Here is a 65,888-nt window from a genome sequence, read left to right as displayed (position 1 = left end):
GAGAGGCAGCGAGTATGGAAAGCGAGGCAGCGAGGTGTCTCGCCAACTCAACGGCTTAGTACGGCGGTTAGGCAGCAAAGGGTCCTTTCTATCAGCGGGAGCGCTAAAATCCAGGATCAATCCTGGGTCGAGTCACACCTAAGACTTTAAAAGAGGGAGTTGTAACTTCCTCGCTTGGCGTTCAGCATCAAGGGGGATAGTGCAACGACTGGTTGACCTATATCAGTGTAATGGGTCGGGCGGTGGGGCTTACTTGCCTTGGCTAAGTCGTCTCAGTGAAGCACTAGATAAAAGAGCGGTGGAAATCTGTCGTGCCACAAGGAGGCACATTACATACACACCAAGGATTCCTTCGTCGTCAAATGACTGAAAACTTGTTGAGTACGACGTTAAACCCCAAGCACTCACTTTCTATCAGTTGTGTGACAACAACGTAGCATTTTTAGTCATTCTAGACCAGTAACGTCAAATAAATTGCAATTAACATCACTGCATTGTTTTTATCTAATTCTGCTTAAGGTATGGTGCTAAGGGCGTGTAAGTAGCTACCATTTATGCATTTACATGAACAGTTAGACTAAAACCCTGCCAGCTATCACACTGTCGCCGCTGCTCTGGTTTTACTCACCATGATGTACGTCTTTATATATATTCACTCAAATTCTCTCCTTACTACTGGAGATCCCTTGCAGTTGGCATGGGAATGAACCAAGACCTTGAGTGTTTTCTTTACCTAATTCTGCTTAATCCATGGTGCTAGGGGACATGTAATTTGATACTACCTAATCATTTACATGAACAGTGCTAATGCAGAAAAGCTAAGCCGCACAAAAATTAATAGAACCAGCAGACTTTATTTTATAAAGGTTTATAAAACAATACAAAGGTACTTATATCAACGTCAAATCCAGATGAACAACGAGGGTAAAATCCATAAACATAACAGGTGACAGGTAACACAAGTATGCTCAACACTCTATAATTCCCGCCATTATACTGATACGGGTCAACCAGTCGTTGCACTATCCCCTTTATGCTGAACGCCAAGCGAGGAAGCTGCAACTTCCTCTTTTAACGTCTCAGGTGTGACTCGACCCAGGATTGATCCTGGATCTACCGCTTCCGAAGCGGGCGCTCTACCAACTGTGCTAGCGGGGCTGGTAAAGGCAAATAAGAGCACACGTAAGTCCACAGCAGGACGATTATACTGATACGGGTCAACCAGTCGTTGCACTATCCCCTTTATGCTGAACGCCAAGCGAGGAAGCTGCAACTTCCTCTTTTAACGTCTCAGGTGTGACTCGACCCAGGATTGATCCTGGATCTACCGCTTCCGAAGCGGGCGCTCTACCAACTGTGCTAGCGGGGCTGGTAAAGGCAAATAAGAGCACACGTAAGTCCACAGCAGGACGAACACAATGAGAGCACGGAAAATAGTCATGTACAATATCAGTACAGTTACAAAGTGCTCAGTATAAATAACCCACACTGGGAATAATTCAAACGGGGCGAACTGCTATGCGTTACACAGTACTAAGTTAAAAAAAACTGTGATGAGAATCAGCAGTTAAAGTGCTATATCGCTAACTCTAATAGCCTAAAGAACCACTCCGTTCTATAACCACCGAGAGAGGCCTATTTATACTTCCCCGTCCTTAGCGTCTAGAAGATGACGTCATTACAAACTTCCAGATGCATCTGTCACATTTCATGAAATCACCAGCACACTCAGGATCTCTCTGGGCCAAACGCTGGGTCACGGGAACGTGTTAAACATAGGTCACAGAGATTTCGTGTCGTGGTACATGCAGAAGGGATACGTGCCTAACGCGAAGCATTTGCAGTAAGTTGGAATAAAAGCCTATAACTGAGGTAAACTGACAAGAGGCCGTATTTCACGGGTTAAGTGTAACCATTTGCCAGATATCACACTGTCATCGTTGCTCCTGTTTTACTCTCTATGCTGTATGTCTTTGATTAGCAGTTGAATGGCAAAAACCGTAACCATCCTGACATCTATTGATTTGATTGGTGTTAAAGGCTAAATAATTTTTCACTGACGGCCATTAGGTTTATAGGTGGAGGAAACCTGAGTGCTCTGAATAAACCACCGACCTTCATCACGTACCTGGTAAACCACCTGACTTGAGTGGGTGAGTGAATGCTTGGGGTTTAACGTCGTACTTAACAATTTTTCAGTCATATGACGACGAAGGAATCCTTAGAGTGCATGTGGCGTGCCTCCTTCTTGCAGGAGGGATTTCTACCGCTCTTTTATCTAGTTCTGCTTCACTGAGACGCCTTAACGAAGGCATGTAAGCCACCCAGCCCGAGCCATTATACCGATACGGGTCAACCAGTCGTTGCTCTATCCCCTTCATGCTGAACGCCAAGCGACACCTGACTTGAAGCAGCAGCCGAAAAAGCGTAAGCTGGATTCGAACACGCAACCTCATCGACCATGAAATCATTCTGATACGACCCACCCCACTGACTCGGCATGTATGTGTGTGTTTCTTAAAAAAATAATTTTTTATCTTTTTCTGCGTATTTCAGATACCAGAAACTGCCGAATCCTTTTTAAAAAATGGCACAGAGACGTCCTTCTCGAGTCCAGAAGAAGAAACTATTAACATCAGACGACATCGAGAGTTTGGTTTCCCGGGTGAGTCAACCTACGGTGTCGTTTTGTCGACGATCCGTTCTCTGGTCCAAGGAACGACGAATGTTCAATCGACATTTCCAGACAGATAACGTGGAGTTTCGGGAACGCCCGTATAATTATAAGGAATACCCTAGTTTGCAGCGCCACTACCCGGGTACGTGGAGAGTGGCGAATCAGGCGGAGATAACTGCAATTGTGAGTCGATTGACCAGACCAACGAGATCATCCTGTGCAAGGGGAACATCGTTTTTGCCGCCGACACACACTGTTCCGCTAATAGGCTGCAGAGCTTGATGTTTGGACGTCGATGTTTTGCCTGACGTTTGACATCATTTTTGTTCAGTATTTGACTTTAAATTTGGAGACGTTTAACGAACTCTACATCTAAAATAAAAGCGACTTTTGAAAAGTCTATTAGTCAAGGAGCTTATGATCATATGTAATAGCCTGATTTTTAATGCATCCTTGAGAAGGATGTCAAAATACCTTCTGTTCTTGCTGTAAGGATATTATTGTGAGATCACAGAAAACAACGCGTTTATCTGTCATACAGTGAGGGAGCGTTTTGATCAATCAAACAGTAGTATCCATGAGATTGCGGCGAATCAATCCAATAGGGCCGTTAAACAGGTAATACGAGGAGAGAATCAATTACCGGGTGGTCAGTTTGGGACTATGATGAGTGGACCGACTGGACAGTTAAACTGGGACCATTGATGAGTGGACCGAGTGGACAGTTTAATTGGCACTATTGATGAGTGGACCGAGTGGACAGTTAAACTGGGAGTATTGATGAGTGGACCGACCGGACTGGTAAACTTGAACTATTGATGAGTGAACCAACCGGACAGTTAAACTGGGACTATTGATGAGTGAACCAACCGGACAGTTAAACTGGGACTATTGATGAGTGAACCAACCGGACTGGTAAACTGGGACTATTGATGAGTGAACCAACCGGACTGGTAAACTGGGACTGTTGATGAGTGAACCAACCGGACTGGTAAACTGGGATTATTAATGATTGAACCAAGCGCACTGGTAAACTGGGAATATTGATGAGTGAACCAACCGGACTGGTAAACTAGGACTATTGATGAGTGAACCAACCGGACTGGTAAACTGGGACTATTGATGAGTGAACCAACCGGACTGGTAAACTGGGACTATTGATGGGCGAACCAACCGGACTGGTAAACTGGGACTGTTGATGAGTGAACCAACCGGACTGGTAAACTGGGACTGTTGATGAGTGAACCAACCGGACAGTTAAACTGGGACTATTGATGAGTGAACCAGCCGGACTGGTAAACTAGGAATATTGATCAGTGAACCAACCGGACTGGTAAACTGGGATTATTAATGATTGAACCAAGCGCACTGGTAAACTGGGATTATTGATGAGTGAACCACCCGGACTGGTAAACTGGGACTATTGATGAGTGAACCAACCGGACTGGTAAACTGGGATTATTGATGAGTGAACCAACCGGACTGGTAAACTGGGACTGTTGATGAGTGAACCAACCGGACAGTTAAACTGGGACTATTGATGAGTGAACCAACCGGACAGTTAAACCGGGACTATTGATGAGTGAACCAACCGGACTGGTAAACTGGGACTATTGATGAGTGAACCAAGCGGACTGGTAAACTGGTAAACTGAGACTATTGATGAGTGAACCAACCGGACTGGTAAACTGGGACTATTGATGAGTGAACCAACCGGACTGGTAAACTGGGACTATTGATGAGTGAACCAACCGGACTGGTAAACTGGGACTATTGATGAGTGAACCAAGCAGGCATTCAGACTGGGACTTTGGCGAGTAAATCAAACAATAAGTGAAGCTGGAACTAGGGTGATTCAACAAATCGGGCAGTCAGGCCAACCAATCAGGCGTTCGAACTGTGTGGGACTATGGTGTACCTGCCAATTAGGCAGTCAAACTGGGCCTATATAGCTAGTCAGCCCATTCAGCAATCAAACAGGGACTATTTTGAGGAAATCAGTGAGGCTGTCAAAATGCATGGGACTATGGCGAGCCAGCCAATCGGGGAGTAAAGCTGTGAGTTTTGATAAACCAACCCCTAGGGCAGTATAACTGAATAATCATTGTCAAACGAACTCAACCAGTCGGATGGTCACGCGGAAACTTTAACTAACCAAACGGGGTCAGTCAGTCAGCCAGTCAAACTATGTTTCATTAGCCAGCAACTAGATGACATACCTCCAGTCAGATATAGACTATAACTAATCAACCTATCACTCAGACGATTCCACAACCAGTCAGCCAGAGTTTATAGCCAATGGGCTAGTCGACCAGCAGGTCTGCTGTACACTATATATATATGAAATGTACTCTCTGTCAGGAAAGGCCTGTGGGGCATATATGGTAGATAAGATTTCTAGTTATGACGCACATTGACAAGCCGATACAATGGAAATCACCGAAGCTGAAAATCTGACACGCCTGTCCAGAGGTTTTACCACTGTAAACATTGCTTTCATTCATGACCTTGTTTTATATTAGAAATGGAGGCCATTTAAGATAGTGTTAAGCATTATGCTCAGCGAACACATGAGCGCCTATCCTATATATAATTGCACGATTTATTCTATCATGCGTTTCATCCCATCATGCAATTTTTCTCATCATGAGATCCATGTCACAATGCCATTTACCTGATCGGGCGAACTATCGAATTGACCATTGAATGAATGAATCATTATGGCTTAACGCCACATCGGCAAATTTGAGTTTACTACTGAAGTTGTCTCATCTGTATAATGTACATGTATGTCACAATATGTCATTTGTTTTATCGCCATGTGATTTATCGTATTTGTCACGCGTCGTTAATTTCGAAATAGCTATACATGTAACACAATTGGGAGGTTTCGTATATATTTTGTAACATTAATACCAAGAATATATATATATCTGAATTTATGTTACAAGCAAAATCTTAACACACGGTTAACCAGTATGGTCAGCTGTCACAAAGACAACATCCCAACGGATAATCGAAATGGGTACTTACTCTACACTGAACACCAAGGTGGACAGGCAATCGGGCGGAATGCCTTGGATGGTATCTGTCACTGAAGCTGAGAGTTCAAACCAGGTCTCAGAAATTTTCGTAACGCCCTTGTCAATGAGATTTCACGATATGCAGCAAGATTTATCACCGTAATAACCTATACTGAGTAGACGATGTTTGTTCATGTGTTATTCCTCTACTCAAAAGAACCATTTCGACAAAGTATGTTTCGACCAACAAAACATGTTTTTTTTTTTGCTAAGCTGAATCGATCATGAGAAGGTTCCGTGGACAAAGAACCCGATTCTTTCAACATAAAATGGCTTTGTAGGTTTTTTATTTCGTTAAACTTTAGAAAGTTAAGATTCCAGTTTTGAAGGGTTTCTTGGCTTCGGTCTTACCGGTGTATCAATTAGACACTTCTGAGTTTCTAATTCATACCTCTTTTATTATTTTGCAATTTCGTAAGATTCCTTTTCGTTTTTCGTTTTTGGCTGGCGTGTCATGGGCATGCAGTTGCTCTTCTATAGATTTGGGAGTTTGGTATATTGTTTATACGTAGAGTGTATTTCGAACTTACAGTCTTGTTTCGATGTATTTTTCCACAAAGAAATTTTTATATACAGGGATTACATACATAATATATATATATATATATATATATATATATATATATATATATATATATATATATATATATATATATATATATATATATATATATATATATGTTACAATGCATATTAATCATCATCTACGCATCTACGCCAGGAGACACATGCATTAACGCTTATGACCGAACAGGGGCCACTTTCGAAAAATTTCGTAAGTCATATTTCTCTACGTAATTCTTTTCGTAAAAGACGTTGTCTGGATTATAGCGCCATAAGGGGACGTCATTTCAGAGAAAAAGTTACCAAAAACTAATTCACAAACCTTTGTGAAAGTGGACCCAATATGAATATGTGTCCGTAATGATGTTATTTTTTAACACATTATTCATGATAATTCTGTGATACAAATAAGGTTATGTACAAATATATAAATGTATAGGAAACATCACCATATATATTGGGCTACGTATAAAAGTTGTTATGAACAAAAGCCTGTGTGCAAATATTATTGTTGAAGCAGAGGGATAATTAACACTCTCTGGAATTGCTTTCAGTATTAACTGATCAAGCTCATAACTCCTATATGTGTACCCTAATTGTGTATAATAGAGTGGTGTTTTGCATGTCTCTAATGTTACTCACCTTAAACAGTATTATACATAGCTAGATATTTCCTTGTTACCTGTTGTCCCTCTTTATTTAGGTACATAATGCAATTCTGTGCATGAATACTTTGTTCACTACTGCATAATGTATTTTGATTTTTCACAACAAATATATGTCTCTTTAAGGTAACCAAGTTGTGCTCGTTTATTTATTTCATTAATGCAGGGAAGAAGTTTTCGCTTATGTATGACGGCACTCAGCTTTATTCAGAAAAAAAAAACATGCACGGCTTTTGCCCAAAATCTGACAAGCCTTTTGCCTAAAAAGCCACAACCGACCCAGCGAGAACTGGATTCGAACCTGTGACCTCATTGGCTGAGACCACTTTAGTCACGTGGGTAAACCATATCCAAGCCATGGTTACATCAACATCGATATCTATATATGTACCGAAAAACGAACACTGAACGGCAAACGGTAATAAAATATATATGTGTGCTGTACCTACATGTATGTGCCGAGTGGTCACATATAATTTATTGCAATATACTGGAAACCATAAACCCCCTAATTAAAGGTCAAAAGAAGTAGCGTGACTTTGAAGCTGATTTACGACACCTTACATACTACTGATATTTGTCCGACTGATATGTTATTGGTCTGATCGAACTGATAACCTTTTGAGGCTTCCATGTTGATTGTTGTTTATGAGTTGTAAGATTTATACTTAAAAGGATACTGAATCGACGCTGACTGGCTGACAGTGCAGGTAGGATTTCCTGGGTTAAACATTGCAGTCCTAGTCACACATGAATAAATCTGCTATACCTAAAATTCAATCTGGAGTTGCCTATCTATCAGCGACATTCCTTTAAAGGAGAAGACAGTCAAACCTTCATCCTGGTCAAACAAGCCTTGTTCAAAAGTAGGAGATTAAGAAGAATCTCACCCTTTCGACCTTTCGCCTTCCTGTTAGTCATGCGCAGTGCGAGTTAAAGGCCTAAGGCAAACGTACGAAAGTACAAGGTTTAGTGGAATCCCGCACTTTTGTGGCCTCTCTCATTAGAGTTTTTTAAATTGAAGGATTTCGCATTCTTCCCTTGTTGAAATATTGGGCACAGAGACTGAAAGCACGCATGACCGCTACCGGCTGCCATAATTTTCCGATTGTGACGTCTAAACGTCCATGGTTATCATTGAGTTAACGTAACAAACGCTGCCGTAGCGTAACAAATGATTTCCCTTTTGAATTTTTCCTATTGTAACCTTGTAATCTCGAAACTGTAAACATTGAAGTTAATAACACGTATAATAAACGACATTAAATAAAGCCTCAACAGACATGTACCATGCCCTTATTTTGTCCACATGCAAGAGAAAAAAAAGTAGCTGCAAGATTGCACCGAAAATCTTGCGTCACTCTGTGGACCAAAAGTGCTGGTGCCGACTTCAAGGTCAAGACGCCATGCGCGAACTTATTTTGCGAGATTACCGATCCCTTTATGACGTCAGTATCCCTTTAGTCGCCTCCCGGGTGACGGCTTGTGAAGTAAAGGCTGATAGAAAGGGCAGTCCATTAAAGGAACAGACGGCAGCTGTATAAATGTAACATCAAGTCTCGGGAACGCTTTCGTGGAACATGTCAACTCTTATCCCATTCAGGGAGCGGATAGAGCTCCTGCCTAAAAACCCGTACCACACGCCGGGGTAAGTACAGGATACCTGAAGGTCAATTCCGTTGAAAAACTGTATTAAACGCTTAGCAATTAAGACACACGACTTGGTGACTATGTTGCATTCTGTAATTTATAATGAATCCAGTGCAATATATTTGATGCAGCTCTAAATTTATATCGGCTTCCTTAACAAGCCTGAAAAGTGTTTATTGAGCCGGCAATAAATTTTAACATTTCCAAACTCATATAGCCTACGTGTATATACTTAATGCGGTTACATGTACATCTCTTAATACGTCAGGAAACAGTGAATATGACATGTAATCCTTGTTACACAGTACACAAACTGCATGTTATGTACAGAGGTCTGCTTTAAGCGTAGAACAGATTTATTTATTTATTTATTTATTTATTCATTTGATTGATGTTTTACGCCGTACACAAGAATATTTCACTTATACGACGGCGGCCAGCATTATGGTGGGTGGAAACCGGGCAGAGCCCGGGGGAAACCCACGACCATAGAACAGATTGAATCCTACAGAGTACGCCTTTACATATTTTATACTTGATTTAACCTGGAGTTTCTAATATCTCATTTTGCCTGATTAGGAAACTTCTATTCTAAAATTTTGTATGGTTTGTCTGGAAGGTATATGGTGATATCTTACTTGGAAAATGTGACATTAAGTATCAAAGGTTATATTTTATGACCTTTATTTCGTTCTAAAAAAAAATTCTGGCAGCAAGTGCATGATACACGTCTGCCCTTCGTCACACGGAAAACTGTTAACTGCTTCTTCCTCAAGACATGCAGCTAACTTTCGCTGAAATTATTTGTAGGCCTGTATGTTTCCAAGTTAGCTATTCTAATTCTGTTAACGAAGCTGAGTTTTCCTGAGTCTTACTTTGGACACTACATGATGATATGAATAGTCATCAAAGAAATAGTGAAATTTCAATGTCATACAAGTAAATGAAATCAAAGTAATGTCATTGGCCAGAGTGTATACGTGTATATAGGCCATGCATGAGGCTGTCAGACTCTTCTGGGTCTGCGGAGTATTTATCTACAGTCATATATATTTGTCATTTCGGCATCTTGATCGAGCAAAGTTATCATGAAAGACATTCCTGGTTTGATTAAAAGCCAGGTGTGATTTCAGGTGTCAGCATAAAGCCTGTTGGTTTAGAATCTCAGGAATGTTTCACTTGTAGTCTATGGATGTGGGAAATGGAGCAGTAGAAAAGACTCCAGCATACAGAGTAAAGCTGTAGAGTAGGACGACAGCGGGATATAGCTGGCAAATTATCACACGTAACTTTTCATTTACGTCAGTTATAGGGTTTTTGTTCTAACTGTTCATGTAAATAGATAAATAGTAGCATGCCCTTTAGCACCGTGGGTAAGGCAGAATTAGGTAAAAAAATTGCAGTGATGTTAAAAAATTTTCCCTTTCTAAACAAGTTGTCAATGCATTTTTTTTTGCGATATTTTACACAGGGCCACATTTTCTTACCACCATGAAAGAGAGTTAATGGGGACCCAGCTACAATCGAATGAAGTAATAATATTAGTAATATAACAGCAAAATTATGAAAGATGACCTCCTGCTTTAATTGTCTTAATTTTTCCAACACGTTATTTTATTATTATTATTATTTTTGGCTATAAATATTGATAAGAAATATTTATGACAAATTTTGATGTGCCCAATCCTTTCGCCCATGATAAACCCCTTACTTCACAACCCCAACACCCCGACCTCCCGCCCCTCGAATCACCACATGGGGCGCATTGACATACTTGTGTAAGCTTATCTAGTGTGATCATACACGACATACATGTAATAGACATGTAATGTGTAAACAAGGTAATTTACTAGACCATTATAGCGACGTATAATTGCATCATGGGGACATTTATTTGCGTTATATATATACACCTAAGTACATTATAAAATTATAAATATGACTAAGTGCCTTATATCAAGGGATGTAAAACCCACACAGTTCAGAATTTGTGCTAACGCGTTTTCTTATAGAAAGCCACACGAACTACCGTTACAAGGAACATAATCATACAAAGATTTTACTACGTTAAACCCAATGAGCACTATTTCCACCGCAGCCGATAGGCCTCTCACCAATAAGGTCGCGGGCTCAAATCCAGCTCTCACTAATTTGGTTTGTGCTAATATAAGTAAAGTGCAGTCTTCTGTATGGATGCCATCTGATCTTTCCTTAGTGATTCCACTGCAAAATTACACCGTAGTGAATCCAGTGATTCAGGGTGTGACTTGATTCTGCAGCTGGTGCTCGAAATTGGGGTTGTGCTAGGGTACTACTGACCCCGATGCCTTGCCCATTTGCCCCTTTGCGTCGTTTTCTTGTGACTGTTTATTAAATCTTTGAACACATCAGCATTTTGAGTTTTAGTGAATCTAATGCTTTAGGGCTTAAAATGAATCTGCCGCTGGTGCCCGAAACCAGGATTCTGCTAGTGGACTACTGAGTCTTTTTATTTATCGATAATTCTACTTAAGGCATGGTGCTAAGGGGCGCTGAATTCCTACAGTACAAACATTAACATCAACAGTTAGAATAAAACCCTAACTAAGATAAAACTGACAAGAGGCCAGATTTGTACCACTTATTAGATTGTCGTCGCTGCTCTGGTTTTACTCTGGATACTGTAGTCTTTTGTATCCAAGAACTGAGACATTTCCGAAATGTACCAAATTTCTCTTTTGTTTGATTGGGAGTTCATTGTCAATATACAGAGATGCAAATCTTGCAGATAACCTCTTGATTCAGTGTGTGTACATGGAAATATCTGCAACTGAAACTTTTGGAAACCGACCCAGTAAACACAGAGCTTCCTTGTCATTTCTCTGTCTATGAGCGATAAGAATAAGCCATAGAGCAGTTCTGAGTGGACATGGCACATCCGGGTCTTACGACAGAAAACCAGCGGCTCGTCACACATTTCAGCCAATTTCGTGCATTTTATGTGATCCTAAGACACCCGAAGCTTTTCATGGACTTGAGCATAGTTTTAAGTCGAAAATTAATCATAAAGAACAATAGAAGCGAGCTTATCCCGAGCTTCAAACCCAAACTTTTCAGCTCAGCAGATCTATGCTGGTGTAACTTAAGCTTACGTGTCTACCAGCTCCTGAAACTTCGATGACATCATGCGTAGGGTTCATTGCGAGACATACGGGGTGTCTACTGAGTGTGATTGTTTTAATTCCTTTCAGGAAAGACATTTCGCACACATCCTTTTGTTTTCAGATATGGCGGTTACTGCCCCCAGTACAAATACAAGATCGGGGACACCTTCGGACGCACAACTCATTGTCTTATTCAAGACAAGTCTGTAGCCTGCTCGGAGGCCACCCTGTTATCTTCCATAAAGCCCGTGGACCAGGCCGTCGCCAAGTGTAAGCAGTCACGTGATGAACTGTTGAGCAGACGATCGGAGAACTGGGGCGGGCAAAAGTTCGGGAAACCTCTGGTGCCCGGATATACAGGTGAGGCCAGCGGATGTGACATGTTTATATTTGACGTAGTTCTCAGGGATCGTACTGGGCCGGGGAAGCCTTGAAAAGCCTGGAAAATAAAATTAACTTAACCAGTTTGGCTGATATGCGAACAGACTGTAGAATCAGCCTAAGATACTTTATGTAATATGCTATAAATGTGTTAAAATTTGTTTTTCAGCGTCTTCGAAATTGCTTGAAACACTGGGGTTTTATGTGAAAGTTCAGCTAATGAGGATATAATGTTATTCAGATTAGCCTGGTAAATGTCAATTTGTGACATGGAAAAGTCTGGAAATTTGAAATTGTTATACACGAACCAGATAAATAGCAGAAAAAAATAATAGGGTCATCGATACGATCCAGATAAGTAGCTGAAATAATAATTGGTGTTTAATTGTAGTCAGGAAATGTCCACTCATGTGACAGCAATCAGGCTAATGAGTGTAGGAGATATGAATTACAGGAAAAAACTATCACCCTTCGGCAAGTACCTGCAAATATCTCTATGCTTCGAACACGTCACCTCATTGCTCAAGTGCCTGACATTTAAAACGACCCAGGGAGGCCTCCGTGGCTTAGTCGGTTAGCGCGCTAGCGCAGCGGAGTGACCCAGAAGCCTCTCACCAATGCGGTCGCTGTGAGTTCAAGACCAGCTCATGCTGGCTTCCTTCCACCCACCATAATGCTGGCCACCGTGGTATAAGTGAAATATTCTTGAGTATGGCGTAAAACACCAATCAAATAAATAAATAAATAAAACGAGCCAGAGCTTCAACTGTTTGACCTATCTGAGGTCCTCCAAGGATTATATTAAAGTGGTTTATACACGTTTTAGCCTTATTGAGGTTACTGGAATTATTCAGTGCATTTTTGCAAGATAATTGTGAGTGAAGCCATCACCCATAAAAAAAAAAGAGCAAAAGACTTGAATTTTTCCAATATGGCTGTCATCTGGGAAGAGCAATGGACGATTTCTCCAGGCTGCCATGCATGCAATCTTTAGACTATAAGATACTAGTTCACCTGTTGAAAGAAATTTATTTATAGTTGGTAGCCTTAAATTCAACAGGCGTTGCAAAGTTTACTGTGTACGCATAGAAAAGAATGTATACATGAATGTATACATGAAAGTAGGCCTATGTGAGAATGTGTGTTAACGAATAAAGAAAGAAACGAATTTATTTTTGTCATTTAATTGGAGTTTTTCGACATACTTAAGAATATTTCGCTTATTATTCGCGTCCAACCTATGGTGGGAGGAAATCGGGCAGAACCCGGTGGAAATCCACGACAATCCGCCGGTGGTTGACACCTTCCCACGTATTGTCGGAGAGGGAGCCTGCATGTGCTGGATTTGAACTGACAGCGAACGCTTTGACAAAGAAGGAGAATGAATGGGTGTATCCCAGCTCCTCACACGTATCCACGAAAAACCCCCTCTTTATCCGATATTGACCAATGCAGTATGTTAATTGATTTGTCTCAATGCCTATCTTCCGGTCGATAGGGTTCGTTCCCCGTCTACGGCAATTTTACGGAGAGAGGTACACTGAGAAATGTAAGAACGCTGTGGCAGCTTTTGAAACAGATCACCTGGCACATCAGCGGAAGATGTCAGAGTTACCTGAAACTACCAATCGAGTGGATGTACCAATGCCGGTAAGGATAATCACGTGATAATCAACAATAAAGATAAATATTTATTTATTTATTTTATTTGACTGGTGTTTTACACCGATGCTGAAGAATATTTCAGTTATACGACGGCGGGAAACATAACTAAGATAGCCATATAAAAACGCATGTACAGCTCAGGTCGCAGCCTTTTATTAGACTTAACTGACTGTTGTTGTTGTTGTTGTTTAGACATCATCCTTATATTTCAGAGTGGCAGGTTGAATATAACCACCCATCATATACAGCGCAAACTTTGAAAACAGAACTTTAACAACTAAGAAATCAAGAGAGCTTATTTTCTACTGTTAACGGCTATGTTAAATTACAGGTACTTTTACAACTCTCAAGGGCTGATTCAACTACTTTCGGGGGCCTCTGTGGTTCAATTAGTTAGCCCGCTAACGCCGCGTAATGACCCAGAAGCCTCTCACCAACACCGTCGCTGTGAGTTCAAGACCAGCTCATGCTGGCTTCCTCTCCGGCCGTACGTGGGAAGGTCTTGCAGCAACCTGCGGATGGTTGTGGGTTTCCACCGGGCTCTGCCCGGTCTCCAACCTCCCCTCCCCAACATAATGCCGGCCACCGTCGTATAAGAGAAATATTTTTGAGTACGGCGTAAAACACCAATCAAATAAATAAATAAATAAATAAATAAAATAATCTTTTAATTTTAACAGGATGTCTCTTGTCTCAGTGTTCTAGAATGTATTTTGTTATTGTAATATAATACTGTCATATTCAACATAATATCCCATTAGTCCAATATAATTTTTATGTTGGATTTATAGAACATGTGTGTTATTTAACAGAATAATCTGTTGCAACAACAGACTTTCTGTCAAAATTAACAGATTAATTTTTGGAGTGTAATGTTGCATGTGGGGAGGTTCGTCTGTAATTTACCAAAGGTTGCTTTTCTGCCAAGAGTTGCATCAGTTGCAAAGTTTTGTTTACATTATTATATTTACACCTTTTGTTCACTTCCCTTAATTTCATTTCGTATCCTTACGGACTTCTATTGCAGAATATTCCGAAAACCAATGTACCTGCAGTTGACAAGGTATGCATTAGCGAGCCAACTGATTGAAATTCTAACGCAACTTTAGAGATTAAATTTTTAGATAAAATATCCTTCAGGAAAATATGCACTCTCATCTGAATCTAAGTGCCAATATGTGTACATGTACTTTGTAGATGTCTAATCTGTACTAATACTTTTGATACATATGCTGGATAATGCAGAGATTAATATATATATACAAAGAATAAAGTTAAGCACCCCCCTGGTCTGCAGTGACACATAAAATCATTGGTGTTGGGAGATTACTGTTGTGATCAAAAATAGCAACATTTTGTCAACAAGAAAGCACCATAAATGACATTAGACTTTACAATTTATTCAGGATATCTTTCGCCAAATTAAAAATGTATTTTTTTACAAAATAAAAGTGGCTTGTAAGTATTGAACTTTAGAGTTCATCTGGCTTCTTAGGGCGTAAATGTTTATGTAAAAATGTCAGTTTGCTTCATAGGGCGTAAATGTCTAAGTAAAAATGTTACTTTGAGTGTGTAGAACACATCCCTAGGGTTAAAGGTTAATAGCGCGTACAGCCCTGATTAGTCAGGATGAGAGCTTCCAATCTGCGTCTCATCCCTCCAGTTAGATGTCGGATCTACCGAAGGGGTGTAACTGTCGCCACTCCTGTGAGGTTTCCTCGTATAGTGAATAGGTCCAGTTTGCAGTCGTACGAGATGCACCCCCAAACCATTACAGAACCCCCTCCATAAGGAACATATGAGTGGATGTTCGTGGGTGTATGCGCTGTGTTCCTGTGCCTCCAAACCCTCATTCGTCCATCTGTAACGTGAGCAAGAACCGACTTTCGTCCGACCAATGGATTCTACGCCAGATCCTCGAATTGCAATCTTGTTGCGCTAAACACCATGCCAAACGTATCCGTTGATGACGATCTGATAATAAGGGGCGTTTGATGACTCTCCTTGCTCTCAGCCCCGATACTTTCAAGCGGTTTCTCACTGTTCTTGTGGACAGACGTCTGTCGCTTCAAAGATGGACTTGATCCAAATGGCTGACGTCGTACCAGTCGGAGCAGCGCCCTGTCTTCACGCTGTGATGTTACAGCTGGTCGGCCGATGAGTGGTCGGTCTTTCACAGCATTAGTTTCACCGAGATTTCTCACCAGTAGGCTTATTGCTGTATAATGGTACCGCAATTGACGCCCGATAGCTTTGAACGACAACCCTGTGGAGTGCTTACCGATAATCTTTGCTCCTCTGATATACGCCTTCGTGCCATGTTCGAAGAAGATTAGTCCACACTGCACAACACCGACCTTGAGTACAAAAATTTGAAGGGCAAGCATACGGAATTTTGCATAATTGCACGAAAAAAATTTTCTTGTCGCAGAACATGAAGTTCTTACGTTACTGTCAAACATGAATGGCCACAATCGTTCAAAGGAACATCATTTGTCATCATCATAACTGGCATTACAGTTGAAATTAATAGGGATTTTTAATAACTGATCTTAACAGGGGGTGCTTAACTATTTTCCTTGTGTATAGTATAACATACTGACAGAGATGGGTAATTTTCTACACGGTTGCGAAGAAAGAACGCCGTTGCACTTGCAACCCCCCCCCCCCAAAAAAACATAACTATGTTAACAAAAAGTACCCTGGGACCTGGTGCTCACCATGTGCAATCAGGAAGAGACGCAATGACTTTCAAAAGCATTACTATTATTGTCTTTTTAATATTTTATGAGACGTAACAGGTACTTCCCAATATGCCCTTTTGTTCTAAAAAAAAGCCACGGGCCTGTAATAGATACTTCCTTTTGATCTAATGGGAAAATTTCGAGTTCGATATCTTTTATCTCAAAAGGGCGGAAAAAGTCCTATACTGTATCATATGACCTGTCAAAAATGTCAGTCAAAGACGTGTTTTTTTATCACATTCACTACAACATGGGCGTCGGAAAAAAGTTTCATAAAGGTCATTCAGAGTAGATGAACGATGGTGAAAATTGAGGAGCTGCAAGAACGTTTGTGAACATGATAAATTCCTATAGTTTAAGGAAAAATGTGTTATTTGTGCAGCTGAAACACAGTGAGACAAGTGATCGGTAAATTAATGTCTACAAAGGTGGCCAAAAACGTTTCAAAAGTCACATGATACAGAAGGACTGTTTTTACCTTTAACGCCAAGAGAGTTCGAACTCGACTGCTTATAAAACATGAAATTTTATAACAACTGATGGAATAAGCTCGTGAAACTCAAGCAATGCACGTTTTTATATATAGCACTTAATTCGGCAATATTGCAAAACTATAACGTGGCGACAGTAAAACTGAAACAATCAAACTAGCATGCCATCACTTTCTTTGCTTTTTCCCCTTCCTTTAGTGTATGAAACATATGTTCATTGTTTCAGATGTCTTTACGACGTCACTGCCCGCGGCTCGTACCTATCCAGCGTGAGGCTGACCCGTACATTTCACATAACGCCATTCACACGGCCGTGAACAACTCTCCATTTATTTTGCCAAACGACAACCCCAACAAACGTTTTATGTCCAGTAAGTCATTAACATAGGCCTATAGTCTATACATAAGTTTACATTGAGTACAAAATAGTTCCTGGCTGACTTTATAAATGCATTGTTGTTTTTTTTGTTTATTTGATAATATAATGGGATATGTTTGTCAGTGTGGCATATCTCAACAATGAGGCTCAGGCTATCACTCGTCAGAGTGGCATATCTCAACAATGAGGCTCAGGCTATCACTCGTTAGAGTGGCATATCTCAACAATGAGGCTCAGGCTATCACTCGTCAGAGTGGCATATCTCAACAATGAGGCTCGGGCTATCACTCGTCAGAGTGGCATACCTCAACAATGAGGCTCAGGCTATCACTCGTCAGAGTGGCATACCTCAACAATGAGGCTCAGGCTATCACTCGTCAGAGTGGCATATCTCAACAATGAGGCTCAGGCTATCACTCGTCAGAGTGGCATATCTCAACAATGAGGCTCAGGCTATCACTCGTCAGTGTGGCATAGCAGCAGTGAGGTCGCTCTGAGGTGACAGTCTGTGCGTCCATTACTTACCAGTGATTGGTGGTTTATTCCGAGCACGTCTGTTTCCTTCGTTCAGTTAAAGTAAACGTCGAGTTTGGAGATATCTGACGATCTCAAATATTTTTAAGGAAATTTTTAGGGAGTCAATGTTAAAAGATAACCACTTACTTCTCCCACAGGTTATATGGGCTACGTCCCGAAACTGAAGTTCCACATTGGTCAAGGCTCCCCAGGCTTGACTCACGTGGCTTTGAACGAATTCACAGACGCCGTGGCCCAAACCAAAGCTGCGGCGACGGCACCTGTCAAACTGGAGGAAGTCCGCGAAGAACGAAGGGACCCTGTTAGCATCTACCCCGATTCTTCTGGTCTCATACCGCGCTACACTGGTCATATCCCAGGTGAGTTTAGTACAGGTTTATCCATATAGGGTTGATGTTTATTCTAGACAAATTTCGCTATTTAAAGGATACACGAAAAGGAACTCTAAAAAGGTTATGGTTGTAAGGGAAATGGAAAAAGTTGCCCCGTCTTTTTTTCTATTATTTTTTGTTAATTGTCAGCATCGAGACATTAATTACCCCTCTACTTTATGCTTATTTCCCAAGAATGGTCGGGATTTTCGGAAATGACGTCAACGATGAACTAGACTATCGGACTGACAACTGGGGCCTGAGGAAAATTGTAGTTTAAAGCCATTTTTACGGCCCAAGAAGAAAGTTCAGAAGTTTTCTTTTTATGTTTATGTCATGACACATCCTAAACTGAACATTCGGAGGCGGTAGATCAAGGTTCAGTCCTGGGTCGAGTCACACCTAAGACTTTAAAAGAGGAAGTTGTAACTTCCTCGCTTGGCGTTCAGCATGAAGGGGATAGTGCAACGACTGGTTGACCCGTATCAGTATAATGGCTCGGGCGGGCGACTTACTTACCTTCGGCAAGGAGGTACATTACATACACCCTAAGGATTTCTTCGTCGTCGTATGACTGAAAAATTGTTGAGCACTACGTTAAACCCCAAGGACTCACTCACTCATTCACTAAACTGAACATCAAGAAATATATACCACACGTTTCCACACATCCAACAGAATTAAAACGTACACACACACAAAATACAAACAAAAAAACAACAACAAACAAATGGTTTGTAACGGATGGTTCAAAAATTAGTGAAATATTTAAGCAAGCACACAGTTCTGCATCATTAAAACATTATGACGTGGACACCATATACGACACCGGAGACACCTTGTCACAGTAAATGCACTAGTCTCCAGATGGCCGTCAGTGTTCATCACTGGATTCTTATGGATGTGTCATGATGTGACAAGCCCACGGCGATTCATTGAAGCATATATAGGCCTATTCTGGTAGGTTTTCGTGTCATATTAGGCGTTTAGGCGCTCATCAACATGTAGCATTGGCGCCAGGAGAACATTATAACAATATATTATTGAATAAGCAATTTACGTTGACATGGTTGTCCCAAACTCTTGGGTTTACTTCACCCAAAGTCTTCACTAACGTCGGGAAAAAATAAATGAACTAGAAACTACTCCGAGAGCATGGACGAACCTCCACCACATGTAGCAAAACGTACATATTCTCCCAGCACAGTGTGAAAGTGACAACACATCATCTGTCCTATCTGCCATTGGCAAAGATTTATTTATTTGACTTGAGTGCTTAAGAATATTTCACTGATGCGACAGCGACCTGCGTTATGGTGGGAGGAAACGCATGACCAATCATAGTGCTGGCAGATCTTCCAATCCTGGCAAAGAATATGGATGCTCTTAACTATGAATTAGACGCTTCTCAAAATGTTGCCGTATTCAATGAGCTTTGTTCTAACAAGATCTATTTTGTTTTTTCTATCCACAGGCCAGAAGTTTCGTCATGGGCGTACCTTTGGGCACAGCACTTATGACGCGTTGGACCAACCAAGAAGCACATGAAGTTGGCATCTGCAAAAGCAGGAGAATGGAGGGGGGAGGTGTGGTTGGGGGATATAGGATGGGCAATGGAATAGAGAAAAAAAAAGGGGTTGCAAAATAATGGAGGGGAAAATGGGGTTGCAATCTATGGTTTTCAATTTCGCCTCACTTGCCACATGTAACAGTAGCTTCTAAATTCCGCTAATTCTAAATTCCGCTAATCGTTTCTCTCTTTTGATACGATCCTCTGTTTATGTATTATGTCAGTAAACATGCACGAGAATGAATAAAACAACAATAGCCTACTGCAGAACATTTTCAATCTTCCAGTGTTTTGTGGGAACTTTTTAATTGGTGTATACGGTCTTATTCACATTTCAAATTTTCAGTTCTTTATATTTCACAGTGATGCTCTGAATGAAGTTATTCATTCATTAGAGGAGTGTAGATCAAAAATTCTTCCCTCATGACAGGCGTTATGAGTCCATGGATGGAGTGAAACCAAAGCTGTTTACCTGCCGCTGCCTATACTGTGTTTTCGCTATAAAATATATAGATCAGAATATATAGATGGCCTCACATGGGCTTTGACCAATTCACGTGACCAAGGGTTTTGTTCTAACTACTCATGCAAATGCTTAAATAGTAGCAAACTGCACGCCCCCAAACATCATGGCTTAAATAGAATTGGGTAAAAAATGCAATGATGTTAATTGCAACATATTGGACGTCAAAGTTCTAGAATTATTGAAAATGCTGTATTGTCATCACATTTAAAATACAAAGATGTATATACTCCTGGCCCAGCCGAATGCTTCATTGCGCATTTCGAGGAGTGAAGACAGCTTCCTTTGTTATTTGTGTATTGAAAAGAAGATGTGTCTTTACAATTTATTTGATTGGTGTTTTAGGTCATTCTCAAGAATATTTCGCTTATACTACGGCGGCAAGCACTATGGTGGGAGAAAATCTGGGCAGAAACCCACGGCGAAGGTTACATGCATGGAATACATACCATCAGATTACCATCAAGTAATGTATACAGAAATATGCCAACACCGTTTACTATCTTCAAAGCGATCCTACGCACAAGGTTTCGCTCTTGGCATACTCTGTTATAGACCCATAAAATGGTAACAGAAGAACGACTGACAGTACAGATAAAAGAGGCACTAATCACAAAAACCGACTGCATATATATGGTTAATGGGTATATAGTTGAAACAGTATATGCGCAATGACGTTCAAAAGATATTTCTCTATACTATACTTGTATAGTTTCAGTGCATCGAATATTGGAAGTTTGCCATGACTGACTGACTGATTAATTGATTGTCATGATACAAATAATTCATTTACATGATATCACAGTTTCAGGGATGGATTAAATCTGAATGCTTGGTGTCAAACAATGCACTGTGCGTTTCCGCACGGGACACTAGCAGTGGGAGGTCAATGGGGTATCGGCAGATTTTCCTCTCACACATGGTGGCGCTAGTGTGACGTAGGACATGTACGTCACAAGTCTTTTGTTGCGCGACGCGAAACATGTTGCCGGCTGTGGTTTCGTCTGTGACGTATTTGGTCTACCCATTGTGACGTCGCACTGTTGACGCTGCAGTGGAATATCCACTTCGGACTTCTGTAAGTATCCCACTGGAATGCCATGAATAATGCTCGAAGGCAAAGTAATCTCACATAAAACTTCACACAAGACCAAAACGGCCCATTTCCAGCACCGCTATCCTCCCATCTTAATACCAGCCGCCGTCGTATAAGTGTTATTGTCTTGAGTGCGGCGTAAAATAAACACAATAAATAAATGTATTGACTTTCACAATGTACGTAAGCTGTATATAGTGTTCTGTTGTCTGCCATTCTAAAATCCAAGGTAATTGTCGGCCAAGTTCGGTCAAACACTCTCAAATTGTTGGCTTTCTGCGGCATCTATTTTGACTCATGACCAAAAATTAGTGATTGTCTACAACCCTTTCCAAATGAAGGCTGAGGGGCCATACACGGTTATACAACGCGACTTAACCCAGTTTGACATCGAGCTAGTATTGTAACAGCGCCAGAAAACTAGGACTGCAACTAGCGCCGATTCTCGTTGGGTCACGTCAGTATAAATGTCGCATAAACGAGTGCTTACAATTTGACGAAACAGTCGGGTTGACTGGAGTCGCACCTTCAGCACTCGTGTATGTCAAATTCTTGACGGGAACGTTAAAGCAAAGATCGCTGGGGAAATTTCTGGAAGCATCATTTTTTGGAAGCATTCCACGGCACAGTTACCTATCTATTGTTATCGAACGCACGATATGTGACGTCACCCTCTTACAGCATACCAGAATATCTGGTCGTCTTGGCCTCATATATGTATCGGGTGGGCTTAAAAAATGGGCCGTACTTCGACACTCAAAATCTCCGAAACCCTCTTACGTCAGCTGCTAAAAATTTACACACTCAAAAGCCATTAAGTCTTGAGTATACAGACCAAATTTCAATTTCATCCTTTAAGATTTCTGTTCATGGGACCAAAATCAAAATAGAATCAAAAACGCATGTTCCGGACATTTTAAAATGATGTTCTACCTTGTTTTACTTGAAAAGGTGATCTGAGTGTCAGAGAAGGGTTTCTCTGACACTCAGGCCTGAGAACTTTCCAGATGACACTTGATTGTCACACAGGTGCAGAGCGCGCTCTACTCGTGACACATGTGATGCAATGCGGGTCACCGGAACGTGCGTTTCTGAGGCTATGTTATCATTTTAACCCTGTGTACAGACTACTCAAGCTATGACCTTGAAAATTGATCGGTATATTAACAAAATCATGCCATTTGAATGTCTAGAGTTTGAAAGGGTTTGAACAAAGGATAATGGAGCAATGCAGCATCAAAGTACGGCCCATTTTTTTATGCCCGCCCGATATATTCCATTGTGCCGAGTACCAATGGAGAAAATACCAAGGTTACCTTCTAAAACGCTGAACTGAACCTGCAGGTGTCTTCCATAGATGGGAATACTGCATTACGGTTCTTTGATTGATTTGATTTGATTGGTGCTTTACTCAAGAATATTCCATTTATACGACGGCGGCCAGCATTATGGTGGGAGGAAACCGGACAGAGCCCGTGGGAAGCTCACGACCAACTGCAGGTTGCTGACAGACTTTCCCACATACGGTCGGAGAGGAAGTCAGCATGAGCTGGAGTTAACTCACAGCGACCGCATTGGTCAGAGGCTACTGGGTCATTATGCTGCGCTAGCGCGCTAACAAACTGAGCCACCGAGGCCCCCGTACGGTTCTTTGACTTTCATGCTCTATACACTGAACCGTCACATTTAGGATTCTCTGCCACTCACACGAGAAATCCTGGTTTATTGATAGTTTTATCTACAGAATTTACTGACTTACTAGCCACATTCAAAATCAAACTGAATTTGAGACTTGAGCTGTAGAACTAAAGACGTGGTCACGATTTGAAGTCATTGTTGTTAAACGCCATTTTCACTTGTACGACGGTAGTCATTATTATGTATGGTTGGAAACCTGTCTGCTCGAGGTATCCCAATGATCTTTAGCAAGTTTGCCGACGGACTGCCTCACGTGCAAACGAACGCTCATTTGTTTTGTTTTCGCAGGTTTTGACATTAGTTCAGATGCATGCTTATCGCAGATTTTGGTGCATGCTTTTTCGCGCAGGAGTTGAGAAATGTTTTTTGCCGTATAACCCAAGACAATAAACCACGAAACAACAAACAACAATCAAGAACAAGTACTGTGATGTGTCGAGTATTCTTTATATACATGTAATTAAAATGCTATCACTTTCTGACGATGATGAACAATTATGAGGGTCTACTCGGAAAAAAATCGAGTACATACAGTGGATGTGTGTGACTGGACAGATGATCACTGTGTCATGTGACGATATTATAATGAATATTCATGAAGTCATAGGGACTGTTCACAGATTCTACTCCTTGCGGAGACAATACAAATTTCAGGTAGATAAAGACATGCCACGTGGCTTCTCCAAACCATGGGAAGGGACAGAACTCTGTAAATCAGAACTTGAAATCACGCCAATTTTGATCGGCCGCCACCACTTTCCATCATACCTAATGTACATGTGTATCCATGGTGTAGCTAAATCAGTTTGTCGTAATACCGAAAAACACTGTAATGGGACATTTTAAGGAGATTAGCTTCCTAGACATCGGTACATTAAATATATCTCATGCGGTTGATGTAACGTCAGTTTATTTTATGACTGACTGGTGTTTACCGCTGTGATAAAGAATGTTTCACTTTATGACGCCCGTGACCGTCTTTATGGGTTTATGTGCGGATTCTAGAAGGAGGAATTTTTTTGAACAACTCATCAATATTAAGAGACAGGAAAAAAAATGCAGACCACAGTTAGTTTATCTGCAGAGATTAAGGGAATTTATACAGTTTACTGGGGCGAGGGATTGCACTGTTAAAGTGTCTTTTAGTTCTCTTAGCAACTTAATACCTAGAGCCTTTGTATGTACTTGTCTCAGATGTACTTTGAAATTCTGTCTCCCAGCCAAACTGGTTTGTGTTAATGTCTTCAGCCCACTGGTATGATTCCATCTGTATTTCTCTCAGCCAGCTAATGCATATTCATGAATTGTTCAGTTTGTATACTCATTTCCCTCAGGATGTAATTCTCTCAGGAGCTAACCTGTTGGCGTGAATTCAAATTCTCTAAGCCAGCTAACGGGTTTGCATGAATCATCACAGTTCGTATCCTCAGTTCTATCAGAAGTCTGTAATCCTCTCCGCCTGCTAACTGGTTTGTGTGAATCATCACAGTTCGTATGCTCAGTTCTGTCAGAAGTCTGTAATCCTCTCAGCCAGCTGACAGTATTTGTGTGAATTGACTGAGTCTGTACCTTCAGTCTGTCAGAAGTCTGTAATCCTCTCAGCCAGCCAACAGGTTTGCGTGAATCGTCACAGTCTGTATCCTCAGTTCTGTCAGAAGTCTGTAATCCTCTCAGCCAGTCAATGAGTATGTGTGAATCGTCACAGACTGTATCCTCAGTTCTGTCAGAAGTCTGTAATCCTCTTAGCCAGTCAATGAGTATGCGTGAATCGTCACAGACTGTATCCTCAGTTCTGTCAGAAGTCTGTAATCCTCTCAGCCAGTCAACGAGTTTGTGTGAATCGTCACAGACTGTATCCTCAGTTCTGTTAGAAGTCTGTAATCCTCTCAGCCAGCCAAAGGGTTTGCGTGAATCGTCACAGACTGTATCCTCAGTTCTGTCAGAAGTCTGTAATCCTCTCAGCCAGCCAAAGGGTTTGCGTGAATCGTCACAGTCTGTATCCTCAGTTCTGTCAGAAGTCTAATCCTTTTAGCCAGCCAACGGGTTTGCGTGAATCGTCACACTCTGTATCCTCAGTTCTGTCAGAGGTCTGTAATTTTTCTCATTCACTTGGGCCTTCTCTATTTCCTCTAGTGTGTCAAAGCCATCAATTACCCTGCAAGAAAAAGGCCAAATTTGAAAAAAACAAATTTCATTATTTAATGCAGATATTCAGACTTTTGATATATTTTTTATATCTATAGCAAAATGAAGAAATCTTTCACTGTGAAGAGTAATGATCCACATGTACATACCTTAATCACTTTAATAACGTTTATTATTTATTTAATTATTTGATTGGTGTTTAACTGTGTAAAGAATATTTCATTTATACAATGGCGGCCAGCATTATGGTGGGAGGAAACCGGCCAGAGCCCGGGGGAAACCCACGACCATCCGCAGGTTGCTGGCAGACCTTCCCGCTTACGGCCGGAGAAGAAGCCAGCATGATTAATGAAGTTTAAAACTCTGAATTAAAACACAAAGCTAACCCTTTAACTCTTAATGGCTGTTGTCTATTCATCAAGTTTTACCATCAAGTTAAAAAACTACTGGATAAACATGTTCATATCAGTGTGATATATGTCAGTAAAATAAAGAATTACATACATCCAATGTATCCTTAATCTTATTTACATATATGCATCTATATGAGGAATAAACCGTCCTTGTTCTTCGATCATTTTTGTATGATAAATACCTACAAAAAGGATATCTGGAGGCATCTTTTGTCAGCAATGTTATGTCTTTTACACTGAAAATCTAATACTAAGAATGGCCAGTGGCTCACTGGTTAAGATGCTCAAGTCCTAACCAAGATGAGGGTTCAATCCTGTCATTGGCCGTGGAATCTGAATAATATTATTTCGTCCGTTTCTTGTTTGTGTGGCCTAGATGGCAATAAATAAAGATGGTAAAGTATAATGTATATTGTTGTCTTGTTTCATACCCCAATGCTTCTAATTTTTAGGACAGATACTAGTAGTGCTGAAAGCAAAGAATTACATTTCTCTCCCAGTTTTTTTTAAACGTAAAGATATGAATATTCAGTTCATTAGATGGACTAGCCATGTGAAAAAAAAAAAAACAGAAACTAAATATTCCTGCTACAGTTCCACGAATAATGGCAAAACAGAGCAGACTAGGTGTCCCAAAAGTCAGAAGGTTTAGTGTCCAGTTAGACATCCACTTACTTGCCAAGCACAGTGTACTTCATGTCCAGGTGCTGCTGTTTGGAGAGAGTGATGAAAAACTGTGATCCGTTGCTGTCTGGCCCGTTGTTCGCCATGGAAACCACACCCCTGACATTATGCTGTAATTAAAGACACAGATTCTAGCTGTTACTATGACAGTGTAAAAGGGCTCAATGTGCACTTGAAAGATTTCAATTTTCCAGGCTTTTAAAGACTTAATATTCACACTTTCCTGGCTACATGGAATAAATATTCCACACTTACACAACCTCAAGCCATGTAAAATGGCCTTACACTATTTCTTCTAATTTTTGGGACACCTGGTCTGCTCATTTTTGGCATTTGGCACTATATATGTAACTGTAGCATGAATATTGAGTTTCCTTTTTTTCTCACATAGTCAGGCCATCTAATGAATAACATACTCAGATCTTTCCTTTTCTTTTCTTTTCCTTTTTCAAAAGAAGGGTAAAGAAATGTAATATTCTATGTTCAATAGTAACAACAGAATAATTTTAGAAGAATTAGGGTAATTAACTTGAACTTTCAGTCATCTACATGCTATACACAACAGTTCATTAAGCCACGTCACAGATGTTGGAAAACAGATTTCGTTCTGTTGACTCAATTCCAAGGCTTTCCCAGGCACCCCCCCCCCACCCACCCCTCTTTGCAGCAATTTCAACAGAGTTGATTTTTAAACATACGCTTAGCAGGCCTATTTCAGCAATTTAAACACATTTATAATAAAGCACTATAAAAAGAGGAAAGCATGTTAACTTTAGCATTTTTAAACACAGTACAGAAAGTACTGCAGTGCAAAACAATACTGAAGATAAAGAATTACAACACAATTAATATAGAGTACAGCAGTACCTTTAATAGAGAACAAGCAGCACTTCAATTGACATACCTTTAATCCATCTCGAAATTCATCCTCAAATTTGTCCCCCCATATACTGGACCCTCCTTTCCCTGTCCCTGGGACATAGATGAGGTGAAAAATTAGTTAGTGTCTTGTTCTTGTCTAATCTCAGTTTCAGGCATGTGATCCGCTACTTGCCATAAAATAGGTTATTTGTATATGAAAATTTGACATATCCAATATACTTGCATGTATGAAAAAAAGAAAGGCAAGATGGAGAGGGGTAAAACAAATAGCAGCTATTTTCTCACAGCCAGGTTTGATTAATACCAGAAGCTTCATTCATCTCCCCAAAACAGTCATCCCTCTTGTCAGGTTAGGCCTCTTGTTAGTGACTGTATTTCACCTAAAATTTGCATGTTTTCAAGTGACGCATTTTGCTTGATTCTGATTGCGTGATCCACTTCATAGGGTCACTTTCTTTCTTTTGAAATTCTGTTAGAAAAACTTAAATCTTGGCATAAAAAGTATTAATATATGGCCTTTTAATGTATGCTTCTGAAAGAGTGCATTTTTACATTCCACACGTTAGGTGAATTAAGGTATTTCAAATACGGAAGACCAGTCTCTCGTAGTTTGTTAAGAAGTGACCTGTTACCATTAGATGATTTATAACTAATGGCTTTTTCATTTGAAATTTTAAAAATGATGAGAACTTAGAAATTGGTGAAAACTTTCTCACCATTTAAGAAAAAAAAAAAAGAGTCCACTACAACCATCCTATTTTTTTTCTGATAGGGTCAGGTTATGACCTACATATAATGTTTACAAAGATGACTTAACAAATGGAATGTACATCTAAGACTAAGGTCACAGGCAATACATGCATTATGAATATATCTTAATACTCAAACTTTTGAACAGTGTCTGATTTACCTGTGGGGTCTCCTGTCTGTATCATAAAGCCTTTGATCACACGGTGGAAGATGCAGTCGTTGTAGTAGTCACTGGCACACAAAGCCAGGAAATTCTGATGGGGGGTGGGGAGTGGGGGTGAGAAAGAAGACAACTGTCAGTTGTAGAAGCAAACAGATCTCGCCTCATTTCCATTCAATTCTGTTTTTTGTACTAATTTTCTTTAAGACTGATATTGTATTGTTACCAAAGGAGAAAAAAATACATAAAAGATTTCAGTATCGAATTCCTAATTTTGTCATACCATAATTTTGCATAATACATGTCAGTTTAATGCAATACATATTACAGCAGGTAAAATCACATACAAATAGTTCCAGGTTTGAAAAAAACAACTTACTTCCTGATACTACCAGTAACTAATAAGCACAACTGTAGTGATCTCAGAATATACAGTAATGCATAACTAACAAAATTTCAGACACCTGGTCAAGTCTTTAATAGTACTGACACACCAGTTATAAAATATCATGAACAGTATGTATGTATGTATGCTTGGGATTTAATATCATGCTTTTCTTCAATCATATGACGATGATGAGTCATATATTGTGCCTTCTTGTGGCAGCATGAGTCCATGATACCAAAGAGGTGCGGCCACTGAAGCATCATGCCGAAGACACTAGACATGACACCCCATCCAGTCACATTATACTGACACCGGGACAACAACTTACGTTTCTTCGCTCTGTACTACCAGTGCTGAGCACCAAGCGCGGCAGCAGTAAGCACTATTTTAAAGTCTTTGGTATGACCCAACCCGGGTTCGATCGCTGAGGCCAACGATCTAACCATTAGGCCATCAAAGCCGTCATAAACAGTAAAAGTAAGATAGATACCTCACAAGCTTTTGGCACTTGTTCACAGAATAACTCCATTTTGATGTCTCCAACATCTGTGTGAAAAGTGACCGACTGTAAAAGAAAAGATGCACACCGTATACTGTACTTCACATATAAATTATGTAAATTCTGAAAAATTTTAATTTTAAAAAACAAATTTTGATTTTAATTTTGAAAAGCATTGACTGCTTAGACAGATTTTAAAAAGGCAGAATAAGAATATTAACGGGAAGGTCTCATATTTTTATTTACATTATTATTATTTTTTTTTTTCACAGTTTTACAGCGATGTCATACTGCTTTGAGCCAATCATCATCACACTTTTTGGTCATGTGACTAGAGTACTGGAGGTGAAAACAAAGCAAATTTAATCCAGGTTAGATAGGTCTTTACGAGGACTTTACCATAAAACGTGAAAAATATAGCTTTCAGTTAAGAAATGCTTTCGGGGAAAAGTAATCAGAATGTATCAAGCCTTCGGACATTGTAGTTTTACTATCCTGTTGTACTTTAATTTTGGGAATCAGCAAAAATCAGCATTTTGCCCATTTAGCTCCATGTTATTTATCACCTCCTGTTCCTTGTGAGAAACTTGGTTGCTCAAAACTATGAAATGTAACATTGTTCTGTCTATAATGAGGTGTCATTATGATGAACTAGGAAGGAGAACATTCCTTATAAGAAAAGTTTTTCAATGTGCATTTTCATTAACTTTTGCAGCAAAAATGGTAGCAATTTATATGCCCCTAGCACCATGGCTTAAGCAGAATCAGGTTAAAAAATATTCAGTGATGTTAATTGCAATTTATTAGATGTCACTGGTCCAGAATTACTCAAAATACTGTGTTGTCATCACATTTAACATCCAATCACATTAAAACAATGCAAACAGACCAGGCCTCGGGGATGCTTATAGTCCATCAGTAGAATCCCTGTGCATTTTAATGTAGTAGTTAGCAGACTGCATTTATCCATTGGCAAAAAACCTTATGTGACGTCACTGTTCACACTATGATCAGAATGATTCCACTCAAGTATCCAGTGTTTTAAAGGTAATTTACCATGTTGTAAAAAAATTGAAAGAAAAGTATTTCATCTGACATATGCCTCATAATAGTATTTATTTTTCTTTGTCTAACTTTAAAGTAGACATTTACACTCTACAGTATTACCTACAGAGTCCTTCCAATGGTGGAACTTTCAATTACAAGTGTTCTTAATGGAGGGTCAAAATATCTGATCAAAGCTCTGACATTGTAGTTTTGAGACTTGTAGATCACAGGTATAAGGAAATGACACAAATGTTTACTTACCTGAGCTAATCTACCTTAACTCATGGTAATAAAGGTTGTTAATAAAACAAGTACACAGATGAACATATAAACCTTGCAAATTCTACATGTAAATGTACACGTCAACTCAATATTCAGCTAATAGTGTATATGAAATAAAGACAAAATGTGGACTGCTAAATCTTTGTTTAATAAACAATACAAACCACCCTTTTAAATTGGTCTTATAATATTACTAACCGAGAGTCCACGATATACTGACCTTTCTCTTGCTTTTTGTCATTTGCGCAACGCCTTGTAAGGTGATTTTTCATTTTATCAAAATGTATGATAAAGCTACCATTGCAGAAAGGCTATCATGTCTTAATTTACTTCTACTGACCCTACAAACATGTTGATACCAATTAGGTTTGGCCACCTCAGCTGGTACCAATATCATGTCTGGCCCATGGACTAAAACACTAGAAAGGTTTTTTTTTAAGTATATTTTTAAACAGTTCTAATATAAAGACTTTTTCATCGATTTAATAACTTTTTCATCGATTCATTAGTTCCCTTTCAGTAACGGACATGAGTAGGTCACAGTGCTTCAATGCAGTGAATTGAAATGTGATGCATTAATATTTTCACCATGACATACAAATCATGTTGGAATTTCCGTCGATATGTTTTGTCTTCATATTTGACAAAATCAAGGCTGTTTATGTCTCATTTCTTCTGTTTCCCTGATGATGATTTGGAATACATATTTTGGCTTTGGACCATTTCACCTGGAAACTCCTTATCAAATCTGGATAAAATAGTGGCCATCTGCTGATGCAGTTACTCGTGCAAAGAAAACTCAACTTCATGTCGTTGATTTGAATTTTCAATTCTTAGATTTCATCATAAAGAGCCATTTTTAAATAGTCATAAAACAACGTGCCGCCAACATATATATTATCCCTGTGGAGGTTTAAAAAAGGACGACATTCCTGTCCGATGGGAGTTAGACATGCTCATATTCCATTTCAATGAACCAAAGTTTATTAACCCCTGCCACGACGGTACATAAATGTGTCCGTAAGCAGTGGCTCACGTCTTATATAGACAATTTTTGTTGCTGAAATACTGGTTTTAGAGCCACTACTTCCCTTTCGGATATCATGGCCCGTCAAATCAGCACTTTTATTAAATCATTTAAACTGGTAATTGTTTTTTTGTTTTACAATGCAAGATTGTCTATTTACATATATACATTAATGTTATGACTGCGTATGGACAAACATTAGCAGGAAGGTAACAAACCTTGAGAGGCAGAGAGGCATGTATTCACAGCAGGTCATCCTCTTCAGTGAGTTATACACTTAAAATCAGAGGGGGCTGTGCACGTGCACCTAAAAGCTGACCAACAGTGCTTTTCGAGAAATACAGGGATGTAGAGTTTACAAAACTCAAACTTGTTCACAAACCGCTTATGGGGACCTAAAATGGCACATGTGCACATACAGTTAAGTATTTGCTCGATCTTATATTTCTAAACTAGATATCATTAGTTGTGCGGAAATGTGAGTTTATGGAACTCAAACATGACCAATTTTTCCAGGGTCCGTAATCCGTCAGCACCAGGTAAATGCCACAAACAAAACATGCAAAACATAATTTTAAAGCACTTTGTACACCGGAAAATAGTGAAAAAATAAACAATGTTCCTTACAGCTGAATAAATATCGCTGTCCTTTACATACTACATCTTCCGATACAATAGTTCTATAGATGTGATTAAAATGCCCACTTAGACGCACAAATACAACCTCACTATATCTTTGTTGGGTGCAGAATTTGGAGTTGACGCTTTTTACTCAAAGTAAGTGCGCATGGTGGGATCTCTTTCGAGACGAACGGCTCACGCTCGCGGATGCCCTTTTGTGACGCGCGGTATCCTACATTGGACCACAGATTGCCTGGCCGAGGGAGGTTTCATTCAGAGTAGAAAGACACAGCGGCTGGCTCGCTGGGCTAACTGGGCAATTTGTTCTTCCTTCTATACATACCTCCATCGTATAGGCCTAACTGATTTATGTACATTGTCTTCAGAGCACGATTATGTTGTTGTTGTAACAATAACAAGATCTGTTTTCATCCAGTCCATGAAATGCAATAAAGTACTTTTTGTCATTCAGACAAAGGAACCACGCAGTTTTAAATCTGAATTATGGTGTTGACAGTTTGAGACAGTTGTGACCTGATTAAAATGTCCTGATTGCTACAGTAATGCGACCTTACCATAACTACAACGCCACCAAAACAAATCCACGTGCGTTGTTGGTACGAACACTGTACTACAGCAGCCGTCAACCTTAGCCCTTGTAATACCGGAAGGAAATGACCATACTTAAAACCCAGCTCTATTTCCGGTCTCTTGCCGACAGTAGTTGTTCCATACGGTATGCCCTAGCACATGACGGATAAAGCATGGCGTGCCTAGCACACGACGCAAAACCAGCGCACATAAGATGAATAGGTGATGTACTTGTGTAACTGGGCTAAGAATATTTGTTTATAGTCGGTCTTTCCACTTTAGCATGATTGACCGAGGCTGTCCTCTCGTGCAATCACACAGGAACATACATTGGCACCGGAATCACCAGTCTGAATTTGATAACACTGTAGTCTATGAATGATGCTTATCCGTCACTTCTTTCTTTCTGCAGATCTTGCATTGACAAGCTATCAATAGAAGGTGATGTTGGTTTCTAACAGCAAAAAAGTAAATCACATATATATTTCACGCAAACGTTGGTGGTTTACCTAGGAGTTCCATTTCTGTTAATCAATAAAATTTAATTATAAGTAGAGAAAAGTGAAGTGTTGTATAGAACAGTGAGCAGTTAATGAAAAAAAACACCTGAAATTTTTATGTGAATGAAATTTCAGATTAATTGACTTTTTACGAACTGAATATATGTAATTGCATATGTACATGTATGCTTGAGTTATTACTGAAGTAATACTAAACAATTTTACAGCAAAATGGTGATGCGGAGCCTTTTGTACATGCCGCCAAAGTGCTGCCGCCATTGAAGTAACACTTGTAGCAGAAAGACACCAGATAAGACACCCCACGCAATCACATTATTCTTAGACCCCACGCAGTCACATTATACTGAGGCCCAAGCAGTCACATTGTACTGACACTCGATGGGGGTCACATTATACTGAGTGATACCTGACCCAGTCCCATTTTACTGAGTGAGGCCACCAAGCACCAAGTGCCATTTTAATGGTCCAGTATGACCCGACCCGGGTTTGATCCCAGGTCTCCTGACCTCGATGTAGACGCTATAAAAATTAGGCCACCAAAATGGTCCACCAACTAAATACAGCAGGATGAAATTGCATGAGGAAAAAGTCAAAAATCTATTCTCAAAGATTCAATATAATTGAGGTTTCATTGTATTTTGTAGGTATCAGAATTGTTGATGTGGTAGGCGTCTGTAGAGAAGATCAGCAGGATGAAGTTTGACTGGGCTCCTCAGGCTTACCGAGCACTGAATGGGGTTTTCTGTGTTCAGAAGCCGACAGGTGTTCACATTGCACAGGTCCTGGAAGTCTTAAAGTTCAAACTGACTCAGGATTTGAATAAACTTCCATGCTATAAGTATGAGAGAAAAATGGCAAGAGTGTCAAGCAACGCGATCCGTGATAGTGATACCATCCTCCCCGTGCCGACAGACGTGCCTGCTGAAATGCATGACCTGTCAGATCATCGGCTAGTCTTAGGTTCGCGTTACATCCCCTCGGACATTCGGCTATTCGCTGTTCCCAGCCGTCTTTCTAAGCACTCGTCTGGAGTCCAGATTTTAGGCCTCGGCAAAGGAATTCGGGATGCCAATATGATTAGAGACTGTCGATATATTCGTGTGTACCACGTGACAGGCCAGTTTGGAATGGCCACAGGGAATTTCACAACGCATGGAAAAATCATTGAAAGAACATCGTACCACCATATCAAGAAGGCCATGGTAGATAAGATTTGTGCATCTACTCAAGCCAACCACTCGAGGCTCGCGTTTGATTTCGCAAGGGTAGATCGTCAAAGCCAGGATGCTTACGAGATGGCATCAAGGGGATAATACGTCCCACCACAGGTCTAACTCCACCGCTGGTTTATGGTGTGAAATGCATCGACTTCAACCTTCCTCATTTCACCCTGGAAATTCATTCTATTAACGAAAATGCAGCATACTTCAAGAATCTCATCCATGAAATCGGACTGAGCGTTCGATCCACGGCAGTGTGTTCAAAAATCTTAAGACTTCGTTACGGGCATTTTACACTGACACACGCATTGTTACGGAAACACTGGACTCTGGAGCATATACTAGAAAACATTCAGTTTTGTCGTAGTAACCTAGAATTTGACAAATTGTTACCAGGCCAGTTTGTCACCGATGACAGGAAATACTTGCCTGAGGAAAAGCAGTCCCCAGATATGCGCCTGGAGAATGGTGAAATAGCATCAAGCTCTTGATATTCAAAGTTTTGATGGTCACATATGTTAAAATAAAGTAAACTTTTGTGTAATTAATCCAGTGTGGATATACTGATACGTATTGATATTGTATGAATTGCCTTTCCTAGCCTGGAAAGGAGTCCTTAGAGTGCATGTACGTGTAATGTGCCTCTTTGTTGCAGGACGGATTTCCACCGCTCTTTTATCTTGTGCTGCTTCACTGCGACGACTTACCGAAGGCAAGAAAGCGCCCCACCCGAGCCATTATACTGATAAGGGTCGAGTCATTGCACTATCCCCTTAACGCTCAATGCCAAGCAAGGAAGCCAAACTTTCTCTTTTAAGGGCTTAGGTGTGTCCCGATCCAGGGTCAGGGTGTGTCCCGATCTGATCTACCGACCCGAAGCAGATGCCCTATAAACTTTTGATGCCAACACTTAAGTTTTTTATTGTAAGAAATTATTCAAACTTCACAAGGAATTCTTTTAAGTGGTCTTATAAGATTTATGAATCAGTCAGAATCAAGCGAAATGAGTCACTTGAAAAATGCAAATTTTCAGGCGAAATACAGTAATTGCCTTGTAGATGTATTTTGTATAATGTGCACTTAATGACAGCCTATCTGACGAGACGTGCTGTACTTGTCTACGTGAAGTGAATGCTGGGACATTGATCCAAGCGCATCAAGATGATCACAGCTGATACTTCTGTATGGAAAAACGATAGTAACTAGTACAAGCCGTGCACTTACAACGTATACCTCAGTCGCAAAATATCGATATTAAAGGGAGTGAGCAGGTCTTGACTTACATGTACCTGACTAGCCTTAAATGTTCGCATGTATGAATGTAAAAATTATTTGACTGTTGCCTAAGCAAGAAATTTTCGCTCATAAGAAGGAAGTCAAGTTTTGTGATTGAAGCACATATGTTTGTATGCTTTGGCTTTTATGTGGTACTTGCAACTGTGTACTGGTTCTTCTAGCAGTGCGAGTCCATGCAGCCACTGAAGTATCATGCCACAGACACCAGACATGACACCCCACCCAGTCACATTATACTGACACTGACCCAACCAGTCCTCACTCTTATCATCTCAGAGCTGAACACCAAACTAGCCTGAAACAAGTACCATGTTTGAAGTCTGGTATGACCCAAACCGGAAAAGATCCTGGGTCTCCCAGGACTTTTGTAGCGGTCGCTCAAGGCCATCAAAACAGTCAGACTAAGAAATGACCACTTGGAAATGTCATATTGGTGCAGGGTATGTGGTCTTTTTCCATATTGCACAAAATGCCCTACAAGTTGTTGGCCAGTGATTGTCACCAAGGCCTCATAAACAATGAGTATGTGCAAATCTACAAACTCCCTGTCAAATTGAACCTATACTTTGTGAGCGTAGTTTTAAATCCCTGACGGGCTCCTTGTAAATGCATTTTTCATAGACATGAAATGTCTTAAAATAAAAGAAAGCTAAAATATGAAGTGGTGTTTTATATCATAAACAAAACTGAGAATTATGCTTAAAATTACTATCATTTATTTTGTCAGACTTTTTTTTAACAAGTATTGAAAGGCATTCAAATATTTGAATACTATGGTGGGCTTTATGAGTTATTCTGATGATATCTGATGTAACATCACCTTTTTTCCCTCGATTCCTGAAGGAATTTTTGGGAACATTATTTCAGTAACCTTTTTCTCATGGGTACTTACTTCAACATTAGTAAGTGTCATAATTAGAGCTGGAAAAACTTCCTGTGATGTTCCTAAATTCTGATAGCAAGGTCCGTAAAGCCCACCTGAGAATTCATATGTTTGAACACCTTTAACTCTGTTCACACTAATCTGAAAAAATGAATGAAAGTATATTAATGCATAGTTTTATTGATTTATTTATTTATTTTGCACTTACATGATGGCAGCCAACATTATGGTGGGAGGAAACCGCGCAGAGCCTGGGGGAAACCCACAACCATCCGCAGGTTGCTGATAGACCTTTTGACATACAGTGTATAGTTTTGAGAGGTTTAGTGATGCCTACTGCGATTTTCAGAGGTTTCAGAGGCCTTGAACTAAATTTGTGTCTCTGGTTTCCTTTTTATGTCCAAATTATGTGTTTAAGAAATATGCAAGGTTGTGAAGCCAAATTAGGAAAGATTTCAGAGGTAACAAATGAGAATTGTAAAGCTCAATGTGCAGTTTGTCACATTTTGGGGCAATTCTTCGTAAAATGTCCTACTATATTTTTTTCTCCTACATTTTGTGACTGTCACAAGCGCTGTGATCTCAGACAAGTAAAAAACAACAGAATGCATCAAAGATTGTTTTTTAATGTACAGGTAAGTTTTATTTCAAGGTCGTGACCATTTATTTCGCGAGTCTGTAAATTCCATTGGATGAGATGAGCTGTTGATCCTTGACCTTCCTGTCGAGAAAGGCCTTGAGTTCCGCCAGCGTGAACTCTGTGGTGGTTGGTCCCTGCATGGCGAACATGTTCAGAACGCTGTGAATCCTCTCCAGGGTTAAACTCTCCAAGGAGGTTAACATGCCGATGATGTATGACCAGAACACCTGCATTTAAAACAAAGATTTGGGTCAATAAAGTTTATAGTTTTATTATTCAGAGTATTTCACTTCTATGACAGAAAGAGGTTGATTTTTTTGTTTGATTGGGTGTTTTATGCCGTACTTTGGAATACTTGACCTATATGACGACGGAGAGCATTATGATTAGAGAAAAACCGAGCAGAGTTTAGGCGGAAAGAAAGGAATAAATAAAAAGGAAGAAAGCATTGTACCGATCTAACACACCAACCACTAGGCCCGGAAGCCCCCTTGGGGTATTGTAAGGGTCATCATTGTACTTGTTGTCTCCAACCAGTCCAAATGGTAAACTAACTACATGTATGCACACTGAAGCCCCACCTAGAGTACTGACGATAGGTTGACAAGTATTTTGTGAGTGTTAAAGGCAACATAATGTGACACAGTTTATTTATTTATCTGATTGCTGTTTTACACCATACTCAAAAATAGTTAACTTGTACAACGACAGCCAGCAATACGGTGGGAGGAAACCGGGTTGAAATCTGCTGGCTGACCTTCCCAAGAATGACCAGACAGAACGCCAGCATGAGGTGGACTTGAACTCACAGCGATCACATTGGTGAGAGGTTCTTGAGTTACTGTGCTACTCTAACACGCTAAGCTCTAAGCCATAGAGGCTCCACTGGGGTATTATAGGAGATATCACTGCAGCTTTTTTCTTTCAAGTGAAAGACAGCACCTGACTAATGTCCGCTGAAAGACTACCGTTCACAGTATCTTAAACCAGCATTAAATATTTTTTTAAGATTTTTTTCAACCCAGTAAAAGTTCAGTGAAACTTCGTCTTTTCACAGCTTCATCATGTCTCCATTATCGACAGCAAGGTGACGTCAAATTAACTTTAGTTCTCTAACGTCAAAGTTATTTCCCGTGTAACAGTCTAAGCAGTACCATATGGCAGATAAAATTGTAGACTTCAGTTATAAAGGGCCAAGTGATAAATAGTTTTCTCGGAAACTAAACATACTGGAAGGATATTTCTTCCTCTGCTTAAACTGTTCATTTATACAGTTTCTGAGCAGCCAGCAGAAGCACAGCCTAGGTATTTCTGGTTCAAAGGGGTTGTGATGGTGATTTTGAATCTGATTAAATATTTACAGAGTTACAATTGGGTTGTTGTACAACTGGATTCATGTTCAATTCTGGAAATAAATCCAAGCACCACTGAGGCTGATCTAGGCATTCGACTGTCGCTGGACATTATGCTTCAACTTTGTAGCGGCGGCTTCTAAAATGAGAGCAGTGCTGACCTAGTTATCGCGGACGACAGAGAAAGCACCTCAGCTTATAGACGGTGTTTCAATAATTTTATTGTATTTGATAAACAGCAGAGAGAACAGAAAAAAACCTTATATGGGAGAAAGACAAAGGGCAAAATCTAAATTCTTCACTTCTAATAAATTCAAAGAGAAAAACTATTATAAGATTTAAAGCATTTTTCGATGAGAAGATGTACGTCTCGTCTCATGAATGAAGTTCTCATTCCCATAAACCTTCAGCATCGCCTAATGAAGTTTTAACTGACTCTGACATTTGTTATTTAGCAACTGCGTGCTGACTATACGCTAACATGAACGACAAAAAGTATATTTGCATAATTTGAGGTCTCTTCGGGAGAGGAATGCGTTTTGGGCCGAGATGGTATGCTACTGTCTGACCTAATTTGCGATACCGTCATTGAATATTACCACATCTTGTAAATCAACTTATTTTATGTCTGTGGTGGTCCAAAAATGGTACAGACCACTGTGTGAAATGGCCCTTCGGCTGCACGTAAATAAATCATTGTAAACGATCTCCAAAACGATGTCTTATAGAGTAGTTGTGTGTTTCGATAAGTCACTTCATGGAGTGAATGGGTGAATCATAGGTCACAGCCTGTGCCACGGAAACCTGATTGGATAAAATTCTCAAGATGGTTGCCTCGATTCACACCAGCCATTTGTGCAGCATTGTCATTTTGTTCTACATGCTATTCGGTGAAATCTCATTAAAATAATAAAGTGTGATACTTTTTAGAAAGCTTGACCATCCTGCTTTTGAATGAAATATGTTTTAGCCAGGTGCTGTGTTGTCCTTTAATCAGTCCAAATGGAGGAATAACTATACAACTGGCTTGCATTAATGCTGAAGCGACCAGGCATGACGCCTCACCAAGGCATGAAGCCCCACTCAGGCATGAAACCCCACCCTGGCATGAAGCCCACTCAGGCAGGAAACTCCACCCTGGCATTAAACCCCATGCACGATGCATTACCCAGGCATGATGTCCTACCCAGGCGTGAAGCCCCACCCAAGCATGATACCCTACCCAAGCATGAAGCCCCACCTAGGCATGAAGCCCCACTCAGGAAAGAAGCCCCTCCCAGGCATGAAGTCCAGCTCAGGCAAGAAATCCAGCACAGGCCTGAAGTCCAGCTCAGGCCTGAAGCCCCACTCAGGCATGAAGTCCCACCCTGGCATGAAGTACCACTCAGGCATGAAGCCCCACCCAGGCATGATGCCCCACCCAGGAATGAAGTCCCTCCCAGGCATGAAGCCCCACCCAGGCATGAAGCCCCACTCAGGAAGGAAGTCCCACCCCGGCATGAAGTCCAGCACAGGAATGAAGTCCAGCTCAGGCCTGAAGCCCCACCCTGGCATGAAGTCCCACCCAGGCATGAAGCCCCACCCAGGCATGAAGTCCCACCCAGGCATGAAGCCCCACTCAGTCACTGACAACTGACACTTGACTGACCAGTACTTGACCACTCATAAGTATCCATCATTGTAGCCTCCTGTATCTTCTTGAGTTAGTCTTAACTTATTATTCCTGAACGTATTTGAAGTTAAACCCTACTTTTCAATTTTGTCACTTGTGTCTAAGACAACAATTAAGTATTAAAATAATAACTACTAAGGTAGGTCACAATATTAATGCAGTAAAGTGTTTTAGAGATAAAGCCAAGTCTGTCTTAAGTTTAAAGTAGATTCCTGATCCTGAGACCAAATAAATTATTTTTCAGACAATTTTCACACTTTTGATATGCATGTATTTTCACAACAATCTCTACCTGGAACTGTTCTTCTCGCTGAGCATGTGCAGATGCCATTGCAGACTCTGTCTCTTCTTCATCTGCCAAGATAACTTCCTGCTGAGGTCCCTTGTGCTCCTCTATCAGGACAAAGACATCCGGAGTTTCCTCCCTTAGTAATCCCTGGCTCTGCCAGTAGGTGATTTTCCGGCGCAATGCTGACACTGGAGTCTGGAGAACACCACTCAAAGCTTCCACACTCCATCGAACTATGCAGAATGAAACCAAAATTTTAAGATTTAAAACTTTATTTTGCTAGCATAATTTATTTATCGGTTTGTCATGTAGGTATCAAATTGACAAGTTTCCATTATTTTTACCAGTGACAATTTATGCTGCTCTGTTGGTAAGTTGGTGAGTCCAACTTTTGACATCTAAAGTTTAAATACGGGCTAATTACTTCATGAGGGTCATCTGCGATCCCAAATTTACGTCTGTTTTTACTTAAATTTCCCATTATTTCCAAGTCTCTGCTTTAATAAATATCCACATCAATGCTGCATGTTTACACATCAGGTAGATGAAGGTAGCACCCACATTGTTTACATACCTTGGTTTTGGAACTGCATGATGATAGCAGCATGAAGAGGGGACACTGTAAAGTTGAGAGTTCTGTCCTTCAGCTCAATGTCTATACTCAACAATCCTGGAAGAATTTTTAAAAATTCTAAGTGTGGAATTCAACACACCTCCAATGTCAATTATGAATTTTTTCCCTACAAATTCACACAGGCTGCTGCAAGAGTATCGCCTAAAGTTTATTTATTTATATGATTACTTTTTTCGCTCTACTGAAGAATATTTCACTTAAATGACAGCGGCCAGCATTATGGTGGGAGAAAACCTGGCAGAGACTGTGTGAAACCCACGACCATTTGCAGGTTGGGGGGGCAGAGCTTCCCACGAACTGCTGAAGAGGAAGCCAGCATGAGCTAGACTTGAACTCATGGGGACCACAATAGTGGGAGGCTCCTGGGTCATTACTCTGCCCTGCCATGCTAACCCCCTCGTCTATGCAACAGTCCCCCTAACACAGTTTAAACGTAAATGACCTAAAATTTTGCCCCAAAAGTTTAATTATAGAGGCAAATAAATGTTGTAAAATAATATTTTAGTGTTAGAATTTCTAGTGGGAAATCACCCTATCTTCCAAAAAAGCCCAAAACACCTTTCTCTGATCAACAGAGCTCTGACCTGCACAACTTAATCATGGGAGAAATTTTAGGTCACTTACAAACAACCGATAACCTGAGATGTGTGTATTTCCTTTTAGACTTGTAAAATCAACGGTTAGGCTACGAGTTCTAGATGTTCTTTTCACACCACTAAATGTTTCAATTACACGATAGGATTTCTAAACAAACCTCATAATGTTTGGCCCCAATGATGTAAAACCAAGTTTTTCTATAATTGTTCTACATGTTAAGAACTACAAATAAATAAATAAATAAATAAATAAAAAGTATGTTATTTAAGACCCACACCAGCAAATAGAGAATCATAAAATCTCACCCAGGTGAGGTTTCCAGGAAAGAGTACGATTCCCCTTCAGAGCCTCATACTGCTTGGTGTACTCCTCCAGTCCCTGCTGCAACTCAGCGGGCAGAGTTATCTTCTCCTCACGGAATGATGGCCAGAACTGAGCCGACAGGATCATTGCATTCACCCCAACCTGTGGGTGGGACACATACGTACTGTAGAACCCGACAGTCATGGACTGAATGATTGATTTATTTATTTGATTGGTTTTTTACACTGTACCGGTACTCAAGATATATTTCATTTATATGACGGAGACCAGCTTTTTAGTGGGAGGAAATTGGGCAGAGCCCAGGGGAAACCCACGACCATCCCCAGGACGGTTGCAAGGCAGACTTTCTCACGTACCGGTGGAGAGGAAGTCACAACAACTGCATTGGTTATTGGGTCATTGTGCCATGCTGGCGTGGTACCCACCTGGGCTGATATCAAATTTAAAGCAAATAAATATGACATTTCTGACATAACCTCTGGTAAAATGACTCAGTAAAATTCATGGCTCACTGGACCTTCCTGGACAACTTTGATCAAGATCCCTTTGACATGTCACACACAAACATTAGCCAGTTCCTCCCACCATAATGCTGGCTGCCACAGTACAAGTGCAGGGGTAGAAATGTTTTTTTAAAACCGCCTGTCACAGAGACATGTAGATTTTTTTTGTACCCGTCACCTACAGGTATCTACCTGTCCCCATCAGTCTGACTTTCAGAAAGTCTAGAATCTGTGCTAATACTATAGATGGCCATTGTTGCGCTTTGTGAACACATAATTTCAGTTTGGCCAAATTATTTTCCGTCAACATTGCCACCTTGGTAAAACAATATTAGTTGAACGTGTTACAAGAATATTTGGTTTCAGTTGCATTTTCCTTTTTATTCAATTTTCTGTTGAGACTGGGACTTCTGCACAGTCGATCTTCAAAACAAAACTTACATGCGGGAGTTCAGTCCGTACTTGTGTACCCATGCGTTTCCCCTTCAAGAAAATGCATTCAGTCTGTGTGTGCTAATATATGTTTGTGTGTCTTGAGTTGCTCCCCTTTACCCCACACGCAGTCCTCAAGTTAGAAAAGTTAGCAATGCTGCCCTAAAGCTGTACCCTTTTGGGGGATAGGAAGAGGGCAGGACTATAAATATTAACTTTACATTTTATTATTTATTAACTGACTGGTGTTTCACGCTATACTCAAGAAGATCTAATTTATGTGATGGTGCCCAGCAACTCGTACCGATTACAAATGCGATGGTGAGAGACTCCTGAGTCGTGCATGACACTTCAATTTTTGATAAATTCCCTGCTTTAGGCTGACTGTGTTCAAGTTCAGGTTGACTGGCACTTGTTGATGCTGTTTGTTTCGTCATAGCTGTGGACCCTTGCGAAAAAATTAAAAGTGCTTCTTGCAGATCTAATTTTGCCACTGCTGTGATAACCAGCGCGCATTCTTCTATGTTGAAGGTACATCTGATCTCAGAATTGATAGCGTTCATTGATGACTGCCCAATCCACTAAATGACATCTTAACCCAGTGCAATAGCAATTTGACTATAGGAACGCCAAGAAAATATACAAACTTCACAAACATAGGCATGTATGGATATTGACTTACATGTGATTGTAAACTTATTAAGCCTACCTTATAATGTCAGAGGCCGTGTGAATTTTTAGTGACCTGTCGCCGACAGGTAGACAGGCGTTATTTCAACCCCTGAATTCAAATAGTCTTGAAAGTAAAACATCAATCAAATAAATAAATAAAATAAATAACCATAGCCAGGAGCCCCTCTTACGAAGCAGTAAGGTACACCTGGTGTAACGCCCATGGCGTCACATTGTGAAGACATATGTCACTACGGCAAATGCGCATAACGCAGCATTGCGAGTCCTTTCCAAGACGACCACTGACAAAGTTTGTCACTAAATTTCACTGCAAACTGACCTTTTCTTTGGATCATTGATAACACTTCCATAACTACTGTGGTCAATCTTAGACAATCTCAGACAATCTTACACGGTAGACTCGCCAATCTTAACATACCTCATCTGTCTGTTTGAGTTTCTTCCTCTCCTCCGTTATGTGTCCGTTGATACGCCGAGAATCAGCCACATCCTTGAGCATCACCTCGCAGTAATGCAGCTGAGCGTCTCCAAACATCAACTTGAGGAGTTCCAGGTAACGAATTTCTCGCCCGGTCTCGTAGTTGAACTGCGTCAGGATGCGGTCGGCCAGGAGCGTGCGGTACTCGTTCACAAACAGCTCTTTGCTACCATAGATATTCACAAGCATGCTAATGATGTCAGAGGCACGATGACTTTTGGACGCGTCAGCTGGAATGGATAAGGTGGTACGGCGCAAACCGTACAAATCGTGTATACTTCAGATAAAAGGAGTGTGAAAAGTTATTGCAAATATGGCCTTCAATGTTTTCTTTTTAGTTTTTCTTTAAAGAGAAAAGGGCATTTGAAAATTATTTTTGTAAAAGTGGGAATCTGGGAACCAACTCTGAGCATATATTTTCTGAGTATAATTATGTTCCAAGTGAGGATGCGAAAGGCTTGTGTAATAAATTTCTTTGCGGTTAAAATCTGATCTTTTAACCTAAAAATGGTGTTCAACCAGAATTTTAATCATACTTTTGTTTTATTCTTATTAAAAAGATTATTACTCATGGCAATATATACCAAAAGGTATAGTTACCTCACAAAAATTATTTACAAATGTCCTTTTCTCTTTAAAGAACAACTGGAAAAAAAATACTCAAGACAACTTGTACACATCAACTTTTCATGCTCATTAAGCTGAAATTTGCACCCTTTTTTACGCTTTCTTTTCCTGTAAGGAAATGATTAGGCCAGCCTAAAACAACCCTACCAATTCATCAAAATTATTTATCATCTAAGATCCATGAACTTACTGGAGAAAACATAAATCCATACTAAACTGCATTTCCCTGCACTGGACTTGATCCTGCAATCTCATTAGCTGAGGTCCACTCCACTGTTGCAAGAGCAAACCTTCAGACATACCCTAACTCCAGAGATATTTTTTGCTTAGTGAATTTGCTTGGTGTGTTGGTTTGTATCCATCTGAGCTTGTTTACAGTGCAGAGATAGAAGATGTCTGGATACATGCCATGCAATAGAAATACATCCACAGGTTGGTACACATCAAGCGTATTTCCTGACTTTCTCAAGACTTCTCCAGGTCCAAAATTCACATTTTCCTGGCAACTTGCAACAAACATTCTACACTTATCCTCACTTAGAGCAATGTAAAATGATTTCAATTCATTTAACTCTGTTTCACTTCTACGAATTAGCATACTAAGCAATTTGATAATTGTTCGAGAACACATTTCTCCCAATAGAATGTCAGGATACTATGAACAGTTGCCTGGGTTGGTTCTGTAGTCTCAATGTCAAGTCGTTTTAAAGTTGAACTACAAAATCCCCTAATTTTCCAGGCTTTTCATGATTTCCAAGGCCCTATACAAACTCTGCGATTGGATTTCACAGACATCAAGAGTACAGGAAAGTTGTCCTGTAAAAAAAAATTGGAACAATTTTAAAGAACAGGCCACTGGACACACAGTATGACATTTTGCAAGGCTCTAAATTCTGCTTGGTGGAGTTTACAAACATCTCCAGGTAATTACCACTGTCAGCATCCACAGGGTCAGGCATCCAGCTCTCCCAGTCCTCCCCCTCATCACCACTGTTACTCCTGTCCTCTAGCACTAGACCACAGCCCCTCCCCCTCCTCCCATTCCACAGGTGAGGTTATCTCCTATACTAACCATCATCAGCATCCAAAGGGTCAGGCATCCAGCTCTCCCAGTCCTCCCCCTCATCACCACTGTTACTCCTGTCCTCTAGCACTAGACCACAGCCCCTCCCCTTCCTCCCATTCTACAGGTGAGGTTATCTCCTATACTCACCACTGTCAGAATCCACAGGGTCAGGCATCCAGATTTCCCAGTCCTCCGCCTCATCATCACTGTTACTCCTGTCCTCTAGCACTAGACCACAACCCCTCCCCCTCCTCCCATTCTACAGGTGAGGTTATCTCCTATACTAACCACCATCAGCATCCATAGGGTGAGGCATTCAGCTCTCCCAGTCCTCCCCCTCATCACCACTGTTACTTGTGTCCTCTAGCACTAGACCACAACCCCTCCCCCTCCTCCCATTCTACAGGTGAGGTTATCCCCTATACTCACCACTGTCAGCATCCATAGGGTGAGGCATTCAGCTCTCCCAGTCCTCCCCCTCATCACCACTGTTACTTGTGTCCTCTAGCACTAGACCACAACCCCTCCCCCTCCTCCCATTCTACAGGTGAGGTTATCCCCTATACTCACCACTGTCAGCATCCACAGGGTCAGGCATCCAGCTCTCCCAGTCCTCCCCTCATCACCACTGTTACTCCTGTCCTCTAGCACTAGACCACAGCCCCTCCCCCTCCTCCCATTCTACAGATGAGGTCATCCCCTATACTCACCACTGTCAGCATCCACAGGGTCAGGCATCCAGCTCTCCCAGTCCTCCCCCTCATCACCACTGTTACTCCTGTCCTCTAGCACTAGACCACAACCCCTCCCCCTCCTCCCATTCTACAGGTGAGGTTATCTCCTATACTCACCACTGTCAGCATCCACAGGGTCAGGCATCCAGCTCTCCCAGTCCTCCCCCTCATCATCACTGTTACTCCTGTCCTCTAGCACAAGACCACAGCCCCTCCCCCTCCTCCCATTCTACAGATGAGGTCATCCCCTATACTCACCACTGTCAGCATCCACAGGGTCAGGCATCCAGCTCTCCCAGTCCTCCCCCTCATCATCACTGTTACTCCTGTCCTCTATCACTAGACCACAGCCCCTCCCCCTCCTCCCATTCTACAGATGAGGTCATCCCCTATACTCACCACTGTCAGCATCCACAGGGTCAGGCATCCAGCTCTCCCAGTCCTCCCCCTCATCATCACTGTTACTCCTGTCCTCTAGCACTAGACCACAGCCCCTTCCCTTCCTCCCATTTTACAGATGAGGTCATCCCCTATACTCACCACTGTCAGCATCCACAGGGTCAGGCATCCAGCTCTCCCAGTCCTCCCCCTCATCATCACTGTTACTCGTGTCCTCTAGTACCAGGGGCTGACCCTTAACAAGCTCATCAGACAGCTCATTATTCCCTTCGTCAGTTAAACTAGACACCACGCATCTCACCGTGTCCGAGCGAGACCTAAACAACGTTCAGATCATATACGTAATTTACTCATTCATAAAGTGTACATGCATCTCTGTATGGGTTTTCAGAAAGGACAGGCCATACAGGGTTAACTGATTGACTGATCACTCTAGTTCACCTTAAGTTTAGCATGTTCCAAGTGACACATTTTGTTTGATTCTGTTTGATTCCTACACTTTTGATAGGTCCACTTAACAGTTTTCGGTGACGTTTTATTAGTTTTTCTTTCAGTAAAACTTAAGTTTTCGGATCATTTTAAGGCTTTAGCTGCTTCTGAACATGTATTTTTATGTACCAGACTGTAGGTGAAATACAGTTATTCAAGTGAAATGCTGTATTCATTAACCGCATTATAAAATCGCTAATCGTAGTTGGAGGAAAACGATGTCGGCAAGCTATAGGAAGAACATGACAAACTATGTGTGACGCACGTTATCTCAGATCAAGCCTTATGTTGTATATCATATTGAATGGGCCTCCAATACACCTCCAGGAAGACAAAACCAAAGGAAATTGTTGACTGCTCATTGGGATCAAGGCTCCAGTAACAATCTTAAACTCTACTACTCTTAAAACAGCTTATCATGCAAGACAGGGCACATACAAATGTACTTCTCCAGGAAGACTTTTTGGTAGTGAACAGCTTATCATGCAGGGTCAGGGCATATACAAATGTACTTCTCCAGGAAGACTTTTTGGTAGTGAACAGCTTATCATGCAAGTCAGGGCATATACAAATGTACTTCTCCAGGAAGACTTTTTGGTAGTGAACAGCTTATCATGCAAGTCAGGGCATATACAAATGTACTTCTCTGGGAAGACTTTTTGGTAGTGAACAGCTTATCATGCAAGTCAGGGCATATACAAATGTACTTCTCCAGGAAGACTTTTTGGTAGTGAACAGCTTATCATGCAAGTCAGGGCATATACAAATGTACTTCTCTGGGAAGACTTTTTGGTAGTGAACAGCTTATCATGCAAGTCAGGGCATATACAAATGTACTTCTCCAGGAAGACTTTTTGGTAGTGAACAGCTTATCATGCAAGTCAGGGCATATACAAATGTACTTCTCTGGGAAGACTTTTTGGTAGTGAACAGCTTATCATGCAAGTCAGGGCATATACAAATGTACTTCTCTGGGAAGACTTTTTGGTAGTGAACAGCTTATCATGCAAGTCAGGGCATATACAAATGTACTTCTCCAGGAAGACTTTTTGGTAGTGAACAGCTTATCATGCAAGTCAGGGCATATACAAATGTACTTCTCCAGAAAGACTTTTTGGTAGTGAACAGCTTATCATGCAAGTCAGGGCATATACAAATGTACTTCTCCAGGAAGACTTTTTGGCAGTGAACAGCTTATCATGCAAGTCAGGGCATATACAAATGTACTTCTCCAGGAAGACTTTTTGGTAGTGAACAGCTTATCATGCAAGTTAGGGCATATACAAATGTACTTCTCCAGGAAGACTTTTTGGTAGTGAACAGCTTATCATGCAAGTCAGGGCATATACAAATGTACTTCTCCAGGAAGACTTTTTGGTAGTGAACAGCTTATCATGCAAGTCAGGGCATATACAAATGTACTTCTCCAGGAAGACTTTTTGGTAATGAACATTCTCAGCTGTTTCAGCCAGACTCATCTGAGGTACTTCCTGACAGGCTCACAGACCAGTACCAGAATGACACCTGTGGGGTTCAGCATCCTGGGGTTACCTGACAACCAGACTCACCTGAGGTACTTCCTGACAGGCTCACAGACCAGTTCCAGGATGACACCAGTGGGGTCCAGCAATCTGAGGTTACCTGACAACCAGACTCACCTGAGGTACTTCCTGACAGGCTCACAGACCAGTACCAGGATGACACCTGTGGGGTTCAGCAATCTGAGGTTACCTGACAACCAGACTCACCTGAGGTACTTCCTGACAGGCTCACAGACCAGTACCAGAATGACACCAGTGGGGTCCAGCAATCTGAGGTTACCTGACAACCAGACTCACCTGAGGTACTTCCTGACAGGCTCACAGACCAGTACCAGGATGACACCTGTGGGGTTCAGCAATCTGAGGTTACCTGACAACCAGACTCACCTGAGGTACTACCTAACAGGCTCACAGGCCAGTACCAGGATGACACCTGTGTCGTTAAGCACCCTCAGGTTACCTGACAACCAGACTCACCTGAGGTACTTCCTGACAGCCTCACAGACCAGTTCCAGGATGACACCAGAAGGGGCCAGAACTCTGAGGTTACCTGACAACCAGACTCACCTGAGGTACTACCTAACAGGCTCACAGGCCAGTACCAGGATAACACCAGAAGGGGCCAGAACTCTGAGGTTACCTGACAACCAGACTCCCCTGAGGTACTTCCTGACAGGCTCACAGGCCAGTACCAGGATGACACCTGTGGGGTTCAGCACCCTCAGGTTACCTGACAACCAGACTACCTGAGGTACTTCCTGACAGGCTCACAGGCCAGTACCAGGATGACACCTGTGGGGTTCAGCACCCTCAGGTTACCTGACAACCAGACTCACCTGAGGTACTTCCTGACAGGCTCACAGGCCAGTACCAGAATGACACCTGTGTGGTTCAGCACCATCAGGTTACCTGACAACCAGACTCGCCTGAGGTACTTCCTGACAGGCTCACAGGTCAGTACCAGGATGACACCTGTGTCGTTCAGCACCCTCAGGTTACCTGACAACCAGACTCGCCTGAGGTACTTCCTGACAGCCTCACAGGCCAGTACCAGAATGACACCTGCTGGGACCAGAACTCTGAGGTTACCTGACAACCAGACTCACCTGAGGTACTTCCTGACAGGCTCACAGACGAGTTCCAGGATGACACCCGCTGGGTCCAGCACTCTGAGGTTACCTGACAACCAGACTCACCTGAGGTACTTCCTGACAGGCTCACAGGCCAGTACCAGAATGACACCTATGGGGTTTAGCACCCTCAGGTTACCTGACAACCAGACTCGCCTGAGGTACAACCTAACAGGCTCACAGGCCAGTACCAGGATGACACCTGTGGGGTTCAGCACCCTCAGGTTACCTGACAACCAGACTACCTGAGGTACTTCCTGACAGGCTCACAGGCCAGTACCAGGATGACACCTGTGGGGTTCAGCACCCTCAGGTTACCTGACAACCAGACTCGCCTGAGGTACTTCCTGACAGGCTCACAGGCCAGTACCAGGATGACACCTGTGTGGTTCAGCACCATCAGGTTACCTGACAACCAGACTCGCCTGAGGTACTTCCTGACAGGCTCACAGGTCAGTACCAGGATGACACCTGTGTGGTTCAGCACCATCAGGTTACCTGACAACCAGACTCGCCTGAGGTACTTCCTGACAGCCTCACAGGCCAGTACCAGAATGACACCTGCTGGGACCAGAACTCTGAGGTTACCTGACAACCAGACTCACCTGAGGTACTTCCTGACAGGCTCACAGACGAGTTCCAGGATGACACCCGCTGGGTCCAGCACTCTGAGGTTAACTGACAACCAGACTCACCTGAGGTACTTCCTGACAGGCTCACAGACCAGTTCCAGGATGACACCTGCTGGGTCCAGCACTCTGAGGGCTCTAATTGCGGATATGTAAGCCGTGAGGATATCTGCGGTATTCACACCTGAAAGCACAGAAATGATATAAAATACTCTATCCAGAGAGCATGGGGGTGCGCAGTGGGGGAGAGATTTGTTGGCAGAGCTGCTATAACTGGTTTTCCCAGACGATGACAACATGTAGTCCTTGACCAATAAAACCATGTTTGAATTAAAGTTTAACAGTGCTGCCCAACAAAATATGGTAATTTATATATATATTTGAATGTAGTTTAATAGCATTTCTCTTCTGTTCCAACGGTCAAGAAGGAAACCAGTCAGTTTTGTCCCTACTGCCAGGTCTCAAGTCAACGAGAAACAGGTCAATGTTGGAAATTCCCTAAGTAAGTATGGGATTAATTTGATACTACATATGACAAATGACTCAAAGACAAGCATCTGAACTTTGTGACCACAACCTGCCCCCACCTGGGTGTAGAAGCCGGACCTCTAAAGCCGATCGTAATGACGACGTGAGATGAGCTCTTAGATCTGTTTTCTCCAGACAGGTCCTTAAGTCCTGCAGAGCTGGCTCAGAATCTGGGTACTCAATGATGATGTTGAACAGCAGGTCAATCCTGATCCTAGCATATGTGTCATACACAAGGTGGAGTAGTCTCCCTTTAAATGCCTGGATGTGGTCATCTCCTGTGTCACTATGGCTACCGTGCTTGCCTGTGTAAACTGTGTGGAGCCACTCCAGAACTGTGTCATCAAGCCACTGTGAAGAATGATTGATTAATTGACTGATTGATTGACTGATTTATTCATTCATTCACTCATCTGATGGCGGTCAGTTTTATGGGTGGAGAAAATCAGGGTGCTCAGAACAAACCACCGTCTATGGACAAGTTACAGACAACTTTCCCACAAGTTGTTCAAATAACATCTTACTTCTTAATCTGAATTTCTGAAGTGCTCATGATTGTTATTCTTTATAAATTTCAGGAATGCCTAAAAGCCAAATATGCAGTAATCAAATTTCTTTGTACGACTTGAGCAATAATCTACGATATAAATAAATCAAGCCAGTCTTCTGGAAATGGGTCTTGTTATTCTTAACTTAGAACTCCAATGTACCATTTACAAGTAGGATTTCACACATAATGTTCAGATTTTGCTAATCTTGACTCACTTCAGAGAGGGCAATCCTCAAACTGCACGAACATCACAACAAATACCCCACACGAAGAGGCAATGGACATGAAAAGAGTCCCATTACCTTTTCCAAAGTGGCGATGTAGGATGTCTCAAAGTTGCCTTGGCAGGTCTCGCTGATGTGGTCCTTAATCCTCTGATGGACAAGGCTTGTGATGGCTGATCCGGACAGTTTCTCCAACAATCCCAATTCTCCTCTAGGAAATGGAATATTACACAATAATATGTAATTATTTAATTATTCATTATTGTAATCAATTTTAAGAATATTTCACTGACATGACCACAATGACCATGTGATAAGAAAATTCAGTCAACTACATCGCTAAGGATATTAACCATTGCCCAAGGCTGGGTTTGAACCCATGCCTTGTGATCCTTCGAGTATCCTGACAATCACCTTAACCACTTGGCCACAACCTGCTTCCTGGTACAGTTACCTGCCAAATCTCTGGACGTAAAACAGCAGGATAACCAATCAGAACTAGATTAATGTGGGCTAAAACATTTTTAGATATTAAAAAAACTTAACCTATTGTCTTATATGGAAAATTATAATGTCAATATTATGAATGTAAGGAATGTTTAACAGCATTTTATTTTGTAAGCTGAATTTATCACTCAAAGTTTTGGGTGGATGAAACCACGGCCATAAACACAGATGAAGCCATAGCCACAAGTACAGCCTTGAAGAAAACCATTACCAGGAGTACAGCCTTGGAGGAGACCAGGACCATGAGTACAACCTGCAGGAAACCATGAATACAACCTGCAGGAAACCATGAATACAACCTGCAGGAAACCATGACCATGGGTAAAACCTGAAGGAAACTATGACCATAAGTCTAACTTGGAGGAACCATGAATACAACCTGGACTAAACCGTAAACATGAGTACAACCTGAAGGAATAATGACCATGAGTACAACCTGAAGGAAACCATGACTGTAAGTACAACCCAGATGAAACCATAGCCATTAGTACAGCCTTGAAGAAACCATGACCAAGAGTACAGCCTTGGAGGAAAACAGGACCATGAGTACAACCTGCAGGAAACCATGACCATAGGTTCACCCTGAAGGAAACCATGGGTTTAACTTTGAGGAAATCATGCATACAACCTGAAGGAAAACATGAACATGAGTACAAACTGGAGGAATAATGACCATGAGTACAGCCTGAAGGAAACCAAGGCTATAAGTACAACCCAGATGAAACCATAGCCACAAGCACAGCCTTGAAGGAAAGCATGACCAGGAGTGGAGTACAGCCTTGGGGGGAAACAGGACCATGAGTACAACCTGCAGGAAACCATGAGTACAACCTGGAGGAAACCCTAACCAGGTCTGCAGTGTGAAGGAAACCACGACTAGGAGTACAACCTGGAAAAAAACATGAGAATAATCTGGAGGAAATCATGTGTAAAACCTAGAGGAAAACAGGGGTACAGCCTCGAGGAAACCATGAGTACAACCTGGAGAAGACCAAGAGTACAACCCAGAGGAAAACACCTCGCCTCATAAATTCACTGACAATCTTACATATGCAAAATCAAGCACAAGCTGGACGCCAAGGTCAAAAGATAACAGCACAGAGTACTTTTGTCAAGGGACAAGAAAAACATCCACAATACAGTTCCTGGATTGGCAAGCTGGGGAGCACTTACAGCTGACTGTTGACTGTGTGGAATTTGCTGATTATTTCAGTACAGCAACACCTTAAGACTGGCTCATCACATCCTGCACAATCTGTTCGCTCCTCTTCAGATTCCTCTACAATCAATACAATACAAAATGAATGACTGTGTGGTTGGCTGGTATCAGTGAGCCATGCTCATACTGAAGTTTTTCAACAATAGCCTCCCCTTCATGTGCTCCTCAAAACTGAAGGTAGAAAAGGTATGCAAAACAATGTCCTGAAGTGGCAAATTTACCACTTCATTTATCTCCAAAACCAAAATAGCTGCATGTTTTCCTAGATAGCAAACTGTTACAAAAGTAAGAGTCCATTTTGAATTATTTCTTTGAGACTGCCTTAAAGTTAATGCATAAATCTTTACCTAATATCCTATTTGAAGATGAGGTCTAAGGCAATCTGTTGACTAGACTTAAATTTAGACAATCGATACAAATATATGAGCTTACCTTCATTTTCAACCTGGGATAAATGAAACACCTTGAACGCTTTGGAATAAAAACTGTTGATGACTGTGTGGAAATATTTGGGTATTGTGTGAAATATCACAGCTTTATACAGCATAAATAGGAACTTTTTCATCTGTCTTTGATGCTGGGGCAGGGATTTCCCCAAACTGGGGTGGCCAAAAGGTTGTTGCCCCAGAAGAGGGCGTATCGACTCCAGTCTTTCAACACAAGCCTTGTACTGTGACAGTTCCCTATGAAGAGTGTCCACAGCATCAGATAAACACAGGATGGGGTCGGAATTGGCTGTAGCCTTGGCCGCCTGCCAGAACACAGGGGCAACGTTCTGACGGAGATCTTGCTGTACTCTCTCTATGAACCACTCTTCTATGATGTGACCTAGGTGGCTCTGACATAACACATCCACAGCGCGGTCAAACTCCATCCCAGGACCAGCCTGATCAGTCACGCCAACCTATCAACATTAGACAATGTATATTAATTTTGAAGGAACAGGGAAAGCATTTTGTGTTCACATCATAATAAGGGGCATACAGATTCTCTGGAATTATGGTTTTAGCCAAATACCTGTTTTGTAAATGACGCTGACCTGGCATACATGTAAATGTCAGAATACATGGAAAGTCCATTAGAGCTGGGCTGCCTAGGCTAAAGACTGGAACTGCAGAGAAATGTGTCAGTCAGTACAACAACCCAGGAGTATTCTGCCTTGGGGATGATCAACAACTCATGATTTTATCTGTCTGGCAATCTAGGACTAAGCTTACACGATAGTGCTCTGACATCAAAATTTTGTTCCCAAACTGTCAGAGTGCGCTTCATTTAAAAACCCCATGCAATTACCTGCACCTGTCAAATATATTGCGGCTGTCAGTACGGCCATTCACTTTGAGCATCACCAAAGAATCTGGAACCCACGCAGCATAGGGAGTTATAACGATAATGTGATAACGATAAATCGACAGACGAAAAGATAAGGAACATGAGTGTCTGAAGATGAGTTTGACTGATAACTTTTATCTCAAACAATACGGCAACTGCATCAGGATTTTGGTTTGGGTCCATCCAAGGCCGAACAAAATTTGCAAAACCTAACATCAGAGCAATCTCGGACTAGGAGTAAGCATTGTAAAGAAGTAACTGGGCAGGCATGGGAGGTTTGTAATCTGAAACTTTACGACGTACTCTTCAGGGGGTGAATAAGACCCAGACATGACTGGGATGACTGAGTGAGAGCCATCTAAATGTATGAATCCAGGGCTAGGCTGCAGAATAGAATCAGTTGTTAGTGATCATTCTAAACGATGCCGTAAAACCATGTTTATTGATCGCTGTTCTGTTGATTTGTTGTTTGCAACACACTAGTAAAGAAGCAGGCCTGATACTACACTCAAGGCTTGACAGACTACATTTAGTAGCAGTGATGACAGCCGAGCTGATCAAGTGAGAAGACAACAGTAAAGGGAGAAAAATACGAGTTGAGAGACCAAATAGCTCAGCTTTATGTTACAGGGTAATAGTTAAATAACCATTTTTTCCAGTTTACAAACCGATAATCGGCCAGGTGCCAACGTTCGCGACACCACTTCCCAAGCCAGATTCAATGTATCTTCGCTTGCCGCCATCGCGATGTTACCTGGTTAGCCTCCACTGGACATTGTCAAGGCATGACTTACTCACGGGCCCACGAGCTCTGTTCAAGGATGGTTGCAACCAAATTATAGATTTAAGGGTTTGTTACGGGCAATTGTTGAGCAAAGCCAACAAAAATTGGCTGCGCTATATTTATATGTACAAATATTCTGAGTCTCATTAAATAATTATTAAGCATTATATCTGTAAAGTATAAAGTTCAAATGCTCATAACATTTCTGTAAAAACACGAAATGGTTTATTTTTTATTTAGTCAAGCACTGTCCGAGTCAATTTTCTAGTGAAGTTATGACCAAATCAACATTACAGACTCATATATACACAAAAAGTAACATAAATGTTAAAACTATGTGTTGTGTATCATGATGGAACTAAACATGGAACGGATGATGTGTAAAATTAAGAAATGTTGTTTCCTTCGTGTTTTAAGCTGGTTTAGTTTATAGTAGCTCCCAGGTGTCTGCCCCTGACGGCTCTTTAGCTGGGCTCGTTTCGACGCTGTTGACATTAGCCATAAGAAACGTGCGTTATTTGTGAGAGAAAAACAAAATACAGAGGAAAGATAAAGGTTGTAAACTACGTATAATGGCAGAACAATTATCGGAAGGCCCAGGGATAGAGCTTGCATCTGGTCACTTTGGCCCAGTGCCTGTGGCGACGTCCCTGGAGCAGTCACCTACCAAGGCGAGTGGCGCTACAACAACAACAGATATCGTTAGGCCTCAAGATCTTTCAGTCGATGATGACGATGATGACATTGACGAATCTTTAGCAGAAAGGCGAGTGCCGTTTATCCGTTCTGTCTTATAAAGTTTTTGCCTCTTCTTTTCCTTCCACTTGTTTTGAAGTAACATGTTGTTACTTTTTTAGTCACATGTGACCTCTTCAGTCTCTAACGTGTTGTTACCGTACTTCTGTATCATTCGATGTCATGCCTTGGAATACATTGCCAGCTGACTAGTAGTGGTACTTACAGGCACTTGAGTTTTAATCACTCAGGCACTCAAGGTGCGCATTCAAACCCAGCCTTGAGAATTTGTAGATTTCCTCACGCTCACTTCTTATGGTGCCAAGGTGACATTAGACAGACCTTAGCACTTTTGGAACCTTTAACCCAGCCACATACTCTCGACCAATATGGTGTCCGTAAATGTATCTTACCTGTGAGAATGCTCATAACTTGTTAGTTGTCTTCGGTTCATGCTCGTATTTTCCCTTCTCCTCAAACTGACAGCCATTGTGTAAGTGAAATATTGTTGAGTATGGCATTGAACAGCAATCAGATTAATAAGTGAATAAATTGGACATAAAAGACATAAAAATCAATCAGATAATGAAGCGTAATTGATTAACATGTACATTTCTGTTCAACAGGTTGTGGGGTCTAACAGAGATGTTTCCAGAGGGTCTTCGTAAAGCTGTTGGTAACCTAACCTCATTTTCCATCTTCGGTGCAAAGACACTGTTCAGTTTAGGAAAATCAGCGACGTGGATAGCCGCATCATCTGCCACTATCCTTGTACTTCCTGTTATGTTCGAAGGGGAACGGGCACAGCTACAGGAGCAGCAAATACAACAACAACGCCAGATATTGCTTGGCCCCAATGCGGCTGTGTCTGGTTCTGCAGGGGCAGGAGGGCTGTTGCCAGGGGCGATGCCAGGTGTCATGCAAGTCCCTGTTCCACAGAGATGATGATTGGCAGATCAGAATCGGATGAAGTCTACGACCCCAGAGAGAAGACGAAGAAAAGTGACCAAAGTCATGCAGATTTTCTGTGTCAGACATTGTATTCTCAGATAAAAAAAAGTTTTTAATATCATCTTTTTTTAATATTATATTCCTGCACTGTGGAAAAAGACGGAATTTGAGTGAAAATAAAACTTAAGGGTTAGCTAGATGTAATGAGAGAGACAGGTAAAATTAAAACCAGATGTTATACAAGAGTTAAGTGTCGTGATGTATTTAAATGTACATCTGGTATGCATTTTTCAGTGTAGTAAACAACTGAAATACCAAGAAAAGTTTTTCTTATGTTTTGTATGCAAGCTATACAGAGAGTTATAGTAAGTTACCTTAGTCCAAGCGTCAAATTTTCAAATAACGTTTTAGGCCATGCAAGTAACGAAACAGGGGAAGTAACTCCGAACTGGGACTAAGAAGAATTGGATTATCTCCCATAGCAAGGTTTGCTACCAAAGGTGCCTCGTACCACTTTTGCTCACGAAATCAGCATGCAGACGTGCCCGTTTTCGGTGGAATCATTAGCTGCATTATTTATTAATTAGTTTTTTGTGTGGTGATCTCGGGGCCTTGGTTGCAAGGAGCATTCTGCGGTCCCACTCATATTGTCTTACATGAAATTAGCTAGTGACCACTTCCCTTCAACCAGTGCCAAACGTGGGAATGTTCGCCAGTGCCTTGCCAGAAGCTGGTGGTTTGCTTTAGATATTCAAATTCCCTCCACCCATAAACCCCAGCGGGATAGTATAAGTGAAAAATTATTGAGTACAATTTCTGCAACATGCGCGAAGAAGTTTAGAAATTATTTGCCTGTGGTTTAATCCGGGCATCTCATGGTGTATGTTCTGATGGTTTGATGCTGAACACCATTATACAAGTTAAATACTCAGTAGTACAGACACACAATCGGTAACTAAATACAACAAACAACTGATGGCCTTGACGCGTCAACACAGCGCGAAACTACACGTCGCTCGGAACTAATATATATATATATATATAACCAAAAGTACTTTACCTAGAAGTAATTCTCTATAGCTAGTCTCCACAGCACTTTACACTTTTCTTCGATATCTAACACATTATGTGACATATCAGCGCAGCCATGTATTTTTTATCTGTCTATTGCGCAAAAGAAGTTTGAAAAAACGGCATGCATGGTTCGAAATAATGTTCCAAACGCTGCTGTACTGAAATAGACTTTAAAAAATTACGACAACGGAGAGTTTTGTGGAAGGACAACAATGTCTTTGATAGTAATTGTCTTAGAGTTGACTGGAAATATAAAAATAGCTAAGGGTTCTTAACTGCAAAGTAACAATAATAGTGAAATCCTCGTTTTTGAATACGGGATTTCGGATTCAAGGTGTCCAGTTCTTGTAGGAGCCGTTTACAATGATTTCCCATGATTCATTTTCCACCCAAGAGGTTGGCATATTTCCCCACCATGTGGCGCGAGCTTCTGCAGATGACGTAAAATGTGTAATGTGCCGCGGAGACTAGCTGTAGGGAAGTGTGCGTAAATGAACATCTGGTGGTACATAATTTGTGTACTTTTAACATTAAAAATTGCACAATCTGTGTACTGCTGATATGTGGATGTGCATTTTTGCCACACCTATGTGTACTCGTGCACAGTCGTTTTTAGAGAGTGTATGGGCCCATTGAGTATTGAGGCTTTTATTATTATTATTTTTCAAATACATATGTGTATATGATATTTAAGTCATGAATTATTTTATCCTTGAAGGAGAATGTACTGGTAATAATTTCTAAGAGCTTTTTTAATTTAATACGCCTAAAGATATATTTTTGTGACTAAAATTACATTATGACTGTCGTCGTCATATGACTGAAAAATTAAGTACGACGACGTTAAACCCAAAGCATACATATATGACAGCTTTAAAAATACGTCCAGAATTTTTTTTTGTGCGAAAGAATTAATAATTGGTGTAGATTAAGGCAATCATGCGTTATATGCCCGCACTTTTATGAGTAGACCGTACAGAAGTCGCCGCGTATAGGATGTTTTGTTTGCACTACTTTGTATTATCGTATGTATGTATATATATGGTGTACCCTGTCGCACTTTGTTGAACCCCGTGTTTTAGTGTCTATTTGTGAGTTGGAGCGTGACTAAACGATGTCAAACAAGCCGGTCCTGTAACCAGACGTCAGGGCGAACAAATTATGAGATCTGCCGAGAGAATCACAAAAAATGTGGACAGATTGCGCCTGTTTGTGTGTGATGGACTGTTGTTCGTGTTGCGGTGCTCACTCCATCATGTGAACTGACTCGCACGATCCTAATACTGGACACTCATGATTAGGCCTATGCACCGGTAATCGCTATTTCCGTTGGTGAATAAGTTTATTAGGTGTATTTCAAATCCTAGGATCTATACAAATTCATGTACATTTCCAAGGAACTAAGCACAGCGGAACCTGCTTAATATAATGTAGGCCTATACACTGTTTAAAAACATAATCTGTTAATTTGGACAGAAAGTCTGTTTGTTGTATGAGTGATGCTACGATGTATTCTCTTATTGCAACAGATTATTCTTCATATTGTATTAATTCAACAAAGTTTCTCTTAGACTAACAGGATATTATGTAGAATATGACACAATACTGTGTTATAATTAAAGAATATTCTAGCATCATTCATACAAGAGTTTTTTTTTTTTGGTTAAAATTGCTATTTTATATAATATATATGAAAACTAGGGGCAAGGTCACCTACTTTACTTTCTCAACAGATGTTTTTTTTTCCGAAAACTGGTTTTCCACAAACTGTTTTCCTGAAAACGGATTTTCCATAGATGGTTCTTGCGAAAACGGGTTTTCCACAGATGGTTCATACAAAAACGGGTTTTCCACAGATGTTTTTTCCGAAAACGGGTTTTCCACCGATGGTTTTTTCAAAAATGGGTTTTCCACAGCTGATTCTTTCGAAAACGGATTTTCCACAAATGTTTTTTTTTTTCCGAAAATGGGTTTTCTACAAAATGCACTCTTTTTTCGAAAACGTGATTTCCACAGCTGGATGAGGTTTCCACAAATGGCTTTTCCGAAAATGGGTTTTTCACAGATGGTTCTTCCGAAAATGGATTCTTCACGGATGGTTTTCCGAAAACGGGTTTTTCACAGATGTTTCTTTCGAAAACGCGAGGTTATGGTTATTAGGAAAATGATTTTTCCGCAGCTGGTTTTTCCACAGATATTTCTTCCGAAAAGGGGTTTTCCACAGATGGTTATTCCAAAAATGATTTTTCTGCAGATGATTTTCCGAAAAGGGTTTTTTCACAGATGGCTATTCCGAAAATGATTTTTCTGCAGATGATTTTCCGAAAAGGGTTTTTTCACAGATGGTTATTCCGAAAATGATTTTTCCGCAGAGGGTTTTTCCGCTGATGGTACTTCAAAAAATGAATATTTGACAGACGGTTCTTCCGAAAATGAGTTCGTCTGCAGAAGTTTCTTTCGAAAGAAATATAAGGAGAAACAATTTGCCAAGGATATTTTTATAGCATCTGCCTCGTAAACGATAGATCCGGGGCTTATGTCCAAATCCGGGCATACCGATGACATCAACATCGGTAATCTTCCCACTACCATGCTCGGCTTTCAGCATCAGAGGAATTGACCAAGTAGGCAACTGGTCGGCCCAGTGTCAGCATTATGTGTTTGGATGTATAGCATTGTGCGTGGTGTCACCATAAATCTGTCGGCATTGGATACGGCCTGATATAAGGAGACATAAATGATCGATGTAATGTCCAGAGCGACGTTAATCCAAATACATCAACAACAAAAAAAAAGAAGAAAAAACAAAGTGAAATAAGTTTTTAAAGTTTTTGACAGTGGTCGCTGAAGGCAGTTAATGGTCTGGAATACCACGCAAGACATCAATTAATTCCCCATCGGGTACATTATTATATGGTCTATTGCCGATTTCCCATGCAGAGCATATGGTACATGCATATTTCTTATTTACCAGACTGTAAAAACACTTGTAACACACTAAAAACACTTGTGTTGAAATCTAACACAACAACTTGTTTGTTTTCAATCAACACAGAAACGTGTTACTCCAACCCAAACATGTGTTACCCCAGCACAAAATATGCATGTGTTACATAAAGGTGAAGTACACATGTTTGTGTTCCAGATAATAAAAACACAAACTTGTGTTGAACCAAAATGAGGTAATTTATGGAATACAACAAAAATCTTGTGTAGTTTGCTACACGTATTGTGTATAAAATCCAGAATATCTTGTGTTCAATGCTTTTAACACAAGACTTTGTGTTAATTCAACACAAGATGTAGTGTTAATTCAACACAAGATGTAGTGTTAATTCAACACAAGATGTAGTTGTTGAAATATGACACAAGGCTTTTACTGGAAAGAACACAGTGTTTTTTGTGTGTATATGCTAGATTGCTTATTTCTCAGTCTGGTATATTTACATATATATATATAGCTATTTCCCCAGGTGCGCTGGTCCATGTGTTACAGCGTTTCCTGTCATGGCACTTATTATTTCTCCATCTGCATTGTCACTGTTTCAAAGCATTACTTCCAAAAAGCAGTGCGATATCTTTGGAACTACTAGCCACTTTTTTTATTTCACGTACTTGAGACTATTTTCTCATGCCCATATCATAAGATGCCCAATTTGCACCCAGGCTAATTTTTACAAATTTTATATTCAACTGATTTTATTCAGATTGTTCATAGATATTGTAGCGGATGGAAGGCCAGCGTGTGATCTCATAGTGGTAAAACGCACGTGCATGTGTGTGCGTACGTTTCTCGGTACAGTACACTTTTTCATTGTTAATTGTTAACAGACTCTACAAATTTATTACAATGTTAATAACTCATTAACGTTCGGCTCATATTTAAACAATCTTAATTAAAGTGTTGGAATTAATTTGCAAAGCAGTTTATGTCGGTATATTAAGAAGCAACTACGCACTATACTTTCCTATATTTATATCTATATATATATTATAAGGCTTACTTGTATAACCAGCTAATGTAATTAAAATATATAATGACATAAAAGTTATTAAGTTAGTGTCGGTGTAAGGTCTTTTGTAATTAGTCCATGGGAAACAAAGGGTTATTTATCATAGAGGGTGGTGATGATTACCCAGATAAGGTTGTATAGGAAGTTAATTAAGATAGCGGATTTGATACATATGCTCATTTCGCGAAACCTACCTCCTGTATATCAGGAGAAACTGTGGTACAAATAGACGCCATTTGTCTTAAATTTTAGTCAACGACAGAATGTTCCTTTCGGTTATTTTTTTCCTTCTTTTTTTGTGTGTGCTAATATATGGGTATCATTTGTAACCGTCACTATGGTCACTATGCGTGTTACAGAGATGGCGTGCGAAGCAGCGGTTCTTTCGTTGGACACGATTCGCACATTGCCTGATAACGATCTGTTTTACAATTTAATAAACCCTGCCCCGGTTGACATCGGAGAACGGACAAGGACCCGGGGTATATTTAATACCAAGATAATGTGTGTAATAATGGGCGAACAGAAAACAGGTAATTAGGGAAAGAAAAGCAATTAGCGCTGTTTGGGGATGATCTAATGATCCGTGAGTAATTAGTAATGTGTAGTCTCACTAATGAGCTTCCGATGTTATAGGTAAATATTGGAGTTTGCTACAGTAGTATAGTCCTACACCTAACAAGAGCAAAGGACTTGGTATGGTACGCCGGGAAATTGGCCGTGGAGATGCACAATAAGAATGGGGGCCTTCGTGGTCGATGTGTTTAGCGTGCCAGCACCGCGCAATAATCCAGGACCCTCTCACCTGTCGCTGTCAGTTCAAGTCCAGATCATGCTGTCTTCCTCTCCGGCTACGCTTTCCACCTAAAATAATAACCTCGTCCACCTTACTGACTTTAAAACTGCCACTAGACACCCATAGCAGAAACATTATTTCTTAAATAATCAGCTAAAAATTTCAAACATTTATTTCTAAGTCTTGTCTAGGTTTCGTTTTGGTTAACGTTTGTCTTCAAATGTAAAATATAAACTTAATTGTGCCATCTGTTTTTGCTCTTTTTTTTTCAATCTTAGTACCGCGGCATCTCTCTCATGGTTCAGAAGTCACTAAGGACAACTACTAGCTCCATGGAATTAGTTCGAATCCACATGGTAGTTTGATTTTCGGATTTCTTAAATTCAAAAAGAGAAAAGTTTTCGTCAGCAAAGTTGCAGGTCTACTAGTGTTTAATAAGTATTAGAATGAATTAGGAAGCATGAATTTTGTTCAGTTATTGAAACATTCACCGTTCTGTTTTTTCGTACTGATTTACTACACTCGAAGCAGATATCTATATCTTATTCTGTCACACAGCTTCATTAATGGACAAGAAATTTAACTTTCAAACTGATTCTCGGTTGTGAACACCAGTATGTAAATTAATCAATCAAACTGATTAATAAAATTCTAATTATAGGCTTATATGGGCGTAACAAGTTTCAAGATTTATGGTTTGTATATATACCTGTAGATGCTATAATAAATGATGAAGATAGCCTCGAGTGCCAGTGTCACTGCTTAACACGGATAGTTCTATACGTGAATCACCTCTTCATTAAACCACACAAAAAGGTAAATTAAAAACAAGGCTATTTATAATGTACATTATAATACCTTACTAGATGTAATGAACAGATGTATCATACAAGTATTAAAATTAATAAAGACGAAGTTTGCATGAAGTAATCAAGCGAGGAATTATATTTGCCAATTTCCTGTTGAATAGATTAAAAAATTCAATAATATTAAATATAATTAATAATTAGCTTTAATTATAGCATCTTTAAACTTTAATTATAGCATCATCGTCGCTGTGAGTTCAAGCCAAGCTAATGCTGGCTTCCTCTCCGGCCATAAGTGGAAAAGGAAGATGACAGATGGTGCCCCCAGCAGATGGTCGTGGGTTTCCCCTGGCTCTGCCCGGTTTCCTCCCACCATAACGTTGGCTGCCGTCGTATAAGTGAACTATTCCTGAGCACGGCGTAAAACACCAATCAAATAAATAAATAAATAAAGACATATTGTACATGTATGTAAAGGTATAATTATATGGCTAATTCAGGCTTAAATAATTTGTGTGAGATAGTATAGCCTTAACACTATGAAAAATATTACAATGTTTGCTAACACAGGAATAAACACAGTTCACAGCAGTGCTAAAAAAAACATCCCATCCCCTGCGGGATTCGTACCAGCGACCTCTTGATTCCAAGTACAGCGCGCTATGCAATACACTCCTGTATGTTAAAAGTGATAAAAGGGGAACGCACAGCTGAGCAGTATTCAAACAGTATTACATTGCTTTGTGTGTGTTCAACTCTCGTCCATTCTTCCTATTCGCGAAGACAATAATATAGACCTACTGAAGAAATTTACCAATCCAAAGATCGAGACAAATGTATAGTTCTGAGATAAGAATAAAGACCATGTATCACTAACACTGATTGGTGATTTACTTGTAAAACGGGCGGTCAGGTGCAAAGAAAATCCGACTGCGCTGAATAAATGGACTGCCTTTAGAAAGACACTGAACAACTTTCCTAAGTATGTGATGCACTATGTTTTCACCCCGAAGAGCGCAGTCAAGGTGTTTATTGGTGGAAAGCAAAGAAGGTCATGGAACTTTATTTAATGCAGCCAAGATCCGGATAAGAGTAGAGGCCATGCAGTACATTCTGTTTTTAATTCAAATGAACCATGCTATGTCCGTGGGAATGCTTGTTTCGTCATTGTAGACCTGTAGGTTTATGTTCATTTAGAGAAGTGTCGTCTGGGGAAACACTAAAAGATGCAGTTTACTTAATTCACGTTACACCGACTAATGCATGCTGCCTCACTGTAGCGCCATCCCGAAGACACCAGACACAAGTGTATACATATTGCAAAGTGCACGTATAATGTATGATAGGTAAAAAGTTGAATTCTGATGTGCTAAAAATTGCTAAATGTAACAAACCCAGGTATATGTGGAGCTTGTGTTTATATCGTGGAAGACCCTAAAGTCTGGGCAATCGAAGTTTGTAATATACATTGTATACTGACATAGGTTGAGGTTG

The 65,888-nt window shown here is 40.8% G+C and overlaps 5 protein-coding genes across 5 annotated transcripts; 3 read left to right on the top strand and 2 right to left on the bottom strand.

Moving 5' to 3' along the window:
* Nucleotides 1-8,508: 8,508 nt before the first annotated feature.
* Nucleotides 8,509-20,174, top strand: LOC135480790 (ciliary microtubule inner protein 2B-like). The gene is made up of 7 exons (XM_064760718.1): nucleotides 8,509-8,637; nucleotides 11,904-12,142; nucleotides 13,662-13,813; nucleotides 14,856-14,891; nucleotides 17,290-17,434; nucleotides 18,117-18,338; nucleotides 19,825-20,174. Exons 1-7 carry the CDS (start codon nucleotides 8,570-8,572, stop codon nucleotides 19,896-19,898), a joined length of 936 nt encoding a protein of 311 aa, XP_064616788.1. The 5' UTR covers nucleotides 8,509-8,569; the 3' UTR covers nucleotides 19,899-20,174.
* Nucleotides 20,175-24,818: 4,644 nt separating this feature from the next.
* On the bottom strand, nucleotides 24,819-32,835 carry LOC135480655 (peptidyl-prolyl cis-trans isomerase-like 3). Its single transcript, XM_064760551.1, has 6 exons — nucleotides 32,711-32,835; nucleotides 29,150-29,224; nucleotides 28,272-28,365; nucleotides 27,384-27,451; nucleotides 26,471-26,589; nucleotides 24,819-25,392 (listed from the first exon to the last, which is right to left on the bottom strand). The coding sequence occupies exons 1-6, from the start codon at nucleotides 32,711-32,713 to the stop codon at nucleotides 25,266-25,268; spliced, it is 486 nt and encodes a 161-aa protein (XP_064616621.1). The 5' UTR covers nucleotides 32,714-32,835; the 3' UTR covers nucleotides 24,819-25,265.
* Nucleotides 32,836-33,894: 1,059 nt separating this feature from the next.
* Nucleotides 33,895-36,407, top strand: LOC135480579 (pseudouridylate synthase TRUB2, mitochondrial-like). Its single transcript, XM_064760446.1, is given in 2 exon segments — nucleotides 33,895-34,546; nucleotides 34,549-36,407. Coding segments are annotated over 2 exon segments (1,017 nt in total). The 5' UTR covers nucleotides 33,895-33,939; the 3' UTR covers nucleotides 34,959-36,407.
* Nucleotides 36,408-37,280: 873 nt separating this feature from the next.
* Nucleotides 37,281-55,993, bottom strand: LOC135480554 (anaphase-promoting complex subunit 2-like). Its single transcript, XM_064760411.1, has 12 exons — nucleotides 55,904-55,993; nucleotides 54,336-54,807; nucleotides 53,858-53,963; nucleotides 52,256-52,388; nucleotides 51,463-51,754; nucleotides 50,942-51,059; nucleotides 47,228-47,403; nucleotides 44,201-44,490; nucleotides 42,136-42,295; nucleotides 41,174-41,269; nucleotides 40,603-40,832; nucleotides 37,281-37,513 (listed from the first exon to the last, which is right to left on the bottom strand). The coding sequence occupies exons 1-12, from the start codon at nucleotides 55,976-55,978 to the stop codon at nucleotides 37,310-37,312; spliced, it is 2,352 nt and encodes a 783-aa protein (XP_064616481.1). The 5' UTR covers nucleotides 55,979-55,993; the 3' UTR covers nucleotides 37,281-37,309.
* A 505-nt stretch (nucleotides 55,994-56,498) lies between these two features.
* LOC135480721 (mitochondrial import receptor subunit TOM22 homolog) lies at nucleotides 56,499-58,018 on the top strand. Its single transcript, XM_064760636.1, has 2 exons — nucleotides 56,499-56,785; nucleotides 57,381-58,018. The coding sequence occupies exons 1-2, from the start codon at nucleotides 56,592-56,594 to the stop codon at nucleotides 57,697-57,699; spliced, it is 513 nt and encodes a 170-aa protein (XP_064616706.1). The 5' UTR covers nucleotides 56,499-56,591; the 3' UTR covers nucleotides 57,700-58,018.
* The last annotated feature ends 7,870 nt before the right edge of the window (nucleotides 58,019-65,888 follow it).

The sequence above is a fragment of the Liolophura sinensis genome, chromosome 13, assembly GCF_032854445.1.
Source record: "Liolophura sinensis isolate JHLJ2023 chromosome 13, CUHK_Ljap_v2, whole genome shotgun sequence".
In the NCBI taxonomy this organism is placed as follows: domain Eukaryota; kingdom Metazoa; phylum Mollusca; class Polyplacophora; order Chitonida; family Chitonidae; genus Liolophura; species Liolophura sinensis.
Note: the sequence above shows the minus strand (reverse complement) of the source record. Positions and strands in the feature narration are given on the sequence as shown.

What these genes read in the sequence shown, in the direction of transcription:
- LOC135480721 (XM_064760636.1), top strand. Translation starts at nt 56,592, where the DNA reads ATGGCAGAACAATTATCGGAAGGCCCAGGGATAGAGCTTGCATCTGGT. An exon ending in GACGAATCTTTAGCAGAAAG is followed by an intron (nt 56,786 to 57,380) that starts GCGAGTGCCGTT and finishes TCTGTTCAACAG; the next exon opens with GTTGTGGGGTCTAACAGAGA.
- LOC135480554 (XM_064760411.1), bottom strand. Translation starts at nt 55,978, where the DNA reads ATGGCGGCAAGCGAAGATACATTGAATCTGGCTTGGGAAGTGGTGTCG. An exon ending in ATCCCAGGTTGAAAATGAAG is followed by an intron (nt 53,964 to 54,335) that starts GTAAGCTCATAT and finishes TATTGATTGTAG; the next exon opens with AGGAATCTGAAGAGGAGCGA. An exon ending in GGTCCGGCTTCTACACCCAG is followed by an intron (nt 51,060 to 51,462) that starts GTGGGGGCAGGT and finishes CTGTGCTTTCAG; the next exon opens with GTGTGAATACCGCAGATATC.
- LOC135480790 (XM_064760718.1), top strand. Translation starts at nt 8,570, where the DNA reads ATGTCAACTCTTATCCCATTCAGGGAGCGGATAGAGCTCCTGCCTAAA. An exon ending in ATGTACCTGCAGTTGACAAG is followed by an intron (nt 14,892 to 17,289) that starts GTATGCATTAGC and finishes TCATTGTTTCAG; the next exon opens with ATGTCTTTACGACGTCACTG. An exon ending in CTACACTGGTCATATCCCAG is followed by an intron (nt 18,339 to 19,824) that starts GTGAGTTTAGTA and finishes TTCTATCCACAG; the next exon opens with GCCAGAAGTTTCGTCATGGG.
- LOC135480655 (XM_064760551.1), bottom strand. An exon ending in ACAGACAGGAGACCCCACAG is followed by an intron (nt 27,452 to 28,271) that starts GTAAATCAGACA and finishes TCTATGTCCCAG; the next exon opens with GGACAGGGAAAGGAGGGTCC. An exon ending in AATTTCGAGATGGATTAAAG is followed by an intron (nt 26,590 to 27,383) that starts GTATGTCAATTG and finishes CTTTAATTACAG; the next exon opens with CATAATGTCAGGGGTGTGGT.